Source organism: Oncorhynchus nerka, linkage group LG11, assembly GCF_034236695.1.
Source record: "Oncorhynchus nerka isolate Pitt River linkage group LG11, Oner_Uvic_2.0, whole genome shotgun sequence".
Classification (NCBI taxonomy): Eukaryota; Metazoa; Chordata; class Actinopteri; order Salmoniformes; family Salmonidae; genus Oncorhynchus; species Oncorhynchus nerka.
The window spans coordinates 49,946,784-50,018,872 of record NC_088406.1 but is presented as its reverse complement, the minus strand read 5'-3'; the positions used below and the strand labels follow the sequence as shown (position 1 = coordinate 50,018,872).

Sequence of the window (72,089 nt, the reverse complement as noted above, 5' to 3'; positions counted from 1 at the left end):
TTGAAATGCATTCCAGGTGACTACCTCATAAAGCTGGTTGAGAGAATGCCAAGAGTTTGCAAGCTGTCAAGACTAAAGGTGACTACTTTGAAGAATCTCAAATCTAATTTATATTTTGATTCGTTTAACACTTTTTTATTATGTAGAAAATAGTACAAATAAAGAAGAACCCTGGGATGAGTAGGTGTGTCCAAACTTTTGACTGGTACTGTATATGCATGACTTACAAAGCCAAGCACATTTAACAGTTATGTTAAATAGATGGGTGGGGCTAAATCTATAAAGGGTGTGAACAATGTTGAATGGGTGTAGCCAAAGAAGGTCTATGCAGTTGGTACCAAAACATTCAAGGGACATTTTCTCAAAACTGAGTTTATAAGTTGATCAACTTTCAAAGCAGAATTACTTTCGCCTTGATCCTCAGCTGTAGTCTATGATATTCCATTTTCTAGCTATGAGTCTCTACTTTTATCCAATGTAAAAAAACACACTTTCAAATTTTGCTACATAAGACCAAATTGAGCCGGTCGGTCACAGTTAGGCTATTGATTATAGGCCTAATTAAGTTGTGGTTTCCACACCTCAAGTGTCTTAGACATTTAGGCTAAGGCAAGGGCTGTTTCATTGTCTTGCTGCTGCTGCCTCCGCCACATGGTTCTCAATCCCAATATGCTGGTTCATTTTGCTATTACGTACATAGCAACGTAGGGAAAGGTGCCAATTCTACGGGGGACACTGAAGATGGACATCGACCGTATCCAACTCGGGAGAAAGCGCATTTGTTCTAAAACAATATTAGATTCATTAGTGTCGCGCCATTATTTATTTTTTTACATAGTATAACCACATACAATGTCAGTATCACATGTCTTAGAGTGATGGACTGTGCCATCCCCGTTGCCTCCGCAATGGACTAGTCCACTGAGACAGGCGCAAGTCAGACACTTGTCTTGTGCACCTTAAAAAAAAAAGATGACAAAAATTTGCGACTGCTCGACTGAAGAAATCTCGGTCGACCGACAGCCTATCGGCCAAACAATCGCCCAGTCGACTAAACGGGGTCAGCCCTACAGTTCTTCCCCATCTCTGATAGAGTGGTAGGGAGGCAGGAGGGAAGATTGGACGGAGGAAAGACGGGAGATGCTACAATATATAATAATATCGTAAATATAATAATAATAATAATAATATGCCATTTAGCAGAGGCTCTATATCGTATTATGTGACACAAGGACAAGCCAGAGATTCTTGGTGAAAGGGTGACCAGGAAAATACAGGTGAAGCCCGGACCCTCTGTCTCCCTAGTCAGCTCTCCTCAGTCCAGCACTCAACTTAGATCTCTCACCGCACTCACCTCCCTCATCCGTCTGGCTGTGACCCCTTTGAGGCATGCTGAGGAGGGACGCTGCCTGTGACAGGGCTTTGATGTCCCTGTCTCTCTCTCTCTCTCCCTCTCTCCCTCTATCTCTCTCCTGTTTTAAAGTTTAATGTGTTTTCTCTGCTCAAGTACTAAGGGACTCCTCAGAAATGGCTTTACTCCTCAGAAATGGCTTTGGTTGCAGAAACACCAGAGTGGTTAGAGTGTGTGAGTAGAGTGTGTGTGTGTATCTGTGTGTATATGTGTGTGTATATTGTGGCGGGGGGCTTTAAGTGGTTTGTAGTGGGGCGGGGTGGAGGGTGAGGGAGCAATCTGATGTCGAAGTGGTGTTTACACGAGCGAGCGCAGCCACAGACAAATGTAGCCATTAATACAAAAAACCCATTCTTCTCTATCATTCTTGCCTCTTGCACTCTCTCGCTCAGTCCTCCCTCACCTACCCACCCCCTTCAGCCCAGCCCAGATCAGATACACACACTAACACATACCTGGAAAGCACTGTTTTCAATGTCTCTCTCCTGAATGCTTATACACATCAGCTCACACATGCAATAACAGAGGCACGGACACTCGCCAAGCTCATCTTCAAGCTCATCAATAAGCATACATCAGAGCTGTGGTGCATTACCACCAGTATTGACAAGTGGAGTGAGTGTGTGTGTGTATGTGTGTGTGTGTGTATGGTGTTTGTTCCGGGTTGTGAATGTTATCGATCTGCTGTGCGTTTCAGACCCTGGGTTCAGGCCCCTGGGGCACCCATGTGTGTGCTCAGCCTATTAAACAATTACATACACTCAAGGTGGTCACCTCCCAACCTGACACACACACACACACACACACAAAACAATGTTGTGTTGATAGGTAGGCTGGCTAAGCACTGCTGGATGGGGGGGACGAAGAGGATGAGAGAGAGAGAGAGGAGAGGGAGAAGGGAGTAACTCCCTCAGCGGCTGCTGTGTGTCTTTAGCCATCTGCTGGCATGGGCTAGGCCTAAATTAATTAGCTCAACTCATTACAATTTTGCAAGGGCCCTCCAGCCCAAACCAGACGGTGTGCAGAGCAGACAACAGCTAATACCTCTGTATCTCCGTCTCTATCTCCACCTCTATCTCCCCATCCCTCTTTCTCTCTCTCTCTCTCTCTCTCGGATCTCCCTCTATCTCTTCATCTACTTCTAGCTACAGCCCAGTCATATTCCACTCCCAAACATTCAGTGTCTGCAGAGAGGATCACTCCCCACCAGTCCAGACGAACCAACCCACACCCGGACTCACAGTGATGACATCAGAGAGAAGGATATTTTATTATATCAAAAAGGGTCAAAAACAACACAGCCACATGCACACAAACACACACAAACACACACACATAAAAACACACACACAGGCGTGTGTGCATGTCAACACACCAACTTACACACATCGCAAACATCTACCCTTTCCATCTTTTGGGTTTATCAACACAACTGTGAGGGGTCCTTAAACATACACATGCAAACACACATTGCTCTGTTTAAGCTGTTCTGCTGCTCTATCTTGCTTCTCCCCCTCTCTCTATCTTCTCCTCCATGTCCAGGGGGAGCGCTCAATGCCACCAAAGAGACGACAGATGGGGCTCAACATCATCCAGCAGAGAGAGAGAGAGAGAGAGAGAGAGAGAGAGAGAGAGAGAGAGAGAGAGAGAGAGAGAGAGAGAGAGAGAGAGAGAGAGAGAGGGAGAATTCATTATTTACATAACTTGGTATTGGAATATTAATGCTAAAAGCAATCGGGCGACCCTTCATTAAATTAACTGGAGATGTAGGTACCGAGGGAGAGAGAAGAGAGAGGAGAGAGGAGAGCGAGCGAAGTATTGAGGAGAGAGAGGGAGAGATAGAGAGAGACAGTAGGAGAGGAGAGAGGCCCATGCTGTTAAAAGGCCCCTAAAATTAGTGAAGCACAAACGCCTCCATTAAGACGGCCTGGACGGCAATCCCTCCCTCACCTCCTCCCACCATCCCCCTCTACTCTCCTCTTTTCTGAGCACTCTCCTCTTTTACACACCTCACACACAAACACACTCACACACACACAAATCATTGCACTCGCTCTTCACAAGTGCCCGTGTGCAGCCTCTTTGCAAATATGCATTTTCTGTGCTGTTCCTCTTAAGTGCCTGTTGAAAGTTTAAACGTGGTGGCAGAATGGGGCTCTTGTCCCGATGCACAACTCTCAGAGGAATTCCCTCCAGTCTCACACTCTTTCACTCTGCCTACCAGCAGCCACAACTTTTCTCTCTCCATCTCCCTCTCATCACTATCCCCTGTTTCCTTTCCTCCATCGATGAGAAGAGCCCTGAGGCAAATATTGTGGGACACACACTCACACACAGATTATAGACATACTGTTACGTTCTGACCTTAGTTCTTTTATTATGTCTTTCTATTAGTATGTTCAGGGCGTGAGTTGGGTGGGTTGTTTATGTTCCTTTTTCTATGTTTTGAGATTTCTGTGTTTGGCCTGGTATGGTTCTCAATCAGAGGCAGCTGTTTATCGTTGTCCCTGATTGAGAAACATATTGTAAGGTCCTGGGTGTCGTGAGGGTGAAATCAGGCGCAGGAAAGCAGAGTTCAATAAAGTGCTTTTTCTTTAATGCACTAAACACACACGGTGAACTACGGTCACCCCACTTACGGGTGCTTAAACCAAATGCCCCAGACACAGGGAAACAAAAACAGTGTAGCACTAAATACACGAATATGTACATCTAATGTAAACACCAGGGTTACAATAATCAATCCCGCACAAAGGCTACTGGCTACGGGGAGCATTCAACCACGGAAGGTTGGGCAGGCTCTGTGCTCGAGAGCTCCAGTGCGCCTTCACGGTCCGGTCTATCCGATGCCACCTCCACGCACCAGCCCACCGGTGGCAGCCCCCAGCACCAGGCTGTCTCTCCGTGTCCTTCCTACAGGTGCTCCTGCCTGTCCAGTGCTGCCAGAGTCTTCCTCCTGCCCAGCACTGTCAGAGTCTCCCGTCTGTCCTGAGCTGCCAGAGTCTCCCGTCTGTCCTGAGCTGCCAGAGTATCCCGTCTGTCCTGAGCTGCCAGAGTATCCCGTCTGTCCTGAGCTGCCAGAGTCGCCCGTCTGTCCTGAGCTGCCAGAATCGCCCATCTGTCCTGAGCTGCCAGAGTCGACCCATCTGTCCTGAGCTGCCAGAGTCGCCCATCTGTCCTGAGCTGCCAGAGTCGCCCGTCAACTAGGAGCTGCCAGAGCCGTCCGTCAGCCAGGAGCTGCCAGAATCGCCCTTCACTCCGGAGCTGCCGGAGTCTCCCATCCGTCCGGTGCTGCCGGAATCTCCCATCCATTCGGGACCGGTGACTTGGGTCCCCAGTCCAAGGTCGGCGGCGAGGGACGCTGCGTTAAAGAGGCCACGGAGGCGGGTAGAGAGGCAGAGAAGGACTATGGTGGAGCGGGGTCCACGTCCCGCGCCAGAGCCGCCACCACGGACAGACACTCACCCAGACCCTCCCCTATAGGTTTAGGTTTTGCGGCCGGCCGCAGTCCGCACCCTTGGGGGGAATACTGTCACGTTCTGACCTTAGTTCTTTTATTTTGTCTTTGTTTTAGTATGGTCAGGACGTGAGTTGTGTGGGTTGTCTATGTTCCTTTTTCTATGTTTTGGGATTTCTGTGTTTGGCCTGGTATGGTTCTCAATCAGAGGCAGCTGTTTATCGTTGTCCCTGATTGAGAACCATATTTAGGTAGCCTGGTTTCACTTTTGAGTTGTGGGTGATTATTTTCCGTGTTAGTGTTTGTTACCACACGGGACCGTTTCGTTTGTTTCACTTTGTTATTTTGTATTTCTGTAGTGTTCAGTTTGTCTTATTAAAATGGGCACTTACCACGCTGCAAATTGGTCCAATCTCTCTTACTCCTCATCAGAGGAAGACGACGAACATTACACATACCCACGCTCTTAGAAAAAAAAGGGTTATTTGGCTGTCCCCATAGAAGAACCCTTTTTGGTTCCAGGTAGAACACTGTGGAAATAGGAACCTATTCTGCATGGAACCTTAAAGAGCTCTACCTGGGTTCTTCAAAGGGTTTTGCTTGGGGGACAGCCAAAGAACCTTTTTAGGTTCTAGGTGGCACCTTTTTTTCTTTCTTCGAAGAGTGGACACACATGCAACACAAACACACACAGTGCCACACACACACACTGAGCATGGCAGAATCTCTTGCTTAGCAACACATTGCGTCCATGTGGAGCGCGCTGTTGACTTCTGGAGAGAACAACATACATTCGTCTCCCCGTGTTATCTACTGACGCCGCAATTACCAAACCCTCCACCTGTCTGTCAGCATTCCTCAGCTGGCATGGAATACTGCAAATATATGGATGGATGTAGGCAGTACACATGCATGCTTGTTTTTGGTATGTGTGTGTGTGTATGTGTCGGTGTTTGCATGCTACAATATTGTGATATGGCCTGTATGTCTGGAATACATGGCGTGTGTCATAGTGTGTGTGAGTGTGCATGTGTGTGTGTGTTCTTTTCTTCTCAAGAAAGCGAGGAAGAGAGAAAAAGCTGCCATCTGCCAGAACCTGGGCCTGTTCTTTTCCCACTGCCCACATACAGTATAGCGCCCCTCCTCTCTCAATACCCACCTCTCTCTTTCTCCTCATCCCTCTCTCCTTATCCCTACCGCTAAGTTGCCAGATGAGGAATATCCTGCCCTCTTCTGATTTATTTTCCAGAGATCTCAGGCATGTCTTAAATTTGTTTGGAAATATTAAACATGTAACAGTATTTTACCATAGGTTACTGTTGGTCTATAACACAGATGTCAATATCTAGTCCCACTACAGAGAGGACTTGGTTTGCTATTGGCCCACTACAGAGAGGACTTGGTTTGCTATTGGCCCACTACAGAGAGGACTTGGTTCGCTATTGGGCCACTACAGAGAGGACTTGGTTTGCTATTGGTCCACTACAGAGAGGAATTGATTTGCTATTGGCCCACTACAGAGAGGACTTGATTTGCTATTGGCCCACTACAAGACCAACATTGGCAGTTCACTTAGGGACAGAGGGAGAGAGATCCTCCTAACATGCTATGATGGAGATGATGAAGATAAGGAATTCAAATCATTCAAATATGGTCGAACTAGACCACATCTCATTGGTTAAAAAAATTGCTTTGATTCCAGACGCAAATCAAGTCCCCAAGATACGAATGAGCACTGCAATAAGTCAGCTCATCTGAGAGCAGCCTACCAACCAAACTGATCTATATTGGCCAGGCAAAGAACCACTGTTATACAACCCATCAGAATCAACTAAAACCTACTACAAAACAACATGACCAATAGTGGGACTGTGGGAATATGGGACTATGGGACACTAGACCAAAATGTTTATAAAATAGAATGTTGATCTTTTATATATACTTATAGAAACCTTCCATCTCCAAAGCAGAAACTATTCAGGAAAAAACTGTCATATTTTCCCATGAACCAACATACAATTATGAAAATTCATGTCACGCCCTGGCCATAGAGAGGCTTTTAATTCTCTATTTTGTGTGACTAGGGTCGGCATTCTATGTCCTTTTTTCTATGTTTTGTATTTCTATGTGTTTGGCCTGGTATGGTTCTCAATCAGGGACAGCTGTCTATCATTGTCTCTGATTGAGAACCATACTTGGGTACCCTTTTCCCCCACCTGTTTTGTGTAAAGTTAACTTTGTAGTTGTTCAGGGCACATAGCCCAAAGCTTCACGGTTGTTTTTTTTTGTTCTTCGTTCGGCGTCATTTTTAAATAAAGTTCAAATGTACGCTTACCATGCTTCACCTTGGTCCAGTCCTTCAGCCAGCCGTGACAATTCAGATATTTTTGAGTAGATTGTCCTTCTCCTAGAATTCATCAACTGTTTAGAGTACATTGAGAGAAGTTACTGCTTCAATACATGGTTTTCATCTCACCGAGATGCTAAGTTAATGATAATAACTTTATTATACCATGGGTAAATTCGGGTTGTGGCTCTGTGCATACATAATAACACATAGGGTGTTTCCTAATATGCATACTACCGTGCTCCACACTCTTATGCTCCAAGTGCATTCTCCGATCATGTTCTCTTGAGCTAGATATGTGAATCGTAATAATCGAGCTAGCCAGCTAGTTAAACAGGCAGAGATTACCTCAAATTAATGTTATGTGAGGTAGATGTACATTTTTCATGGGTAGCTACCAATTCTTCGTTGCTAGCTAGTTAGCCGGTTGACTTACTATGGATTTACCCATTCACTGAACCGTCTTCCAACCAGGACAACAATGGCAATGATCTTGGCGTGATCCTGGACAACACCCTGTCGTTCTCAACTAACATCAAGGCGGTGGCCCGTTCCTGTAGGTTCATGCTCTACAACATCCGCAGAGTACGACCCTGCCTCACACAGGAAGCGGCGCAGGTCCTAATCCAGGCACTTGTCATCTCCCGTCTGGATTACTGCAACTCGCTGTTGGCTGGGCTCCCTGCCTGTGCCATTAAACCCCTACAACTCATCCAGAACGCCGCAGCCCGTCTGGTGTTCAACCTTCCCAAGTTCTCTCACGTCACCCCGCTCCTCCGCTCTCTCCACTGGCTTCCAGTTGAAGCTCGCATCCGCTACAAGACCATGGTGCTTGCCTACGGAGCTGTGAGGGGAACGGCACCTCAGTACCTCCAGGCTCTGATCAGGCCCTATACCCAAACAAGGGCGCTGCGTTCATCCACCTCTGGCCTGCTCGCCTCCCTACCACTGAGGAAGTACAGTTCCCGCACAGCCCAGTCAAAACTGTTCGCTGCTCTGGCCCCCCAATGGTGGAACAAACTCCCTCACGACGCCAGGACAGCGGAGTCAATCACCACCTTCCGGAGACACCTGAAACCCCACCTCTTTAAGGAATACCTAGGATAGGATAAAGTAATCCTTCTCACCCCCCCCCCCCCCTTAAAATATTTAGATGCACTATTGTAAAGTGGCTGTTGCACTGGATGTCTTAAGGTGAACGCACCAATTTGTAAGTCGCTCTGGATAAGAGCGTCTGCTAAATGACTTAAATGTTAAATGTAAATGTAATGCAATAGAGACTAAACAAGATATAAACAAAGCAACCATGTTACTTCATAACTATCATCTAGCTATATGTGAATCATAATGTAACTAACCAGATAGTTTAACAGGCAAAAATGACCTAAAACAAATATCATGCAAGATATAATTCTTCATGGGTAGCTAGCTAACAATTCTTTATGGCTCTCTGATTAGCTAACAGTACTAGTAACTAGCCAATTAGCCTAATTGACTTATTATGCTCCACGACACATAGGAAGGTAAACAAGCTAAAATTAACACGGCATATATTTATTAAAGTACCAAGATAAAATATTGTATTTTATCTCGCTTCAGCTCAAATAATATCAGGCATTGATTTAGACATTTTGTGTATTTTTTTTACATGTTGCTTCATATTTCTTTGCATACTTTCCGTTGAAGCTTGCATTGATGCATGCTTCAAAATGTGTACAAATGGATTACGCATTAGATTAGTGCCCTCCAACTCCGACCCTCTCGTGCTCTAATTTGCCTTCAGACACTGACGTTTAGCCATGTTTCTCCAAACGTCAAATTTTGAAGTTGCTCCACAATGTAACATTTTGAGGTTAAGGGTTAAAGGTCCAATGCAGCCATTTTTATCTCACTATCAAATAATTTCTGGTTAACAATTAAGTACCTTACTGTGATTTTTTTTAAATTAAAATGGTCAAAAAGACACATAGCTTAGCAAGAGCAATTTCTCAATCAATAATTTTGCTAGGACTGTCTGGGAGTGGTCTGAGTGTGGAGGGTAAAACTGAAAACTAGCTGTTATTGGCAGAGAGGTTTGGAACTCTCTTATTGGTCTATTAACTAATATACCCCCTGGTGATGTCACCAGGTAGGCCAAAACGCCATCCCACCAGAGCAGGCAGAAATATCAGGCAGTCTTTTCCAACAACTCTCACACTAAAAGGGCATTATGACCATTTTCACAGTATTACTCCAACCTCATAGTATGCAAATTTCAATTTTGGATCGTGTTAAAATATAACGTTTAGGCGTTCATTCTGAATGGTTAAATTAAGGTTTGGGATAGGGTAAGAAAAAAAGGGAACAAATAATATATATATATATATAATAATTACGAGTCTACCGCTGAAAAACAGAGTCTACCACTGGGATTGAACACGCAACCTTTGAATCCGGAGTCATGAGGATTATGTCCATCCCAAAACCCAAGACGACTTGATGGTAATAGCGCTCACTGTTGCCCCTAGTAGCTGGTTATGAAGGCATTTCCCGATGTCCTCAGGACATGGACAGACACCTCCAATTTTCCAAAGTCAATTGCCATGGATATGGAAATGAAGAACGGTTCAATTGCACAGCATTTTAAGTAAAATGGAGTGGAGGAAGCAAGAGAAAGGAGTGACAAGCAGAAGAGAAAGAGTTTAGCAATGAAAGAGAAACATACATTACATGACAGTGAGAGTGGAATGAGAGAGAGAGAGAGAGAGAGCGACCGAGAGAGAGAGAGAGAGGGTGAGAGAGAGGGAGAGAGCGAACGAGAGAGAGAGAGAGATGGGTGCGGTGATGCAGATGAGTGAGCAGACATGAATCAGGCAGAGAGATGAAACACAGAGAGAGACAGGGAGCAGCATCCATCTACCCTACTGGATAAATATACACATGTACCTCTGTCTCTCTCGTCTCTCTCTCTGAATTCTGCATTATTAACACAGAGACAACAAATATAGTCATAGATCCAAATCATGTATACAGTGCCGCCGGAAAGTATTCAGACCCCTTGACTTTTTCCATATTTTGTTATGTTACAGCCTTCTAGACAAAGGTTTTTAGAATTTATTTGACATTTCAAAAACAAAAAACTGAAATACATATTTATATAAGTATTCAACCCTTTTCTCAGTACTTTGTTGAAGCACCTTTGGCAGTGATTACAGCATTGAGTCTTCTTGGGTATAACACTACAAGCTTGGCACACCTGTATTTGGGGAGTTTCTCCCATTCTTCTCTGCAGATCCTCTCAAGCTCTGTCACATTGGATGTGGAGCATTGCTGCACAGCTATTTTCAGGTCTCTCCAGAGATGTGCGATCAGGCTCAAGTCCGGGCTCTGGCTGGGTCACTAAAGGGCATTCAGAGACTTGACCCGAAGCCACTCCTGCGTTGTCTTGGCTGTGTGCTTAGTGACGTTGTCCTGTTGGAAGATAAACCTTTGCACCAGTCTGAGGTCCTGAGCGCTCTGGAGCAGCTTTTCATAAAGGATCTCTCTGTACTTTGCTCTGTTCATCTTTGCCTCGATCCTGACTAGTCTCCCGGTCCCTGCTGCTGAAAAACATCCCCACAGCATGTTGCTATAACCACCATGCTTCACCGTAGGGATGGTGTCAGGTTTCCTCCAGATGTGACGCTTGGCATTCAAGCCAATAAGTGCTCAATCTTGGTTTCATCAGACCAGAGAATCTTGTTTCCTATGGTCTGAGAGTCTTTAGGTGCCTTTTGACAAACTTCAAGCGGGCTGTCATTAGCATTTTACTGAGGAGTGGCTTCTGTCTGGCCACTCTACCATCAAGGCCTGATTGGTGGAATGCTGCAGAGATGGTTGTCCTTCTGGAAGGTTCTCCCATCTCCACAGAGGGACTCTGAAGCTCTGTCAGAGTGATCATCGGGTTCTTGGTCACCCCCCTGACCAAGGCCCTTCTCCCCCGATTGCTCAATTTGGCCAGGCGGCCAGCTCTAGGAAGAGTGTTGGTGGTTCCAAACTTCATCCATTTAAGAATGATGGAGGCCACTGTGTTCTTGGGGTCCTTCAATGCTGCAGAATTGTTTTGGTGTCCTTACCCAGATCTGTGTCTCGACACAATTCTGTCTTGGAGCTCTACGGATAATTCCTTTGACCTCATGTTTTTTTTTCTCTGAAGTGCATTGTCAACTATGGGACCTTATATAGACAGGTGTTTGCCTTGCCAAATCATGTCCAATCAATTAAATTGACCACAGGTGGACGCCAATCAAGTTGGAGAAAGATCTCAAGGATGATTAATGGAAATAGGATGCACCTGAGCTCAGTTACAACACAATACATCTGCATGGGCTGGGAGGGGTGAAGACACGGGAGAGTGATGGAAAGAGACGTGTGTGTGTGAGAGAGAGAGTGAGGGGGAAGGACTGGGCGGAATAAATACTGGTCTGTTTTACTCTCAACAGAAATAAACAAGGCATGCACTTGTGATCCCAAGAGAGAAAGGCACACTGTCTGCAGAAAAAAAATCAACAATAGAGATGGGTGTGGCAAGCGAGAGAGAGAGAGAGAGAGAGAGAGAGAGAGAGAGAGAGAGAGAGAGAGAGAGGGGAGGGGAGAAAGATGGAGAGAGCAAGAGAGATTGAGAGAGAGAGAGAGAGAGAGAGAGAGAGAGAGGGGAGGGGAGAAAGATGGAGAGAGGAAGAGAGATTGAGAGAGCGAGAGTAGGGGGAGGGGGGTCCCACTGGGCACAGATGTCAATTTGACGTCTATTCCAAGTTGGTTCAATGTCATTTCATTGAAATGATGTGGAAACAACGTTGAATCAACCAGTGTGTGCCAAGTGGGGTGAGAGTAAAGGAGAAGTGGATTTTAAAACTTCATCCCCCAATAGAGAAGAGCTGGTGGTCTAAAAGCCCAAAAAATGTAATGTCATAATGTCATCAGGAAATGGAGGATAGGGGTACAAATCAAATCAAATTTTATTGGTCACATACACATGGTTAGCATGTTAATGCGAGTGTTGCGAAATGCTTGTGCTTCTTGTCCGACTCTGCAGTAATATCTCACAAGTAATCTAACAAATCCACAATGACCACCTTATACACACAATGTAAGGGAATGGAATGAGAATATGTACATGTAAATATATGGATGCGCGATGGCCGTGCAGCATAGGCAAGATGCAATAGATGGCATGGAATACAGTATATACATATGAGATGAGTAATGTAGGTTATGTAAACATTATTAAAGTGACTAGAGATATCATTATTACATCCATTTATTAAAGTGGCCAGTGATTTGAGTCTGTATGTTGGCAGCAGCCTCTCAATGTTAGTGATGGCTGTTTAACAGTCTGATGGCCTTGAGATAGAAGCTGTTTTTTAGTCTCTCGGTCCCAGCTTTGATGCAACTGTACTGACCTCACCTTCTGGATGATAGCAGGGTGAACAGGCAGTGGCTCAGGTGGTTGTTGTCCTTGATGATCTTTTTGGCCATCCTGTGACATCGGGTGCTGTCGGTGTCCTGGAGAGCAGGTAGTTTGCCACACTACCCTCTGGAGAGCCTTGCGGTTGAGGGTGGTGCAGTTGCCGTACCAGGTGGTGACACAGCCTGACAGCATGCTCTTGATTGTGCATCTGTAGTTGTTTGTTTAGTTGACAAGCCACATTTCTTCAGCCTCCTGAGGTTGAAGAGGCACTGTTGCACCTTCTTCACGACACTGTCTGTGTGGGTGGGTGGACCATGTGCAGTGTGATGGCGATTGCATCGTCTGTGGACCTATTGGGGCAGTAAGCAAATTGGAGTGGGTCTAGGCTATCAGGTAGGGTGGAGGTGATATGATCCTTGACTTGCCTCTCAAAGCACTTGATGATGATAGAAGTGAGAGCTACGGGGCGATAGTAATTTAGTTCAGTTGCCTTAGATTTCTTGGGAACAGGAACATTGGTGGCCATCTTGAAGCATGTGGGGTCAGCAAACTGGGATAGGGATTGTTGTCCTTGATGATCTTTTTGGCCATCCTGCGTCATCGGGTGCTGTCGGTGTCCTGGAGGGCAGGTAGTTTGCCCCTGGTGATGCGTTGTGCAGACCACACTACCCTATGGAGAGCCTTGCGGTTGAGGGCGGTGCAGTTGCCGTACCAGGTGGTGACACAGCCTGACAGTATGCTCTTGATTGTGCATCTGTAGAAGTTTGTTAGGGTTTTAGTTGACAAGCCAAATTTCTTCAGCCTCCTGAGGTTGAAGAGGCACTGTTGCACCTTCTTCACCACGCTGTCTGTGTGGGTGGGTGGACCATTTCAGTTTGTGCGTCATGTGTATGCCGAGGAAATTACACTTTCCACCTTCTCCACTACTGTCCCATCGATGTGGATAGGAAGGTGCTCTCTCTGCTGTTTCCTGAAGTCCACGATCATCTCCTTTGTTTTGTTGACGTTGAGTAAGAGGTTATTTTCCTGACACCACACTCCGAGGGCCCTCACCTCCTCCCTGTAGGCTGTCTCGTCGTTGTTGGTAATCGAGCCTACTACGGTGTCATCTGCAAACTTCATGATTGAGTTGGAGGCGTACATGGCCACGCAGACATGAGTGAACAGGGTGTACAGGAGAGGTCTGAGAACGCATCATTGTGGGGCCTCAGTGTTGAGGATCAGCTGGTTGGAGATGTTGTTTCCTACCTTCATCACCTGGGGGTGGCCCTTCAGAAAGTCCAGGACCCAGTTGCACAGGGTGGGGTCGAGACACAGGGTCTCAAGCTTAATGATGAGCTTGGAGGGTACTTTGGTGTTGAATGCTGAGCTATAGTCAATGAACAGTATTCTACATAGGTATTCCTCTTGTCTAGATGGGATGGGGCAGTGTGATGGCGATTGCATCGTCTGTGGACCTATTGGGGCAGTAAGCAAATTGGAGTGGGTCTAGGCTATCAGGTAGGGTGGAGGTGATATGATCCTTGACTTGCCTCTCAAAGCACTTGATGATGATAGAAGTGAGAGCTACTGGGCGATTGTAATTTAGTTCAGTTGCCTTAGATTTCTTGGGAACAGGAACATTGGTGGCCATCTTGAAGCATGTGTGGTCAGCAGACTGGGATAGGGATTGAATATGTCGGTAAAGCCAGCCGTCTGGGCCGGCAGCCTTGTGAGGGTTAACACGTTTAAATGTTATAGTCTCTTTGGCTGTGGTGAAGGAGAGCCCAGAGTCTTTGTTATAGGGCCATGTCGGTGGCACACTATTTTCCTCAAAGTGCGCAAAGAAGTTGTTTAATTTGTCTGGGAGCGAAACGTCGATGACCGCGACGGGGCTGGTTTTCTTTTTCTAATCCGTGATAGTCTGTAGACCCTGCCACATACGTCTGATGTTTGAGCAATTTAATTGTGACTCTACTTTGTCACTATACTGACGCTTTGCTTGTTTGATTGCCTTGAAGAGGGGATAGCTACACTGTTTGTATTCGGTCATGTTTCCAGTCGCCTTGCCATGATTAAATGCGGTGGTTCGTGCTTTCAGTTTTACGCAAGTGCTGCCATCAATCCACGGTTTCTAGTTAGGGAAGGTTTTAATAGTCACAGTGGGTACAACATCTCCAATGCACTTCCTAATAAACTCACTCACGAGTCAGCGTATACGTCGATGTTATTGTCTGAGGCTACCCGAAACACATCCCAGTCCACATGATCGAAGCAATCGATCGTGGATCGATCATGGAATCCGATTAGTCAGTCCAGCGTTGGAAAGACCTAAACACGGGCGCGACCTGTTTTAGTTTTCTGCCTATAGAAGGGGAGCGACAAGATGGACACATGGTCAGATTTGCCGAAGCGAGTGTGGGGGAGGGCCTTGTATGCACCGCGGACGTTAGCGTAGCAGTGGTCCAATGTTTTGCTCGAGCGGGTGCAACAATCAATGTGCCGGTCAAATTTGGGTAAGCTCGTTCTCAAATGAGCGCTCTGAAAGGTAGAGATGGAATGGAGGGACGAGAGAGAGGAGAGAGAGTTGGAGTCTCTGTTTGCCTTCTGCTTTCATAGCTAAATAGGTTCCTTTACCAACACATTTCCATGGCAATGCTTCCCACATTTCAGTGAGTGAGTCAGTGCATGTGTGTGTTTGTATGTGCTTCCACATTATTGTGCCTTCCTATTACTTCCATTTTCAATGTCCTTCTGTGCTGTGAGTCTGCTGAAGAGAATGTATGAGCACTCAACTGTCAACCCATCTGGAACAATTTGTGCTCATACATGAGAGAGGGTTGTACACAAAGGAGAGAAAATGAGAGAGAGTGTGTGTGTGTGTGTGTGTATGTGTGTGAGAGAGAGAGAGAGAGAGAGAGAGAGAGAGAGAGAGAGAGAGAGAGAGAGAGAGAGAGTAAGAGCCTGCTTGTGCGGGTGAGTATTTAAAATGATGTGTGCGTGCGTGTGTGTTTGAGAGAGAGACAGATGTGTCTGTGTTGGGGCGGGGTGGGGGGTGAGGGGTGTACTCCAGAGAGTATGTATCAAGGCTAGGATCTCTTTCAACTGAAATGTATATGAGATTCAAATTACACCCCCCCCCCACACACACCTCCCTCCACTGTCTTCCCTTCCCTTCTCACCACTTTGTCTTATGGGAGTCTTAGTCAGCTAAGCTTCAGTCGAATAAATATATGTTTTCTCTTCCTTCCCTATTTTACATATTCCTTTTCCAGAGGACAGAACGGTTCAGGTGTGTATGAATTGAGTGGTGGTGTAAACTGGGTCTGGGTTCGGCGTAGACAAGGGGATGTATTACTGTATGAGGGTTGTCCTCTGAATACTAGAATGAAAAACATGACCTTCAGATGAACCCTGTAGACTTGTGGGGCCGTAGGTGGTCTACTGAACTGATGTCTAGGCAGACAATCCAGGCCGCTCCTCTCCACAGATATCAGCCAAACACGGGCTGTAATAAAAAGACATCAGCTACAAGGTTTGACTGTTCCTTTCCTGGTCAATGAATGCCATATCAATCGCATACAATAGTCAGGTGTGGTGAGTTTGATAGCTGGCCAGATAAAATACGTTTTGTTGAAAACAATGGGGAGGTTCTCTGCCTTTTCTACCTGTCAGACAGACAGGAGTGATGACAAGGGTTGAGGAGAAGAACCGGAGACGGAGTCTTGAACCCCCGAGGTACGCTAATGCAGGGCGAGGGCTAAATCACAAGCGCAGAAATTGGAAACGAGCTGAGAAGGAAATGAAAAGGGACAGACGTTTGAATAATTCTCCCCAGGTCACGACGGAGAACGAGAAGTATGTTTTCATCACTCTTACAAACGTCAGTAGGAGACAGGAGAGGCCATTGCATGGGCTCTGTTGAACTCTGGGGGTGTAGAATACACACGGACAGTATATAGAGAGACCTTGGTGCTAACGCACTCGGAGGAAGAGGAAGTGCGAGTGACGGGAAAAGAGGAAAGTCAGGGGAGATAGAAAGGAAAATGAAAGTGTGGCAGCAGCTAAAAATATATATATATTTTTAAAAGACAGTGGAATACTGATCCGGAACAGGAAGGGGTTTTGGTTGGACCTGATAAGCTCTTGAGAGGGGGAATATCAAGCAAGCAAATAAAGAGCCTCGGGAGAGAGAACGAGAGAACGAGAGAGAGAGAGAGAGAGAGAGAGAGAGAGAACAAAATGATGTAGTCACATTCTCGTCTCCATTTTTAATGCAGTCTGCAAACAAAGCTGCTGTCAAACGTGCTCTTCCGTAGTACAGACCTCACACTCTCTCCTGTGTTATTGATCTTGTGTGTGTGTGTGCTGGGCTTTTGTGGAGATGTCCAGATTAAAGGCTTGTGGGACTCCTCAGACACTCTATATATTCCAGCGAGGCCATTGATTAGCTATTAATGATGCATGGAGAATCCATCCCTCTCAACAGTGGTCAATCAGAACACACATACACACACGCACACACACGCACCTCTGTCTCCTCCCTCCGGCCTCTATTTTACGCTCTCTCGTTCTTTCTCTCCCTCTGTCTCTTTCTGTCCTGTCATTGTCCATTGTCTGCTGGGTGTCAAGGCTCTTTCGGCTGTCTCCATTCGCTCTTTGATTAGCTGTGATCTATCAGCCTGATAAAGGGATGGAGGGAGGGGATCTGCTGGCTGATGGATAGGACTATGGGCAGCTGGATAGGCCATGTGTGCCCTGGCCCAAAAAGAGAGGAGGAGGCAAGAGAGAGAAGAGGAGAGAGAGAGAGAGAGAGAGAGAGAGAGAGAGAGAGAGAGAGAGAGAGAGAGATTTACAGCAAGCGGGGACAATGCCACCTCTTAATTTCTCATTCTGACATTCGCTTTCCTTCTCGCTCCCCATCTATTTGCTCCAGCTCTCACCGCTCCTTTCTACTCTCTCTATATCCTCTCCTCTATTCTCCCCCAGCGTCCTCCCTCTCTCTGGTGTACACATTCTCAGGCCATGGCTCATTAGCCTGGGACTGCCATGTTGCCATATGTCCCTCACAGCGCCCATCCCCCTCTACCAACACCGCTACTCAGAAACAAGGACAGGAGGAAGCGATGATTTACCCTCCTCACACCAACGTGGAAACGGCCATCGACTGCACTGTGGCCCTCACTAGAAGAGATCTATGGAAAGGACATGCTAAAGGGTGCTTGTGGTTTTGTTTGAGTGAATGTCTGGTTTGGTCATATTCTGCACAGTTCAATTGTTTAAAATCGAGTTCCTGGGGTGGACTCCATTTGTGATTACTATATGATGGATACACAAAGACTACTTTGCTCCAGGCCACTATGACACACCCTGCCAGTCTTTCTGATTGCCGTTGAAGTCGAACAGCATTAGTCCCTATGGCAGTGTCATTTCAACAACTAGCAGAACACATCCATTGGATACCTCATTATCTACGACATCTCCACTTACTCACACGTTCCCCATCATCACCAACACACACCCCGGAGTTGGTAACAGCCCCCGGGAATGATGTCCATCCTCATCGTCATGCCAACGTGGCGTATCATCAGCACCACGGATCTCATTATCAGAGGCAGAATCATGGTTTCATTTGTTAATTAGCTCTTTGGGCTGGGTTAACATGGCTATGCTACAATGTCGCGGAACAGTCATACTGTTGGAGAACGAAACCCAATTAGACAGGCTTTCGTAGAGGGAGGGAGTGATCGGGCTCTGATTGGGTACGAGAACTGGAAATGTCCCCAAAATATGCAGGGATGTATTCACGAACATGCATGCACACAGTGCACCCTTTGCACACAAAGACAAAGGTGTCTGACACACACACACACACACACACACACACACACACACACACACACACACACACACACACACACACACACACACACACACACACACACACACACAGTGGCTGTGGAGGTTAATGCATAACTAACTAGGAGAGAGGAATAGGAGCCATCTTCTCTGAGTAAGGCCAAATGAATCCGTCGGAGCACTATGCAAATGTTCCCCCAGCTAACGAGGCTGCCTGCATGATTGGAGTGCCATTGAAATTCTCCTCGTGCACAGCCCTCTCTCTCTCTCCTCCCTCCCTCCCTCCTTCAATCTTCCCTCCATCTCTTCATTTCAACCTCGCTGCAGCACATCTCTCTCTCTATCTGTCTCTATCTGCATCTCTCTATGTGCAATTGTCATTATTCATCCACCCATCCATCCATCCAGCCATCCACACATCCGTCTCAACATCAAAACGAGAAGCAATCATGACATTGTGATATACTGTAAATCTTAAATGGTATAATGTCATCGTTGAAGGCGCCACCAAAAAGAAAACACATCAAATTCGCAAAGCTTTAGTTGGGCGACAGCCAGGCTTTTCTGAACTGGTCCAAAACCAGGGAGAGAATAGCGAAGTCAAAAAGTCAAACTTGAATGTTTGTCTGAGGTGGATAAGAAGAGGGCGAGACTGCAAGGTGTGGGGGGAAGTCAAAAGGTACGTATGGAAACTAAACGAAGGAAATCAATTCCTGGCTCAAATAGTAGGCTGTCTCTAATAAGCGCCGGTTGTGTTCACTGATCTGGGCGATTGAATTGAAGTTGTACGGGTATACATACAGAATCAAAGCCTATCATCCTAGTAGGGTGCCGGGTTCTGTTCTGTCGGTGGACTGCGGTGAATGCCTCTGTGTCTTAGTCCCCCGTATCCTGCCAATGCCCCCCCCCCTCGTCCCCTGTCAAACAGAGCGCGCTCAGAGTCGCTCTGCACCTGCTCTCTCTGTAAAACACCCAAACACGAGTGCTGAATAAATAATCTAGCACAACATGTATCGCCGCCTTGTCGCCACACACACACACACACACACACACACACACACACACACACACGCTCCGCGCCTCATAAACACGCCTCAATAAGTAAACACCACCCATTTCCTTTCTACAACTCCCCCTTCCCTCCTACCAACCACTAGGCAGGTAAAAACTACTCCCCCAACACAAATACACCCCCGGCCCCCGCTCTGTAATGGTGAGACAGACGAGAAGCAGAGATGCATATTTAATGGGGAGACAGAGGCAGAGCGCCATGCCCTCCTCTAGCTCCCTGGGAGCCCGGCGACATCAGGATTTCAAAGTGTGCACCTCCCTCTAAGTCCATCTGTCGATCTTCCTCCCGAGACTTTTATCCCTCTCTTTGCCCATCTTCCTGTCTGCATAATTTAGGATCCCCTGCTCTCGGTCACTTAATCTCTCTCTTCTGTCTATCCCTCACTTTTTCTCTCATCTTTGGTGGAGTTATGTTATTGTCACCCCACTGTCCCCTTACCTTTCCCACTAAGTGCCCTGAAATGGACGCATGAAAGTGGGAGAGAAATAAAGAGTGGGGACAAGAGAGAAAGATTGGGAGTGGAAAAGTGAGAAAGAGAAGAGGAGGGAGAAAGAGAACAGAGGCCCTTGCAGAGTGGTCACAAAATGGAGACTGGGGCAAAAGCAGCAGCTGTGATGACGCTACACTCCACTGAGAGACGGAGAAGAGAGAGCACAGATAGATGATTAAACAAGCTCAGCCAGAATGCAAATACAGACATCATTATCTACCCCCCCCCCCCCTCATCTCAGGTACATAGATTGGGAACTGGTGCTTCTCTGTGCGCGTGTGTGTGTGTGTGTGTGTGTGTGTGTGTGTGTGTGTGTGTGTGTGTGTGTGTGTGTGTGTGTGTGTGTGTGTGTGTGTGTGTGTGAGACCACAAGTGTGGTCCCTTTGTAAGGACAAGTCTGGACATGACTGGGCTGTCTACCCCCCACAAAGGGCACATTATTATATCAACAGTCACAAAGCCTACACCTCATCAACTTCATAACGAGCGAGGGAGAAAGACCGTGTGTGTGCGTGCGTGGGTATGTCTGTGTGTGTGTGTTCTGTCTCTCTTATTCTTCTGGAATGCATTTGTGTCAGCTCAGCATATATTAATAGGTCTATATGTTTTCTCTGCCGATGTATCTTCTCCTTTTGTTTGCTGTTGAAAGAGTGTATGCATGTCTGTTTTTCTTACTAAGTGTGTGTGTGTGTGTGTGTGTGTGTGTGTGTGTGTGTGTGTGTGTGTGTGTGTGTGTGTGTGTGTGTGGCAGTGCAGAGTCGTGGTGATGCTATAATAAAAATCACGCAGCGATGCATCCTCACACCTTCCTCATTGCGAGCGACGTTTTGCACCCGTTGCCATGGTGACAAGATAAAACTCACACCGTTTTAAGCTCTGAGTGGAGGAGGAGGAGACGGATACTAACAAACTGACACACTAATGCTAACATAATGACACACACACACACACACAGATGGCATCCCTCTACACACACACACACACACACCAAAAGTAAAGTACATCCTCTTTCAATTTCTTAACTGACAACCAAACAAATGCAAATTCCCTAACTGACAGCCACACCAGTAGTCAAAGAGAAGAGGTAGAGAGAGGGGCGAAGAAACCAGTGTCACTGATCCACCAAACAAAGCCAATCTTTGTCCCTCTCTCTCCTCTCCCTCCTCTCCTCTCCCCTCCTCCCTTCCTGTCCCTGTCTCTCCAGCTCTCCCCACTGCAAACACATTTGGCTGTCAAATAGTGACACAACACACACGCAGGGTCACATCATAGTGAGCCCGGCTGTCACAAAACACACCCCTGCCTCTTCATCAAACAAAATCCAAACCCAGCTTTATCGACGTCTGGGATGACAAGCGCTGGCCATGTCATACCGTATGTCATGTCAATGAGACAATGCATACTGGTCTTATTGCTCAAATGAAATAGCAAACCGACAGACCGCTTCTTCATGAATTGACAAAGTTATACAGTATGCCATAGAAAGCTGATGGATAGATATGCTTTGTGTGTGTGTACGTGTGTGTGTGTGTGTGTGTGTGTGCGTGTGTGTGTGTGTGTGTGTGTGTGTGTTTGGTGGGTGTGGGGATAGGGTCAGCTACATACTATACACACTCAAATGAATTGCATATGCTATCTATGGACTTCTGTTTAATTGGCACTCCAAAGTATAGATAACTGGTATGACAGCGGTTATGAGAGTGTTTGTTTGTGTCTGTTGGGGTGGGAGGTGCTGTCATACACTGCCTGCTCTGTACCAGGGAGAATGTGTAGAGAAAGAGAAAGACAGAAGGAGAGAGAGAGAGAGAGAGAGAGAGAGAGAGAGAGAGAGAGAGAGAGAGAGAGAGAGAGAGAGAGATGGGCACAAAGACCAAAGCCCCCTGCTGTAGCCCAACTAAATCAAATTAGGTTCTGCTGAACATACTCTGCTCAAAAGTAATGTGGTGATATTTTTATTCATTCTGTCTTTGTAGGTAGCAGAACCATCTTAGAAAGTACTCATTATTATCCTTATGGGGTCATTTAAGATAAGTAACTGGAACAAACAACGCCTCCATTTTATTCAGCATTTGGCAACAAAACCACAGACTTGAATTCTATACAGTGTTAACAATATTGATATTGCAATCTTTCATGAGACACTGCGTCATACAGACACGCCTATCCACTGTCCTACAGGCGATAGAGAATTAGTTGTGTCCTCCCTGAAGAATGGCAGGAACTCACGAGGTATGTTGGTATACACCGATGACAGTTAATAATTCCATCCCAAAACACTTTCTCTATCGGCAATCTTCATACCGCCAACAGAATCCACTCGTTTCAAGGAGGATTGTATTACAAACTTACGAAAGGAAGCCTCCCACTTCCAGTCAAAGGGTTCGGTTCTGATATGTGGGGAATTAAAATGCCAGAACGGGGCAATAAATTGATATGCTCACATATTTGGAAACACCACCTTAAATAGACCTCTACAACAAACAGATACAACACTCTGGTGTATGTAAAAATAACATAGAAATAATCAACAAGAGTGGGAGTCAAAACTGTTCGCTGCTCTGGCCCCCCAATGGTGGAACAAACTCCCTCACGACGCCAGGACAGCGGAGTCAATCACCACCTTCCGGAGACACCTGAAACCCCACCTCTTTCAGGAATACCTAGGATAGGATAAAGTAATCCTTCTCACCCCCCACCCCCTTAAAAGATTTAGATGCACTATTGTAAAGTGGCTGTTCCACTGGATGTCTTAAGGTGAACGCACCAATTTGTAAGTCGCTCTGGATAAGAGCGTCTGCTAAATGACTTAAATGTAAATGTAAATGTAGTGGGAAACAAGTGGCGCATCTCTGTAAAAGCTTTCGTCTCTATATAGTGAATGGCAGGACTAGGGGCGATTCTCTAGGGAGATTGACACTCTGCTCAGCCTTAGGATGTAGTGCAAGAGGACTACGCCATCGCAGACATATCCCCGAAATCAATCAATGCCTTTCTAGTCAAGCAACAACTCACTTCATCTGACCACTCCCAAACGGTGCCATACCTACAAGAGTCTGACAAACCATCAGTACACCCCCTACCCGTAGAAAAAAAAACTATATTCACTAAAACCAAACATTAAATGGACTGAAAACTATCTGGAGGAATTCAAAGTGAACATGGATAGTACTGAAAGTGTTGCCATGTTAAACAGTTTCCATGCCACTTCTTTACAACCTAACCCAGGGGGAAGGGGGAAATCTAGAAACCAAATACATCAGCAATGTATCTGAAATATTGGACTCAATTTAGGACAAACAATAAAAGAATAAACAAAGACAAAACCTAAAAAGAAGTGTTTGACAAAGAATGTATTCTCCCCAGAAAAGTTTTACGAATGCTCTGCAAACAAACAAAAAACAGCCAACTCCTAAGGAGTTGAGCCGATACCACTCATATACAATGAGAGCATACAAACAACCCTGAGGAGTTGAGCCGAAACTACTCATATACAATGAGAGCATACAAACAACCCTGAGGAGTTGAGCCGAAACTACTCATATACAATGAGAGCATACAAACTACTCCTGAGGAGTTGAGCCGAAACTACTCATATACAATGAGAGCATACAAACAACCCTGAGGAGTTGAGCCGAAACTACTCATATACAATGAGAGCATACAAACTACTCCTGAGGAGTTGAGCCGAAACTACTCATATACAATGAGAGCATACAAACAACCCCTGAGGAGTTGAGCCGATACCACTCATATACAATGAGAGCATACAAACAACCCTGAGGAGTTGAGCCGAAACCACTCATATACAATGAGAGCATACAAACGACTCCTGAGGAGTTGAGCCGAAACTACTCATATACAATGAGAGCATACAAATGACTCCTGAGGAGTTGAGCCGAAACTACTCATATACAATGAGAGCATACAAACAACCCTTAGGAGTTGAGCCGAAACCACTCATATACAATGAGAGCATACAAACGACTCCTGAGGAGTTGAGCTGAAACTACTCATATACAATGAGAGCATGCAAACGACTCCTGAGGAGTTGAGCCGAAACCACTCATATACAATGAGAGCATACAAACGACTCCTGAGGAGTTGAGCCGAAACCACTCATATACAATGAGAGCATACAAACGACTCCTGAGGAGTTGAGCCGAAACCACTCATATACAATGAGAGCATACAAACGACTCCTGAGGAGTTGAGCCGAAACTACTCATATACAATGAGAGCATACAAACGACTCCTGAGGAGTTGAGCCGAAACTATTCATATACAATGAAAGCATACAAACGACTCCTGAGGAGTTGAGCCGAAACTACTCATATACAATGAAAGTATACAAACGACTCCTGAGGAGTTGAGCCGAAACTACTCATATACAATGAAAGTATACAAACGACTCCTGAGGAGTTGAGCCGAAACTACTCATATACAATGAAATTATACAAACGACTCCTGAGGAGTTGAGCCGAAACTACTCATATACAATGAAAGTATTACAAACGACTCCTGAGGAGTTGAGCCGAAACCACTCATATACAATGAGAGCATACAAACGACTCCTGAGGAGTTGAGCCGAAACTACTCATATACAATGAGAGCAGACAAACAACCCCTGAGGAGTTGAGCCGATACTACTCATATACAATGAGAGCAGACGAACAACCCTTGAGGAGTTGAGCCGAAACTACTCATATACAATGAGAGCATACAAACGACTCCTGAGGAGTTGAGCCGAAACTACTCATATACAATGAGAGCATACAAACGACTCCTGAGGAGTTGAGCCGAAACTACTCATTTACAATGAGAGCATACAAACGACTCCTGAGGAGTTGAGCCGAAACTACTCATATACAATGAAAGTATACAAACGACTCCTGAGGAGTTGAGCCGAAACTACTCATATACAATGAAAGTATACAAACAACTCCTGAGGAGTTGAGCCGAAACCCCTCATATACAATGAGAGCATACAAACAACCCTGAGGAGTTGAGCCGAAACTACTCATATACAATGGGAGCATACAAACTACTCCTGAGGAGTTGAGCCGAAACTACTCATATACAATGAGAGCATACAAACAACTCCTGGGGAGTTGAGCCGAAACTACTCATATACAATGAGAGCATACAAACAACTCCTGAGGAGTTGAGCCGAAACCCCTCATATACAATGAGAGCATACAAACAACTCCTGAGGAGTTGAGCCGAAACTACTCATATACAATGAGAGCATACAAACGACTCCTGAGGAGTTGAGCCGAAACTACTCATATACAATGAGAGCATACAAACAACTCCTGCGCAAGAAAAAAAGAAAAGCATATGGAAATAAAACATGATCAAATTGCCTGAGACCATTGTAAAAATTTAATTCTGGGAATTATACAACGACAACAAAAAAAAACTCTTAACTTATTGCAAATTAAACACAGAAATATCTTATTTATAGGAGTATTCACACCCCTGAGTCAAAACTTTGTAGAAGCCGATCGGCGGCGATTACAGCTGTGCGTGTTTATAAGTTAGTCTTTTAAGATCATGGCACACCTGGATTGTACAATACTTGCCTATTATTCTTTTTTTTAATTCTTCAAGCTCTGTCAAGTTGGTATTGTTGATCATTGCTAGACAGCCATTTCCAAGTCTTGCCATAGATCTTCAAACTGGTTTCGGTCAAACCTGTAACTAGGCCACTCAGGAACATTAAATGTCGTCTTGGTAAGCAACTTCAGTTTAGATTTGGCCTCGTGTTTAAGGTTATTGTCCTGCTGAAAGACTCCCAGTGACTGTAGGAAAGCAGACTGAACCAGGATTTCCGCTATGATTTTGCCTGTGCTTATAGTTGTGTTCTGTTTCTTTTAATCCTAAAAAAAACACTGACAAGCATACCCATAACATGATGCAGCCACCACCATGCTTGAAAATATGAAGAGTGGTATTAATTGATGTGTTGTGTTGGACTTACCCCAAACATAACTCTTTGTATTCAGGACAAAAAGTGTATTTCTTTGCCACATTATTTTTGCAGTATTACTTAAGTGCCTAGTTGCAAACAGGATGTGTGTGTTAAAATATGTATATTCTGTACAAGCTTCCTTCTTTTCACTTTGTCATGTAGGTTAGTGTTGTGGAGTAACTACAATGTTGTTGATCCATTCTCAGTTCTCTCATATCACAGCCATTATCTTTGTAACTGTTTTCCCTGAGCGGTTTCCTTCCTTTCGGCAAGTGATTTGGAAGGATGCCTGTATGTTGTTGTAGTGGCTGGGTGTATTGATACACCATCCAAAGTGTAATTAATAACTTCACCATCCTCAAAGGGATATTCAGCGTCTTTTTTTTTTTTTTTTACACTTCTACCAATCAGTGTTCTTCTTTGCGAGGCAGTGAACTACCTTTTGTGGTTGAATCTTAGCTTGAAATTCATTACTCAATCATTTAAGTCATTTAGCAGACATTTAAGTCATTTAGCAGACGCTCTTATCCAGAGCGACTTACAAATTGGTGCATTCACCTTATGACATCCAGTGGAACAGTAGTGCATCTAAATCTTTTAAGGGGGAAAATGGGAAAAAGGCCCCATTGAGAAATTTCAGTTCAAATTTTGTAAAGTATTTCTGGTGTCCACCGAAATACTCAAAAGAGCGCCTGCAGGTCAGAACTGTGACTTTTCCCTCTACACATTCAAGTGCAGAAAAGAGCATTTAAATTCTGTTAGAAACATACAGACTGAGAGACTTGAGTCTAGGAATTGAAAGAAGAAGACACCTTAAATCTTGGCTTCTAAAGAGATCTGAGAATATGTAGGTATTGTGATTTACAGGAAGTACAAACTGAGATTCACTTCATATTTCCCAGTTTTTGAAAAATAGATAGCAAACTTTAGACAGATTCCTGATGTACATAAACTCCCCATTCTGCAACAGTCAACTAAGCTGTCAGCTAAATGTGTCACCATGTGCCACAACCACAGAGAAATGGGACAGACTTTGTGGTTCTGAGTGTTTTGTTTCATTTTGTTATGTTTTTGTTCTTTTTTGATTTGATAATTATTGGATTCTTTTTTTATAATTGAATTCATGTAAATACTTACAACACCTCATGTATACACTCTAAATACACATGAAATTATACATAAAAAAAACATGTCATACACTAATCCACACACTCCTACATGTACACACACACCCATACAATAGCATGTGCACAAATCAGAATGTGTATGTGTGTGTGCTTGCAACTGACACCTGCAAGCTCGTCTGCATTCCGTAGATGATCTCATTGTATCTCACTGTTCCTAATCAATGTTGATGCATGCACACACTGCATAGTCTCATTGTATCGATATACACTGAGTGCACAAAACATTAGGAACATTTCCATGACATAGACTGACCAAGTGAATTCAGGTGAACACTGCAACGCTACTGGGTTCTTCACGCACAACAGTTTCCCATGTGTGTCAAGAATGGTCCACCACCCAAAGTACTTCCAGCCAACTTGACAAAACTGTAAGAAGTATTGGAATCAACATGGGCCAGCATCCCTGTGGAACGCTTTCAACCACCTTGTAGAGCTTATCTGAATCTGAAGAGAGAGAGAGAGAGAGAGAGAGAGAGAGAGAGAGAGAGAGAGAGAGAGAGAGAACAAGACAGAGAGAGAGAGAGAGATAACCACCATATCCTATCAGCTTTATCCAATTACCTATAATAGTAGTCGAAGACTTCAGAATGGGGATATAGTCAGCTATGGAGGGCAGAGGTTCTATTGCCTTCCACTGCCATGTGACTCAGTCAGTTCAGCATTGATGATCTGCCCTCCCCCATGCTCAGTGGGGCAGAGAGTCACCTCGCCCTAATTCCGTGGGTGTGAAGTGAACTGGTGTTATAGTCTATAGCAGTACAACCATCTGCTAAACCAACACCAGCATGTCCCTGTATGTGCACAAAGCCATGGTATGGAGATTTGAATCATTAGAGGACATACAAGGCCTGACAGCTAATACATATGTTAATGAAATACACACACATAGGCAGGCAGGCAGACACACACACATCCATCCATCTCTCCATCCATCACTCACACAGACCGACTGGGTCTCACCACTCACACTGAGGGTATCCGTGACAAGGGAGAGGGGAATCCGACAGCAAGCTTTATCGATTCAGCCCCCCCCCCTCCCTCGGGCCCTGTTCACACACATACAAAATGCAGCTGCACTGGATCAATGAGTGCTCCAGTGTGAAGGACAGAGCCACACGCACACAAACGTAGACACACACACAACAACATTGAGAGAGGTGAAAGGGGAGTATCAGAAGGTGGTGAGAGCTGGAGCGAGGCGAGCGACCTGTGTGTCATCTGACCTGAGCAGTCTTCTCTGACACCCCTTCATTTACTACTGGACCGCAGAGCGACCTTTAGCACGATAGGCATCTACACACAGCTCACACACACACACACACACACACACACACACACACACACACACACACACACACACACACATATATCCACATTCTGTAACAGCATGTTAGCAGTTATAACACAGACGCAAATAGAAACCTAGATATTTTAATATTGCAGGAAAATTGACAGCACATCCCTACAAATGTAGGACAAAGATAGTGACATAGGCAGAATATAAAGACAATTTGTGTGTCATGGCTTGTTTTCTATGGTCTGAATGTGATCAATGGGTAAACAGGTCCACTCCATCAATCCAATGAGTTACAATGAGGCAATGTCATTGAATTGCAGCCTCTTCACACACACACACACACACACACACACACACACGCGCACACACGCACACGCACACACGCACACGCACACGCACACACGCACACACACACACACACACACACGTGGGTGCGCAGGCACACGCTCACACCCACAAGCTCACACCCACGCAAACACACACATTCGTCAGCTCTAATGTCTGATTTATCCCCCTCACACTGCTATTAAAAACGGCAATGAGTGACGAGCCACAGATCACCCCATGAGAGGCCATTTCATGAGACTCCATTTTGAATCATTTGACACTTTGGTCCAGGCAAAATGGGACACGGCACTAAAACCACAAAACAGATTAGTGCTGATAAACAGAACTCCAAGCGACCTCAACAGGGGTCTGAGGGTCTAACCAGCAATATCGGAAAAAAAACAGGGTGTGATATTCATTTAAATCAGGAGCCCAAAATCAACATTCAAAAACCATTATGCTCACACACAACAATCCAGTGGGTGGTACAGTCCAGAGTCTGTTCGCTGTGACTTTTTATGGAATGCGTTTTTATTTCCCTGTGTGAATGTGTCTGCAAGTGAATGTTCACCCCACAGTCAATGTACAGAAATAACAGTTGTTTAACACTTTCATCCTTTGGGCCAAAGTCTGACATGTTTGTCATGTTCATTCTCATGTAATCAACCAATCAATCAGCCAATCAATTAAGCAATCAGCCAATCAACTAAGCATATCAGCCAATCAACTAAGCAATCCCATTCACATGCATTGGTGATTGGTTGTGAAGTTTATTTTCAAAGTGCGAATGTGTTTGTTGATGGATGTCCATTGGAAATAACAGTTGTACTTTTTTGGGGCCCAAAAATATTGCCATCTTCATGCTCATATAACCAATCAACCAACCAGCCAACCAGACAGCCCACTTTCCCCATTTCCATTCATTCAGGTCTAAATCTGAGATGCTCCTACCTGGCACCATGGAGACGGTGTCTTTCTCCCAGGACACCACACTGACGTACTCCTGCACGGCCGAGGGGATGAGGCACTTGAACACGGCCACGTTGCCCCGCATGGACCGCTGGTCTGCCACCCGAACCGTATAGGGCTCCCTGAACACTGGAGACGAGAGACAGAGGAGAGGGGTGGTTAGAGTGGAACAGAGTTGGTTATTCTGCACCAATCTCTGTTAGTCAGCTGATCTAAAGCTAATGCATTAGTTTCGGAAAGCCAACACAAGCCTTCCTGTTAAAGTTAAGGTTGCTTATCATACAAGCCACATGCAAGACATGGCCTAGCTTGTGCCCCACATTATTACTCAATGTAAAACAAGGACCTCTTTTACTGATATACAAGAGCTGACAGTGTTCCTGGCCTATAATTCACCGAGAGACGCTAAGAGTAGCCCACATGTAAACTCGGTTAGTGGACTGTTAAACAACATCAAGTCAATGTCGTTTTCGCTTTAATCCTGCAATGGAGAAACTGATTGTAAAAAGAAGCGACACCCAGGTGCGTTGAGACGGAGCTGGTGCGAATGGCGATTACCCTTTTAAAGAAAGACCTAGGCAATTCTAAGAGACGGCGCGGAATGACTGGGTGCGGGCAGTCACGAAAAGGGGTGCCCTTTGCACCTGACGCACAGGAACCTGGACATTGCACAGATATATATATATATATATATATATATATATATATTTCTCATTTGTATATATATATACAAATGAGAAATGGCAACACTAAGGATACAGTGTGAAATTGGCCTACAGTTTACGGCAACATGACAAGACGATAGCAGAGCTGGTGTGAATGAAATGTAATTGTATATTCATTTCAAGCGTAATAACAGTGTAATCTCAAAAAATGTATTAGCTACTAACACAAGACAAAAGCATGGGCGTTTGGCATTTCCAACATGTCGATGCAAATGGGATTACAACATCGACAAAAATCAGCTAGAAAACAACGTGGCGAGGGGACTCCGTGGCACCGCAATCTAATCACAGCTAATTCTATGAGGCTTCTCTCATACCAATCAGGGAAGTAATTGTTTAACCACGTGAAGTCGACAATAAACACACACACACACACTCACACACGCGTACACACCTACTCACGCACACACACACACCTTGACTGCATGTGCTCTTTCTCTACAAGTTCTCTAGCGATACAATTAATGCCTAGCCTGGAGGTGAATTTCCTTGGTCATTAATAATGCTTAATGCCAGCCGCCAGTGTCACCCACTGAAACCAGAGCCAATGTCCTTGTCAGAATACTGAAGTCGTTAACCTTAACGTTGTGGTGTGGGCCTACCGCAAACATAATGTAACCACAAGACACGCTTCGAGCAACCGTAGCCAAGCCCTATAACTATTTGGCCTTTGCACTCAGTGGCCTAATATATTATGGAGACTAATTTTGGAACAAATCGAAAAAAAGACCAAACAATTCCAATCAGGTCTTCATTCCAATTCTTCATTTAAATGCTCCCTTTTATTATCACAGCCGACCATCTCTGGATCAATGGGCTGAATCGATTAAGTAGCCCCTTTCGCAGCCTAGCCAATACGTTCAATCATTTATTTACCCCTTGACAGACCCTGCGTCTCATCACGCAGAGCTAAATTGCCCCATGACCATTGAACCTCTATGAGACTGTTTGAGGCCACAACAACTGACAGCAAACATCACGGATTCTTTTCACTTACATACTCGATAAAGGCTTAAACCAGAAGTAGACTAACAATTGTGACAGCATTGTGATATTACACGTTCCAGTTTCGAGGCGAGAGGTGCAGAAAATGCCACGTTTGTTTCATTAAGCCCTTGCAAGTGCATGCAAATGGTAGCCCAGTGTTAATGCATAAATTGCACTCTCCTCGCATGCACACCATCATTAGGATGTTACTGATGCCTGACTATATCCACCCGGTTGCCTAGGAACGGGCTAAAACATGGCTCTGGCGCTCTCTCCGCGCACTGGGAGGAGAGGCCTGTATCACCGCTGCCTAAATAATTAACTACAGGGAAATCAAATACACTATTTAGTTATTTATGAAGCAGCATAAAGAGAGAAGAGAAATAACGAAACGTAGGGACAACTGAATGGATGTACTGTATTGTGCAGGTTAATGAATAAACGGGAGGAAACAACAGCTTGCTAGCAGGTTCCATCTGTGGCAAAAGATCTATAAGGCCAGAGATACAAAGGAGGGGCGGCCAGGCCGGGGAGCGTACCGGGCAGCAGTGGACCTGCTCTCCCAGTCCATTGTGCTCAGTCTTAACTCTGTGTGTTTGTGTTGGTAGAAAGGGGAGCTGAGGTGAGCTCACTGAACAGCTGATCCCAGTTCACACTCGATCCACCCTGTTTTGTGTAACTCTATTGCCGTGTGATGAAGGAGTAGGACGTAGCCATCGTAGCCATCGGCCTAGCATTGATTACACAACGTCCCCCTGAAATAGTCATGTGACCTTGGCAAAGGTCACAGAGACCATCAGAGTGGAATGGCAACAAAAAAAATATTTCTGAGACTGCATGTGTTTTTCTTGTTTTTACGGAGTATACCCTCTCTGGTCCAATGTTGAGAGACCGGAAATTGACGCTTACTCAGACTGTCAGGCAAAAATAAATAAAAAGTTATCCAATAGTCTCACACGCCATCAGTCGTCTGTGCAGTGTGCGTTTGCGTGTGTGTTGTGCATGCGTGTTGCGCGCATGCATGTGTGTGGGAGAGGACAGCAGGCATTTGACAGGTGTGAGGAGCGCTGAGCAGGCAGCCAGAGCCCAAATGAGATGCGCTCCATCATCACTTGATCTCAATGAGCACACAGGCAGGAAGTCCTCATTACCAGAGCTTGAATAAGAATAGGCTCCAAACTGCAGGCAGGCAGTGGGACCAGACAAGGTCTGCCTGCAAAGCACTCCAACATGATTGACTGTTCTACAGCAGCGGCTATGTCCCAGTTCTGTTGACTGACTTTGTTTTTCTCTTTTCTTTTCGGGTCTTTGTCTCTACTGTGAAATGGCTTGCATTATCTTGTCTCTCCCCCCTGATGGCCACTGAGAGGTGGAAGGATGAGCTAGGTCTCAAGTGTGATGCTCACACCGGTAATTCATTCAGACTGTGTTTCGAGAGGTCAGAAACTCTGTCTGGGTCCAATATTTACTTAGTAGAGCATCACATCCAATAGCTAGATTTCCATCCAATTCGTGACAGATTTCCATGTGAATATTCTAAAATGTGCATAAATAAAACATACACCAGAGATGTGTTTCGATCAAATTGACCTGTTGTGGATAAAAGTCTGTGCGTGGCGACATAGTGCACATAAAAATACGTTTTGCGGTTAAATTCCCATGTACCGAAAAATAAAATACAAGTTAAATGGTCCTTTAACAGTCAATCTAATTGACATAATAAAAAAATCCTCATCAAAATCCGACAGTTTAGCTAAACTCAAAAAAACAAACGTCCTCTCACTGTCAACTGCGTTTATTTGTGTAAATATTTGTATGAACATAACAAGATTCAACAACTGAACAAGTTCCACAGACGTGACTAACAGAAATGAAAAAATGTGTCCCTGAACAAAGGGGGGTCAAAATCAAAGGTAACCGTCGGTATCTGGTGTGGCCACCAGCTGCATTAAGTACTGCAGTGCATCTCCTCCTCATGGACAACACCGGATTTGCCAGTTCTGCTGTGAGATCTTACCACACTCTTCCACTAAGGCACCTGCACGTTCGTGGACATTTCTGGGGGGAACGGCCCTAACCGTCACACTCCCATCCAACAGGTCCTAGTGGTGCCGAGTGGGATTGAGATCCGGGATCTTCGCTGGCCATGGCAGAACACTGACATTCCTGTCTTGCAGGAAATCACGCACAGAACAAGCAGTATGGCTGGTGGCATTGTCATGCTGGAGGGTCATGTCAGGATGAGCCTGCAGGAAGGGTACCACATGAGGGAGGAGGATGTCTTCCTTGTAACACATAGCGCCCCAGACCATGACAGACCCTCCACCTCCAAATCGAACCCGCTCCAGAGTACAGGCCTCTGTGTAACGCTCATTCCTTCGATGATAAACGCGAATCCGACCATCACCCCTGGTGAGACAAAACCGCGACTCGTCAGTGAAGAGGACTTTTTGTCAGTCCTGTCTGGTCCAGCGACTGTGGGTTTGTACCCATAGGCGACATTGTTGCCGGTGATGTCTGGTGAGGACCTGCCTTACAACAGGCTTACAAGCCCTCAGTCCAGCCTCTCTCAGCCTATTGAGGACAGTCTGAGCACTGATGGAGGAATTGTGTGTTCCTGGTGTAACTCAGGCAGTTGTTGTTGCTATCCTGTACCTGTCCCGCAGATTTGATGTTCAGATGTACCGATCCTGTGCAGGTGTTGTTACGTGTGGTCTGCCACTGCGAGGACGATCAGCTGTCCGTCCTGTCTCCGTGTAGTGCTGTCTTAGGCGTTTCATAGTACGGACATTGCAATTTATTACCCTGGCCACATTTGCATCCTCATGCCTCCTTACAGCATGCCTAAGGCACGTTCACACAGATGAGCAGGGACCCTGGGTATCTTTCTTTTGGTGTTTTTCAGAGTCAGTAGAAAGGCCTCTTTAGTGTCCTAAGTTTTCATAACTGTGACCTTAATTGCCTACCGTCTGGCGCTCTGCATTTTCCCTGGCTTTTGGCCAAGTGAGACGCGACTGTCCTCCTATCCTAGAGAGGTTAACTACCATTCCACAGGTGCATGTTCATTAATTGTTCATGGTTCATTGAACAAGCATGGGAAACAATGTTGAAAAACTTCTTGGTGACAGGTGGGCAGTATTGAGTAGCTTGGATGAATACGGTGCCCAGAGTAAACTGCCTGCTACTCTGTCCCAGATGCTAATATATGCATATTATTAGAACTCATATGGCAGGCGAAAACCTGAGAAAATCCAAACAGGAAGTGGGAAATCTGAGGCTTGTCGTTTTTTAACTCAGCCCCTATTGTAGATACAGTGGGATATTGGTTATGTTGCACGTCCTAAGGCTTCCACTAGATGTCAACAGTCTTTAAAACGTTGTTTGAGGCTTCTACTGTGAGGTGGGACCGAATGAGAGAGGAATGAGTCAGGTGTCTGGCAGATTGCCACAGGCTCTGTGGTGCGGTCACGAGAGAGTTAGCTCTCATTCCATTGCTTTTCTACATTCATAGGAATTCTCCGGTTGGAACATTATTGAAGATTTATGATAGAAACATCCTAAAGATTGATTCTATACTTAGTTTGACAAGTTTCTACGGGCTGTAACGGAAATGTTTTAACTTTTTGTCCTACGTTCGGCTGGAACTGAATGTGCTTTTAGATTTGTTTACCAAACGCACTAACAAAAGAAGCTATTTGGACATAAATGATGGACATTATCGAACAAAACAAACATGTATTGTGGAACTGCGTGTAACGGTCATCGTTGCATGAAGGATTGGACCAAAGCGCAGCGTGATAAGTGTTCATGATTTTTATTAACACTGAACACTAGAATAAAATAACAAAGAGAGAAACGAAACCGAAACAGTCCTGTCAGGTGCAGAACACTAGAACACTACTACCCACAAAACACAGGTGGGAAAAAGCTGCCTAAGTATGATTCTCAATCAGAGACAACGATAGACAGCTGCCTCTGATTGAGAACCACACCCGGCCAAAACAAAGAAATACAAAACATAGAAATAAAGTAACTAGAATGCCCACCCTAGTCACACCCTGGCCTAACCAAAATAGAGAATAAAAACCTCTCTATGGCCAGGGTGTGACACTGCGATTCCTGGGAGTGCATTCTGAGGAAGATCATCACATGTAAGTGAATATTTATAATGCTATTTATGACTAATGTTGAATACCCAATATGGCGGATATCTTTTTGGCTGCTTTGATGTCTTAACGCTGTACTCAGATTATTGCGTGGTTTGCTTTTTCCGGTAATTTAAAAAAAAATATGACACAGTGGTTGCATTAAGGAGAAGTATATCTCTAATTCCATGTATAACACTTGTATTTTCATCAACATTTATGATGAGTATTTCTGTAAATAGATGTAGCTCTCTGCACAATCACGGCATGTTTTAGAACTACTGAACGTAATGCGCCAATGTAAAATGAAATGTTTTGATATAAATATACACTTTATTGAACAAAACATACATGTATTGTGTAACATGAAGTCCTATGTGTGTCATCTGATGAAGATCATCAAATGTTAATGATTCATTTTATCTCTATTTGTGCTTTTTGTGATTCCTCTCTTTGGCTGCAAAAATGGCTGTGTTTTTCTGTGAGTTGGTGGTGACCTAACATAATCATTGTGGTGCTTTCGCTGTAAAGCATTTTTGAAATTGGACTGTGGCTGGATTAACGAGCATTTTATCTTTAAAATGGTGTATATTACTTGTATACTTAAGGAATGTTAATTATTAGATTTTTGTTGTTTTGAATTTGGCGCCCTGCACTTTCACTGGCTGTTGGCGAGGTGGGACGGTACCGTCCCACATATCCCAGAGAGGTTAAACCCTTTACAATGAAGATCTGTGAGGTTATTTGGATTTTTACGAATGATCTTTGAAAGACAGGGTCCTGAAAAAGGGACGTTTCTTTTATTGCTGAGTTTATATCCCCCCACTAGAATCCCCAAACCTGGGTCTCTGTGCTGAATCCCTAAAACAATACAGAAATACACTATGGAAAAATAAGGAGCAGCAAGTCAGAAATGAGCTCAATGTACTGTAATTGAAGAATCCCGACTAGCCACTTCTGGAAAAATTGGAAAACACTTAACAAACAACAACACAAATAATTATCTATCCAAAATGGAGATGTATGGGTAAATCACTTCTACAATCTTTTTGGCTCTATAACAAAGAACAAACAGCAAAAACATATACAGTGGCTTGCAAAAGCACCCCCTATTTTGTTGCCTTACAACATGGAATTAAAATGCGATTTTTGGGGGGTTTGTATCATTTGATTTACACAACATGCCTACCACTTTGAAAATGCTAAATATGTTTTATTGTGAAACAAACAAGAAATTAGACAAAACAACAGAAAACTTGAGCGTGCATAACTATTTATAAGCTTGGCACATCTAGCCACTTGGATTTTTGTCCCATTCTTCAAGGCAAAACTGCTCCAGCTCCTTCAAGTTGGATGGGTTCCGCTGGTGTACAGCAATCTTTAAGTCATACCACAGATTCTCAATTGGATTGAGTTCTGGGCAATGACTAGCCCATTCGAATATGTTTAAATGTTTCCCCTTAAACCAATTGAGTGTTGCTTTAGCAGTATGCTTAGGGTCATTGTCCTCCTGGAAGGTGAACCTCCGTCCCAGCCTCAAATCTCCAGAAGACTGAAATAGGTCTCCCTCAAGATTTTCCCTGTATTTAGTGCCATCCATCATTCCTTCAATTCTGACCAGTTTCCCAGTCCCTACCAATGAAAAACATCCCCACTGCTGCCACCACTATGCTTCATTGTGGGGATGGTGTTCTCGGGGTGATGGGAGGTGTTGGGTTTGAACCAGACATAGCGTTTTCCTTGATGGCCAAACGTTGTTTTTTGTCTCATCTGACCAGAGTACCTTCTTCCATATGTTTGGGGAGTCTCCCAAATGACTTTGGCGAACACCAAATGTGTTTGCACATTTGACTCTTTAAGCAATGGCTTTTTTTGGTCACTCTTCCGTAAAGCCCAGCTCTGTGGAGTATACAGCTTAAAGTGGTAGTGTGGACAGATACTCCAATCTCCGCTGTAGAGCTTTGCAGCTCCTTCAGGGTTATCTTTGGTCTCTTTGTTGCCTTTCTGATGAATGCCCTCCTTGCCTGGTCCATGAGTTTTGGTGGGCCGCCCTCTCTTGTCAGGTTTGTTGTGGTGCCATATTCTTTCCATAATTAATCATGGATTTAATGGGGCTCCGTGGGATGTTCAAATTTTCAGATATTTTTTTTATAACCCAACCCTGATCTGTACTTCTCCACAACTTTGTCCCTGATCTGTTTGGAGAGCTCCTTGATCTTCATGGTGCTGTTTGCTTGGTGGTGCCCCTTGCTTAGTGGTGTTGCAGACTCTGGGGCCTTTCAGAACAGGTGTGTATATATACTGAGATCATGTGTCAGATCATGTGAGACTTAGATTGCACACAGGTGGACTTTATTTAACTAATGTGACTTCTGGCGGTAATTGGTAGCACCAGATCTTATTTAGGTGATTCATAGCAAAGGGGGTGAATATATATGCATAAATGTTTTTTTAATTTTTTTATTTTAACAAGTAATTTCACTTCACCAATTTAGACTATTTTGTGTATGTCCATTAAATTAAATCCAAATAAAAATCCATTTAAAATCCAGGTTGTAATGCAACAAAATAGGAAAAAAACAAGGAGTTGAAAACTTTTGCAAGGCACTGTAAATGATCAAATCCAAATTTTAGAATCAACTATTAAAGACTACCATAACCCACTGGATTCTCCAATTACCTTGAATGAACCACAGGACAAGATAAAAACCCTGCAACCCAAAAATTCCTGTGGTGTTGATGGTATCCTCAATGAAATAATAAAATATACAGACAACAAATTCCAATTGGCTATACTAAAACTCTTTAACATCATCCTTAGCTCTGGCATCTTATATTTGGAACCAAGGATTGATCACCCCAATCCACAAAAGTGGAGACAAATTTGACCCCAATAACTACCATGGGATATGTGTCAACAGCAACCTTTGAGAAAATCCTCTGTATTATCATTAACAGTGGACTCGTACATTTCCTCAGTGAAAACAATGTCCTGAGCAAATGTCAAATTGGCTTTTTAACAAATGATCGTACGACAGACCACGTATTCACCCTGCAAACTCTAATTTACAAACAAACAATGGCAAAGTCTTCTCATGCTTTGTTTATTTTTTTATTTTTATTTTGACTCAATTTGGCATTAGGGACTGCTATACAAATGAATGGAAAGTAATGTTGGGGGAAAAACATACGACATTATAAAATCCATGTACACAAACTACAAGTGTGCGGTTAAAATAGGCAAAAAACACAAACATTTCTTCCCACAGGGCCGTGGGGTGAGACAGGGATGTAACTATAAGCCGCACCCTCTTCAACATATATATCAACGAATTGAGCGTGCAAATGTCTACTGTCTACTGTTTACTGATGATCTGGTGCTTCTGTCACCAACCAAGAAGGGCATACAGCAGCATCTAGATATTCTGCACAGATTCTGCCAGACCTGGACCCTGACAGTAAATCTCAGTAAGACCAAAATAATGTGTTTCCAAAAAGGTCCAGTCGCCAGAACCACAAATACAAATTCCATCTAGACACTGTTGCCCTAGAGCACAGAAAAACTATACATAGCTTGGCCTAACATCAGCGCCACAGGTAACTTCCACAAAGCTGTGAATGATCTGAGAGACAAGGCAAGAAGGGCATTCTATGCTATCAAAAGGAACATAAAATTTTACATACAAATCTGGATCTGGCTAAAAATACTTGAATCAGTAATAGAACCCATTGCCCTAAATGGTAATAAGAATTCACAAAATGGGACAAACACCAAATTGAGACTCTGCATGCAGAATTCTGCAAAATATCCTCAGTGTACAACATAAAACACCAAATAATGCATGCAGAGCAGAATTAGGCCGATACCCGCTAATTATCAAAATCCAGAAAAGAGCCGTTAAATTCTACAACCACCAAAAGGAAGCGATTCCATAACAAAGCCATTGCCTACAGAGAGACGAACCTGGAGAAAAGCCCCCTAAAGCAAGCTGATCCTGGAGCTCTGTTCACAAACACAAACAGACCCCACAGAGCCCCAGAACAGCAACACAATTAGACCCAACCAAATCAGGAGAAAATAAAAAGATAATTACTTGACACATTGGAAAGAATTAATTAACAAAAAAACTGAGCGAACAAGATTGCTATTTGGCCCTAAACAGAGAGTACACAGTAGCAGAATACCTGACCACTGTGACTGACCCAAACTTAAGGAAAGCTTTGACTATGTAGAGACTCAGTGAGCAAAGCCTTGCTATTGAGAAAGGCCGTCGTAGGCAGACCTGGCTCTCAAGAGGAGACAGGCTATGTGCACACTGCCCACAAAATGAGGTGGAAACTGAGCTGCACTTCCTAACCTCCTGCCTAATGTATGACCATATTAGAGACACATATTTCCCTCAGATTACACAGATCCACAAAGAATTCGAAAACAACCCCGATTTAGATAAACTCCCATATCTACTGTATGAAATACCACAGTGTGCAATCACAGCAGCAGTATTTGTGATCTGTTGCCACAAGAAAAGGGCAACCAGTGAAGAACAAACACCATTGCAAATACAACCCATATTTATGTTTATTTATTTTCCCTTTTGTACTTCGACCATTTGCACATCGTTACAACACTGTATATATACAGTACATAATACGACATTTGTAATGTCTTTATTCTTTTGGAACTTCTGTGAGTGTAATGTTTACTGTTCATTTTTATTGTTCATTTCACTTTTGAATATTATCTACTTCACTTGCTTTGGCATTGTTAACATATGTTCCCCATGCCAATAAAGCCCCCTGAATTGAATTAAATTGATATGGAGTTTTATGCTTGGGCTGTGTCTCAATCCACCACATTCACCTGTTTTGGCCTTTCGCATCATTTTGCTCTATGGCCCCCACAAGTGTCACAGGACTTGTCTGAAGGTAACCCTTACAAATTAAAGAACAAACATATGGAGGTAGTTTTGTACCAACAACGAAAAGGGTTAAATATTTGGCCAAAAAAACAAAAATATTTCCTGAGCTTTCTTATATCTCATAGATATAGGACATACACTTCAAAACCTGTATTAATTTATGGGGCTATTTATGAAAATGTCAAGAGTATGCACAGCTTTCATCAAGGGTGGCTACTTTGAAGAATCTCAAATATAAAATATATTTAGATTTATTTCAAACTTTTTTGGTTACTACATGATTCCATATGTCTGAATGAGTAGGTGTGTCCAAACTTTTGACTGGTACTGTATATATATTTTATATACACTGCTCAAAAAAATAAAGGGAACACTAAAATAACACATCCTTGATCTGAATGAATGAAATATTCTTATGAAATACTTTTTTCTTTACATAGTTGAATGTGCTGACAACAAAATCACACAAAAATTATCAATGGAAATCACATTTATCAACACATGGAGGTCTGGATTTGGAGTCACACTCAAAATTAAAGTGGAAAACCACACTACAGGCTGATCCAACTTTGATGTAATGTCCTTAAAACAAGTCAAAATGAGTCTCAGTGGTGTGTGTGGCCTCCACGTGCCTGTATGACCTCCCTACAACGCCTGGGCATGCTCCTGATGAGGTGGCGGATAGTCTCCTGAGGGATCTCCTCCCAGACCTGGAGTAAAGCATCCGCCAACTCCTGGACAGTCTGTGGTGCAACGTGGCGTTGGTGGATGGAGCGAGACATGATGTCCCATATGTGCTCAATTGGATTCAGGTCTGGGGAACGGGCGGTCCATAGCATCAATGCCTTCCTCTTGCAGGAACTGCTGACACACTCCAGCCACATGAGGTCTAGCATTGTCTTACATTAGGAGGAACCCAGGGCCAACCGCACCAGCATATGGTCTCACAAGGGGTCTGACGATCTCATCTCGGTACCTAATGGCAGTCAGGCTACCTCTGGCGAGCACATGGAGGCCCCCCCAAAAAATGCCACCCCACACCATGACTGTCCCACCGCCAAACCGGTCATGCTGGAGGATGTTGCAAGCAGCAGAACGTTCTCCACGGCGTCTCCAAACTCTGTCACGTCTGTCACGTGCTCAGTGTGAACCTGCTTTCATCTGTGAAGAGCACAGGGCGCCAGTGGCGAATTTGCCAATCTTGGTGTTCTCTGGCAAATGCCAAACGTCCTGCACGGTGTTGGGCTGTAAGCACAACCCCCACCTGTGGACGTCGGGCCCTCATACCACCCTCATGGAGTCTGTTTCTGACCGTTTGAGCAGACACATGCACATTTGTGGCCTGCTGGAGGTCATTTTGCAGGGCTCTGGCAGTGCTCCTCCTGCTCCTCCTTGCACAAAGGCGGAGGTAGCGGTCCTGCTGCTGGGTTGTTGCCCTCCTACGGCCTCCTCCACGTCTCCTGATGTACTGGCCTGTCTCCTGGTAGCGCATCCATGCTCTGGACACTACGCTGACAGACACAGCACACCTTCTTGCCACATCTCGCATTGATGTGCCATCCTGGATGAGCTGCACTACCTGAGCCACTTGTGTGGGTTGTAGACTCCGTCTCATGCTACCACTAGAGTGAAAGCACCGCCAGCATTCAAAAGTGACCAAAACATTAGCCAGGAAGCATAGGAACTGAGAAGTGGTCTGTGGTTACCACCTGCAGAACCACTCCTTTATTGGGGCTGTCTTGCTAATTGCCTATAATTTCCACCTGTTGTCTATTCCATTTGCACAACAGCATGTGAAATGTATTGTCAATCAGTGTTGCTTCCTAGGTGGACAGTTTGTTTTCACAGAAGTGTGATTGACTTGGAGTTACATTGTGTTGTTTAAGTGTTCCCTTTATTTTTTTGAGCAGTGTATATATAGGGGTCTTAAGGCTTAGATTTTTAGAGGTTTAAAAAATCTTAGGGATAGCCCCCTTTTTTCCAATTTTTGCCTAAATGACATACCCAAATCTAAGCTGCTTGTAGCTCAGGCCCTGAAGCAAGGATATGCATATTCTTCGTACCATTTGTAAGGAAACACTTTGAAGTTTGTGGAAATGTGAATTGAATGTAGAAGAATAGAACACAATAGATCTGGTAGAAGAAAATAGTTCTAGCCATCTACCACCGTCTTTGAAATGCAAGAGAAAGGTCCCAGTTCTAGCCATTACTCTGGTTGTAATTCCAATAGTGTCCACAAGATGGCAGCAGTGTATGTGCAAAGTTTCAGATAGATAACTTGAAGAATGAGTGAGTCGCCAGGTACAATTGTGCAAATCGTGAAGGAGACATTCACATTCATATTACATTTTTCTGCAAGAATACCGTCAAATCTGTACACTTGGACTTTAATTTAGCTTTCCAAGTATTAGTAGCCATATTATAAGTTCAACATTTGCAAAACAACCAGTTTTCATAACTTCTTAGCTCTGAATATCCTTGCAATTTTTGTCCAAAATGGAAAGGCATGCTGTCGTATAGGATATACTTACACCCCTAATGATATAGTGAAGTCTTGTTACCTTCTAGGATCTCTGAGGAATACATATGAACGTGATTTGACTCGTTGAAACAACGTTTATGGTGAGATTTTCACAGATTCCTTTCAATGCAAATTGAACGAGTGGAAATACAAAATTGATCGTGCATGCTATATGGACCTTTTTAGGACATGAAAAAAACTATTTACTCTAACAAAACAACACTTCATGTTATCTCTGGGACCCTTTGGATGATAAATCAGAGCAAGATTTCAGAACGTATGTTCACATTTCACCTTCAGAGGTGAATTTATCAAACCTATCGCGGTGAAAAAAAGTGTATTGTTGTTAGTCGCTCTCCTCAAACAATAGCATGGCATTTTCTCTCAGTAATAGCTACTGTAAATTGGACAGTGAGGTTACATTAACAAGAATTTAAGCTTTCAGCCGATGAAAGACACGTATATGTACCGACATTTGTTGTTTCTCTAAAATCTGCGATCTTGACATAACGCTCTGCATGATTAACAACATTTTCATCTCTACTGATGGTTTAGGCACGAAACAATATTGCATTATGTAGTAATGTACCCACTCTGGTAATGGCACGTGAGCTCTAGCCAACAGCTCGCAGATACAGTGCGGGTATAGCCTACATAATCAGATTATTATGGACAAAAGAGCGAGATTATTTGAATTTGTCAAAAGGCAGCCAAGCATCTACTGTATCATCATGTCACCAGAATAAGGCCCTCGACATTTATTGGAATGGCGCATCAAGCTCATCACCGTGCACTTTCACCACCCTCATCATCCTTTATTTCATCTGTAGCCTAATGAACTGCATGCTTTCCCGAGTCATAGTGGGAGGACCACATATGTCATTGCGTGACTCCAAGTTTACATTAATATGATTGTTATTATATCAATATTTCCACATACAAGTGCCTCCACCACCATATCTCTCTATATTCATTTAACCGGCACAAAAATATCCCACCTTGTCTGGCGTACTTTGTTTTTGGTCGACATTTGCTGTTACCACCAGACCTGTCATGACCTTTTTTTTTACCTGACATGTACTTATCTCGCGTAAAAAGGTCAGATGGAAACCTGGTTAATGACACTTATCAATGTCAACTGTCATATGATGGCTAAGCCTAATGTTCATGTTTTGTCATGTTATTCGGTGTGTCTATTCACTGTTCATGTGGCGAGGAGAGGACAAGGAGGGGCGGAGAGCAGAAGAGGAGCAAATGTGTAACGAAGAAAGAGAGGACGTTTTAAAGCAGAATAGGGATGCGCTACATGACTAGCGATGGATGGGAAGGCCTCCTATGAGAGCCAATATATATATATTTTTTTTACCCCTTTTTCTCCCCAATTTCGTGGTATCCAATTGTTTTAGTAGCTACTATCTTGTCTCATCGCTACAACTTCCATACGGGCTCGGGAGAGACTAAGGTTGAAAGTCATGCGTCCTCCGATACACAACCCAACCAAGCCGCACTGCTTCTTAACACAGCGCCATCCAACCCGGAAGCCAGCCACACCAATGTGTCGGAGGAAACACCGTGCACCTGGCAACACTGGTTAGCGCGCACTGCGCCCAGCCCGCCACAGGAGTCATTGGTGCACGATGAGACAAGGATTTCCCTACCGGCCAAACCCTCCCTAACCCGGGCGATGCTAGGCCAATTGTGCGTCGCCCCACGGACCTCCCGGTCGCGGCCAGTTACGACAGAGCCTGGGCGTGAACCCAGAGTCTCTGGTGGCACAGCTGGCGCTGCAGTACAGCGCCCTTAACCACTGATGGAAGCATCTTCAGTATCATTAGATATGTCTGTCAAATGTCGATGATGAAAATATGTGAGAGACTGGTTTGACAAGGGATATGGGGTCAGGACTTTGACGATAAGAGAGGGAGGGAGCAACAAGAGAAAGAAAACAAACAGCGATTTTCATGAATGTACAGCGATCCACACAGATACCAGTGCTTTTATTGGCACAGAATCAGCATGCACGGGAGGGAGGGGGAATTAGAGAGGGGGAGGGGGGGTGGAGAGATGAACGGAGGGAGGGTGTCACACTGAGCTGTCAGCTGTCATCAGTTTCCGACGCCACCTGAGACGGGACGCACCACACCCTGCCGCTCACACCCTGCCCGTCGCCCATGGCAACTGCAGTATGTGGATGTGAATGTGAATGTGAATGTGAGTGTGTGTGTGTGTGTGTGTGTGTGTGTGTGTGTGTGTGTGTGTGTGTGTGTGTGTGTGTGTGTGTGTGTGTGTGTGTGTGTGTGTGTGTGTGCATTTGTGTGTGTGCGTTCTGTGAAGGTGTGTGGCAGTAGTGGCAGAATACACAGGCGACTCCTGAGTGCTGCAGTTGAGGTGCTGCAGGGTTGGGTGTGGGCGTGACGGTTGGTGGTTGTTCACAGACTCAGCACTTATTTGATTAATTGGGGTAATTATTTTGCAGGGAAGGTTGCCCTACACAGGGCTGGTTGGTAGGTCACTCTACAGCCGATGGGACGAGGGTCCCTCTGGGCAGAAATACCATAAGGGGTGTGGTGGGGGGAGGGAGGGAGGGTTGTCTTCATTTGGCCATGAATTTGGCAAGCAAACTGTTAAAAACTGAATCGCTATTGGATTTGTTTAATTTGATCTCATACATCTTTTAATGGCTGTTGTTCTGATTTTCAAGACACAGATTGTTCATTGAATATGTCGCTGAACGTGAGCTAAAACACCGACAATATTTCACCTCGAGTGCAACTCTGTTCAATTCCTCATGTTTAAACTCATTCCCATCCCAGCTACAGTAAAAGCCCTGGCACAGCTACCCAGAAGAGCTAGCTTGACAAAAACGGTGTGTGTGTGTGTGTGTGTGTGTGTGTGTGTGTGTGTGTGTAGTTGGGGGACTTTCCAGTCCATGGACAGATGGAGAGACTGGGAGACAGGAGGCCTGCTGGCATAAGCAGGGGACAGGCTGGTGTGTGTGTGTGTGTGTGTGTGTGTGTGTGTGTGTGTGTGTGTGTGTGTGTGTGTGTGTGTGTGTGTGTGTGTGTGTGTGTGTGTGTGTGTGTGTGTGTGTGCGGGTGCGCGGGTGTGTATGTGTGAAATCTCCCATTGCAGCGGGGCCAGCCCCACAGACCAGCAGTGACCTTGGCACAGGGCACTGGAGTCACTCTGCCAATTGTCTGTGCCGCTGTGTGTGTGTCTGCCAGTGGCATTTTAAAGAAGCAGGGTCAAGGCTTTGGGACGCTCGCCCCCCCACTGAGTCTTACTGTTATTTAGGGTACCAATATGGACGCCGTTGGGTTTACCGTTTGCTACAGCTGTTTTTGTTGTTGGTGTTGTTTGTGTGTCTTTTATTAATAGTGTTTGGGGAGTGGGTTCTCTTAGAATAGTGCTGAGAGTACAGCGTCAACCCATATTAGAAAGCATTTTCTTTTTGTTTCCCAACCTCTTCCCGGGCAGCCTTTCTCCTATGCTCATCCTCCTCTCATTCTTTGTGAAGACGCTGTGTTTCTGTTTGCCCCCAGAACAGTGTTCAGTTGGGTTGTACAAGGTGAAGCTGTGTCTCCTTGTCTGGTCCTATCTAAGGCTCCCCTAGAAGTGTGTACTGTATGTCTGTATGTCTGTCTGTCTAAGGCTCCCCTGGAAGAGGCTGCTTCTGTTCAGTCTGAGTCTGACCTGCTTTGATGCGGATGCTGGGGCTGCGGATCTTGCCGGCCTGGTTCTCTGCGGTGCAGAAGTAGTCGTTGTCATGGATGTAGCTGTTGAAGGCGGAGGGCGAGAAAGGGTAGAGCTGGAGGGTGCCGTTGGCGTGCACGTGGCGGATGTGGGGCACATCGTAGATGTCGTCGCCGGTGGCCAGGTACCAGCGCAGGACGGCATGGGGTGCGCCGCCCGCAGGGCAGGGCAGGGACACCCCGACCGAGCTGGAGAAGGTCACCCGCTGCAGGGAGGCGTTTACAAAGTACAGCCGCGTCGAGACCACATCCTCACTGTTCACTGTGATGGGGAGAGAGAGACACGGTCAGGATAATACACACACACACAAAGGAAAGCTGCATCTGGGCCACATCCACACACACATACACACACACCCACACAGCCAACGTGTGGGCAGCCACCTGCCAATCTCCAAACTAGGTTATCTTCTAGAGATTTCCATCAGGTCAGCACAGCAGTTCCCAAAAATAGAATCAATTACTATTTCTCCATTAGGCAAATGACATGACGTAATAAATTCATCATTTATTTTCAGCTACATGTGACTCCGTTATGATAAGCTGGAGCGGAGCCAAACCACAGTTAGACGCTCTGCTATAGGCTCATGAACACAGTCCACTTGATTTGGCAAGTTGCTCTGTACAATAACTCAAATTAACCTGGGCATCGACTTTGATCAGGTGACACGTGACTCGCACGGCCGTGTTTGTGTTCGTGTGACTCAAGTGTGCCTATCCGATCCACCTTAAATCGAAACGGGCGACCTGACTGCCAAACGGTAGTGAACAATCCTCTGCAAAGCATTAACATAATATCAGTCGTGTAAGATGAGCCCGAAGAGAGCCCTTCCTTAAACCGGCATCTGATTTGGAGGTGAAATGGGTCAAAACGAAGAAGCCATGAGGCTGTTAGAACAATACCTAGTCTGCCAGTTCAACCCATCTCACGTCTATATCATCACCGAGAAACCTTCAGCATATCTCCAACCACAACCCCGGAGGGCTGCTTTGCAACCACTATGGCTTTCACAAGCCGCCGCTTCAATTAATCGTCTTAGGGGAGCTACATCCCTAAAACATCCCCCCCCGGCAGTGTCTCCTGGGAAGCAGCTAGACGTCTTTTTCGAGTTGGGAGGGGGTTTAGGGATAATTTCTTCTGAGTCAATGATACACAATTAATCCTCTTCCCCAGTTTGTGTCGACAATGGCCGGATTAGCCCCATCTTTTTCACTCTGAATGGCCCGGGACGAATAGCAGTGAATGGAAGTGGCGGCTGAAAGCCTCATCAAGGTAGATTTAGGAGGGGATCTACAGCACAGCAGATAACCTTACAGCTAGCCCTGTGCATTGATGTTGAACCAAATTAGCATTAGGAAAATCATTAAAAGAGCTATGAGGGGGGGGGGGGGATTCAAGGGGTTTACTTAACATTTTGACACAATACAAATGTTACGGATCACACCAAATTAATTTCACTGATTCATTGGAAAGAGATGAATTGATGTGTGACAGTTAAGCCTAGTATGTTTATGGACCTCTCCTGTATACACTACATGACGCACAGTACAGCAGTGACCTTGGCATAGGGCACAAGGGTCACTCTGGCAACTGTTTGTGCTGCTGCGTGTGTCTGCCAGTGGCTTTTTAAAAGAGCAGGGCCAAGGCTTTGGGACGCTCGCCCACCACTAAATCTCATTGTTAGTGAGGGGACCAAGATGGATGTTTGGTTTTCCGTTTGTTACAGATGTTTTTGTTGTTAATGTTGTTTGTGTGTCTTCATTGTGTTTCGGAGAGTGGTTCTCTTAGAATAGTGCGACGTGGACAGCATCAAATCATGCACGTGCTCATCGAACATCTCATTTCAAAATCATGGGCATTAATACGAAGTTGGTCCACCCTTTCCTGCTATAACAGCTGCTGTTGCTGCGGGGCATGCTTCCATTCAGCCACAAGAGCATTAGTGATGTTGGGCACTGATGTTGGGCAGTGATGTTGGGCAATTAGGCCTGGCACGCAGCCAGCACTCAAATTCATCCCAAATGTGTTCAGTGGGGTTGAGGTCAGGGTTCTGTACAGGCCAGTCAAGTTCTTCCACACCGATCTCGACAAACCATTTCTGTATTGACCTTGCTTTGTGCACGGGGCATTGTCATCCCCAAACTGTTGCCAAAAGTTGGAAGCAAAGAATCATATAGAATATCATTGTATACTCTAGCGTTAAGATTTCCCTTCACTGGAGCTAATGGGTCTATCATGAAAAACAACCCCAGACCATTATTCCTGCTCCATCAAGCTTTACAGTTGGCACTATGCATTGGGGCAGGTAGCGTTCTCCTGCCATCCGCCAAAGTCAGATTTGTCCATCAGACTGCCAGATGGTGAAGCATGATTCATCACTCCAGGGAACGTGTTTCCACTGCTCCAGAGTCCAATGGCGGCGAGCTTTCCACCACACCAGCCGACGCTTAGCATTGCACATGGTTATCTTAGGCATGTGTGCAGCTGCTCGGCCTGGAAACCCATTTCATGAAGCTCCCGACAAACAGTTATTGTTCTGACGTTGCTTCTAGAGGTAGTTTGGAACTCGGCAGTTAGTGTTGCAACTGAGGACAGATGATTTTTATGGCCCTGTTCTTTGAGCTTGTGTGGCCTACCACTTCACGGCTGAGCTGTTGTTGCTCCAAGACGTTTCCACTTCACAATAACAAATCTAATTCAAATCAAATCAAATGTATTTATATAGCCCTTCTTACATCAGCTGATATCTCAAAGTGCAGTACAGCCTAAAACCCCAAACAGCAAGCAATGCAGGTGTAGAAGCACGGTGGCTAGGAAAAACCCTCTAGAAAGGCCAAAACCTAGGATGAAACCTAGAGAGGAACCAGGCAATGGGGGGTGGCCAGACCTCTTCTGGCTGTGCCGGGTGGAGATTATAACAGAACATGGCCAAGATGTTCAAATGTTAATAAATGACCAGCATGGTCAAATAATAATAATCACAGTAGTTGTCGAGGGTGCAGCAAGTCAGCACCTCAGGAGCAAATGTCAGTTAGCTTTTCCTAGCTTTTCCTAGCCGATCATTAGGAGTATAATAACAGCACTTACAGTTGTTTGGGGCAGCTCTAGCAGGGTAGAAATTTGATGAACTGACTTGACAGTGCCACGTTGAAAGTCACTGAGCTCTTCAGGAAGGCCATTCTACTGCCAATGTTTGTCTAGGGAGATTGCATGGCTGCGTGCTCGATTGTATACACCTATCAGCAACAGGTGTGGCTGAACTAGCCAAATCCACAACTTTGAAGGGGTGGTCACATACTTTTGTATATATAGTGTAAATATTAACAAACAAAAGCCAAGGGACCTCTGGTACAGCACAAACAGAATGAAAAACTTGACACACGTGATGGGAGGGTATTGAAAGGCTGAGATAGGGATACAGCCCTCACTGCAGTGCCTTCGGAAAGTATTCAGACCCATTGACTTTTCCCACATTTTGTTAAATTACTACCTTGTTCTAAAATGGATGAAATATTTTTTTCCCTCATCAATCTACACACAATACCCCATAATTACAAAGCAAAAACAGGTTTTTAGAAATGTTTGCAAATGTATTAAAATAGAGAACAGAAAAACCAAATTTACATAACTATTCAAACCCTTTGCTATGAGACTCGAAATTGAGCTCCGGTGCATCCTATTCCCATTCTTGAGATGTTTCTACAACTTGATTGAAATCCACTTGTGGTAAATTCAATTGATTGGATATGAATTGGAAAAGCACACACCTGTCTATATAAGGTCCCACAATTGACAGTGCACATCAGACCAAAAATCAAGCCTTGAGGTTGAAGGAATTGTCCGCAGAGCTCCGAGACAGGATTGTGTCAAGGCACAGATCTGGGGAAGGGACCAAAACATGTCTGCATCATTGAAGGATCCCAAGAACACAGTGGCCTCCATCATTCTTAAATGTGAGAAGTTTGGAACCACCACCAATCGGTAGAGAAGGGCCATGGTCAGGGAGGTGACCAAGAACCGGATGGTCACTCTGACAGAGCTCTAGACTTACTCTGTGGAGATAGGAGAAACTTTCAGGAGGACAACCATCTCTGCAACACTCCAGCAATCAGTGCTTCATGGTAGAGTGGCCCGACGGAAGCCTCGCTTCAGTAAAAGGCAAATGACAGCACTGCTTGAAGTTTGTCAGAAGAAAGCTAAAGGACTCAGACCATGAGAAACAAGATTCTCTGGTCTGATTAAACCAATATTGAACACTTTGGCCTGAATGCCAAGGATCACGTCTGGAGGAAACCTGGCACCACCCCTATGGTGAAGCATGGTGGTGGCGGCATCATGCTGTGGGGATGTTTTTTAGCGGCAGGGACTTGGAAGGATTGAGGCAAAAATGAACGGAACAAAGTACAGAGAGATCCTTTACGGAAACCTGCCACAGAGCACTCATGACCTCAGACTGAAGTGAAGGTTCACCTTCCAACAAGACAATCACCCTAAGCACACAGCCAAGACAATGCAGGAGTGGCTTCGGGACAAGTCTCTGAATGTCCTTGAGTGGTCCTGCCAGAGCCCAGACTTGGACCCGATTGAACATCTCTGGAGAGACCTGAAAGTAGCTGTGCAGCAATGCTCCCCATCCAACCTGACAGAGCTTGAGAGGATCTGCGGAGAAAATGGGAGAAACTCCCCAAATACAGGTGGGCCAAGCTTGTAGCGTCATACCCAAGAGGACTCAAGTCTGTAATCGCTGCTTAGGTGCTTCCACAGAATACTGAGTGAAGGGTCTGAATGCTTTCGTACATTTTATATTTCCATTTGGAATTGTTTTTAAATAGCAAAAAAAATATATATATATATGTTTGCTTTGTCATTATGGGGTAGTATGTGTAGATCCATGAGGGAAAAAACGTATATATCTTTTTTTACATTTTAAAATAAGGCTGTAACCTAACAAAATGTGGGAAAAGTCAAAGGGTCTGAATACTTTCCAAAGACACTGTAGGTAAGGGTGGCTCTCTCTCTCCATTCATTCATCCCTCTCCCCCTTCTCTTCCTCCTCTCATTCTTTGCCACGTCTTTGTTCTCTCCCTTCCTCACTCTCAATATCTTTAATCTCTCCTTCTTTTTTCTCTCCCCACCACTCTCAATCCATCCTACCCTGTGTCTCATCCTTTCTCTCTCTCTCTCTCCTATTATAGTCCTCCAGTACATGGCAGGATAGGTTGTGTGATTTGAATTTGCATGCCAGACGCAGAGAGTTAAATCCATATAATCTCCTTTCGCATTTAACACACACACAGTCTCTCCGCCCTGGTAATCGAACCACCATGGAAGGCCTCTTTCCCACTCCCCTGGTGTGTGTATGTGTGTGGTTCGGCTTAAATCAGGGCCAGGGAAGGGTTAAGGGGTACTAACAGAGTACAGGGGGGTCACTGTGTGTGTGTGTGTGTGTGTGTGTGTGTGTGTGTGTGTGTGTGTGTGTGTGTGTGTGTGTGTGTGTGTGTGTGCTTGTTGGGGGGGGGGGTCAGTGTTAAGGCTGATTGGTATTTAAGGTCAAGCTTTATGCTGGAAGTGTGTCGGGTCAGTGATGAGGGGTGTGAGGTGTATGAGGAGAGATGACAGCATGCGAGTGTGTTCATGTGCTCATGTGCACATAAGTGCATGTGTGTGTGAATGTGTATGTGAGGTCCCTCTCCTATCCAAAATGGAGCAGTTCCTCTGTGTCTAAAAGGTGTAATTTAGGTTGAGTGCAATTTGGCCCATTCATGTGCCATATAAAAACACAACTCTCTGCTCATGTTCTGAGCGATAGACCATTTCAGCACCATGGACAGGGCAACACTGGCTTTTCAGTCTCACATTTACATTTTAGTCATTTAGCAGACACTCCTATCCAGAACAATTAGGGTTAAGTGCCTTGCTCAAGGGCACATTGACAGATTTGTCACCTAGTCAGCTCTGGGATTTGAACCAGCGAGCTTTCGGTTACTAGCCCAAAGCTTTTTTACAACAACAAAGAAAAAGCCCAAAATGGTTAAGAAATGAATCCTTGAATCATCATTGAGCATCACTGTAATCTTAATGTTAAAAGCTAACAGAAATACTTTCCACAAATAAACAACAGTGAACGCCTGCTGTGACATCATAAGAAAATGGTGGCCGCCGAGCGACATCAAAACAAGTCGGAGGCATTCCCAGATAGAACTAATTGGGAAGGAAGCAAACAGGCTACTGTGGATGAAGCGGCTGTTGTGCTGCTGTCCTATTGGCGAATCCAGGTCAGTCAGTTGAGCACAGTACAACACAGAGAGGGCAGTACAGTGGTGGACTGGACTCCCATCATGCAGCACAGATTGTGGCCTCCAGCAGAAAGGCCCAAATAAGACGGTCATAATATAATCCCACAGTTGGGGTCTGGGGGAGAGAGAGCCAGGGGGTGTCTCGCCAGACTGACAGGGTCTGTCAGCACAACTGCAAAGAGAAGAGAGAGACCAAAGAAAGAAAAGACAACACCCCACCCTAAAAGTGGATATAGAAGCCCCGTACCCAATCCCAAATCAAGCCCCTGAAAGATGGATGAATGTAAACAAGATGGCAGAAAATCCATCATACCTTCCAGAGGGCTACGTGAGATGATACAATGTTGCCTTCACCAGGAGGAAGTCAAGACATGCCTAGGGGGAGAGGTAGAGGCTAGGGCTTGATTTGGGATTTGAGGATTTGAGGATTGGAGCAAGGGGCCAGTCTGTACCCCATCCAACAGGGAGTAATGGTGGAAATAAGGAGGGGAGAGAGGACTGAAATAACCCGAATTCTCCCTTTCTTTGTTCTGAGACGTCCAACGCGACGTCTAACTCACAGTTCTCCATGCCCTCAGGCTGCCCGCCCTTTTCCCTGGCATGGGCAGAAAGGGAGCAGAGGAGGAAAGGAGCGAGAGAGGGAGCTAGGCGCACTCATCCATTTCAGAGGCATATTTTCCTTCCTTCTTCAAGCCTGAATGCATTGATTACAACAGGAGAAGGTCATTGTCATTTGGGTGAGTTCCCTAAAACATCACTCCTGTTGGGCGAAGCCTCTTCACTCCGTCTCCTGCTCTTATTCTGTTGCTGTGACAGATTTGACTCAAGCCTCTCCTCCCTCCACACACAGACACATTTGCACATTTCCTATGCACCCCCCTTTTGCGGGCAGTATGAAAATGGCGTATGAATATGTATGCCACAGAGGCAGGGATATTGCCTATGGTGAACCGCTATGCATAATGCAGCTCTTTCTGTCTCATCCACACACACACACACACACACACACACACACACACACACACACACGCACACACACACACACGTCTCAGAGATTGATACCATCCCATGCACACAGGTCAATAAATCTCTCACACACACACAATAACGTACACACGCGTATACACGTAGACATTCTCAGAGGCAAGCGAGGATACGCCCAACGTTCCTGTTAAGGGTCTGGTGAATCATACAGAATACAATACTCGATATGTTCAGGCAACATAACTCCAATGTCATTGCGGTCAGTTACAACACCGCAATAACGTAGTAATGATGTTGTACAACCCATTATGGGAGAGCAAGAAGAAATTATATTATTGTGAATGCTATTTGATACCCATTTTACACACAAAGACACTGAAAAGGATAATGCATTGGCATCACACTGAAATTACCTTGCCGTACTCATGCACGTGCACACGCACGCACACACGCACGCATGCACACACACACACCCCTTCTCCATATTATGCAGTGTCAGTGGAATATTAGGAACCATTTCCATTTGAGGATCCACACTCTCCCTCTTCAAAGGAATGACTTTCACAGTTGTGGAGTGAGTGTCAGATTTTGGGGTGTGATTTATCCTCTACCCTTCACCCTCTACCCTTCCTTCTCTGTCAGAGATAAGCAGAGTGATAGTAAGCAATGTGACTAGAGAAAAGAGGGATGCAAAGGAGGGAAAAGAAAAGTTGGCCACGTCACTTTAAAGCAGATTATCCTCCACATGACCCAACTCCTCTCCTCTCGACCCATCTACCCCCTCTCCTCTCGCCCCTCTCGCCTATTCTCCCCCCATTCTCCTCTCCTTTCATCTCCTCTCCTGGTGCCACAGATCTTATGAAAGTGGAGACAGGAGAGAATACCTGTTGAGTTATCAAACTCAATTGGACAATCAGAGTCATCAAACTCAATTGGACAGTCAAGTGTAAATAGGTCAAATCGTTTTTTACTTCATAAAATGAGCATTCGTTTGTGTTCATATTTGTGTGTGTTTAAAAAAAAAAGGCATTGGTGAGTTTTCCATTGTAGGATCAGAGGAGAGAGGCAGCATTTTCTATCTGTGTCATTTTTTTCTGTTTTCCCCCATATGGTTAAGTTAGCCCAGGCCTACATTATGCATGCATGTGAGGAATAGGCTCCGTGGTTTTTCTGTTCACCGGCCAAGTCACCAGCACAAACACTCAAAGGTAAAAACAGCTGTTGCTTGCCAGAGCAAGAGGAGGGGATGCGAGTTAACACGAGTGTGGTATTATTGTGGCCGTGCTTCTCATAGACAAATAACAAGTTCATAGGTAAGGTGTTATTTAGGAGAATAGATGTGTATAACCGCAGAGATCGACTACTGTTGCTCAATTATATTCAGCGAGAGAGAGACCTTAAATTGTAATGCAATTGAGAGAGAGAGGGGGGGGGTTCAGACGACTTGTTGCGGGATAACTCATGGCTAAGGAGAGGACAGGTAAGGTCGAATCCACATCGTTGGATTCAACATGAGAAACTTCATTGAAAAACGTATATTCAATTACATAAGTTGGCGTCAGATAACAATACCGTGAGGAAATGGGCACACGTGGCGACGTAGTAGCCTAGCCTATCACCAGGACGCAGACGCAACACCCCTCGACGCAGTGCAGTGGTCTACATTAAATTCGAGGCAGTCTATTTCTGAATCTGGCTCATAAGACAATTACTACGCGCCCATGCTGCCGTCTCACCTCTCAGTTTGTGTGTATTTTATTTGATTCCAAAATGACACTGCCGCCGGACCGGGCCTTGGTGGTAAATCAGACGAGTGCCATAACGGTTGACAAAATACGTTATGAGGAGAGCAGAGAGCAGCACGCCGTTGTCAGAACTATCTGGCCCAGACGATGGCAACAAACGGCTTTCCCATCAAACATAACACAAATGAGGAGGGAGAAATGCAGTCCTCTAGTCAATGGACTGGTTTACTTTTGCAAATCAGTTGAAAATCCGGTTTTGGTTTCAGTTTAAACCAAAGCCTACTAATTACGCAGCTGGGAAGGGATGGTAATTTGGGTAAAACAAGAAGAGAAACCAATTTTTCAAATTGCATCCGGTAAGGGGACTGAGTAGAGAGAAAGAGGTGTGTGAGAGGGACATTACAGAGATTAGAAAATGGCCTCAAAATGCAGCATAAAAAATGCAATTATATATTTTGCGTAACAAAATGCTTACACATCACAAATTAATAAACACTGATGAAACGAATAATAATAATTATCATTATTATGATTAATTTTTTACAATAATTAATATCCACAATAATAATATAGAAGGTGTTTTAATTTAGGCAAATCTTCAGAAAATCTGTCTCAGATAAGATAATATCGCAGCCACCACATACATCACATTGTTTATCTGACTAGTGCTTATCCTTAAAATAAAGATTTCTGCCCCCCCCCCCCCCCCCCATAAGGTAAGGGTAACGAAATATGTATGCGTAAAACCCTACTGTTTAGATTTGTTAACTAATCTATTTATATCCTACATTCATCCTATGATTCATATCTATTGTAATTGTACAGTCATACAATATTCGGTTTAAAATCGACTGGAGGCCTGTCAGCCTGAACTGGAGGAAAGCGGAATCAGCAATGAATTGATAAAATAACTAGAGTATCTCTCCCTCATTATTTTACAAACCTTAGTCTTGATCAGAATATTGGGTGATTTGAATTTGTGTAGACATAACAATGATAAAACAGTAGGCTTTAATTATTGCAAATTATTTTTTAACGTTAATACATTGCAACAAATATGTACAATAATTGCCATCACCAATAGGCCTGATTGTTCCAGATGAATAGATGGCACGGATAGCATCTTTCCCTGCTGATTTTGTTTTGTGTCTCAACACATTTCCATAAAATGACAAGCGACCCTCCAGATCATGACAAAGAAGAACGAGCGCACCCCCCCCCCCCCCCCCCTTCCAACCAGCAGTTGATGTGTGCTGGTATGGCCGAGACGCATCAATTAAGGGACATCTGGTTATTCATATTGCACTAAAATGGCTAATTAGCCTACTGGAAACCAACTACAACAAAAACGTATGTGTCTGAGAACACCAAATCATGCAAGACTGTTTGGAAGCGATATCCATCAAATTTAACACAGGGTGTTGTGTGCGGTTCCACGAAAGTGAGAACCATCATGGAGGCGCGGCCGACTCAGGAAAATACGCAGTCCTAATGCATATGCATGTGAGATTGTTGGTTAAAATGTCTCTCTGATCAATTCTTATCTTTAAAATCAAAACACAAATACGAGTTACGTTAAATCGCATATACAAAATTGATTGTTGACAAAAAATAAATGAATAAAGCGATGCTAAATGGAAGTTGGTTATCTACATCTCTTGCCTCCACTCTTTCCGCTCCACTGCCTAGGTGAAACCCCCCCCTCCCTCCCTCCCTCCTTTCATCACACACACACACACACACACACACACACACACACACACACACACACACACACACACACACACACACACACACACACACACACACACACACACACACACACACACACACACACAGTACATCTTGTTCAGTCACGGGACAAGGCGATGTGCAGTACATCATCTAAAAAGACCCTGTAATCCAATTAAACACAACAAAAACACCACAAAAAGCCCTACTCACAACAGCAGCACCACGCACACACACACCACACCATTCCCGACTGTTGGCCTGCAAGGATATAGGCCATGTATTTCAGATGTCTAAACGAACATCCACTCATGGACACACAAAAATGAACAGAATAGCGGTAGAGCCTATCTGCATGTGGTCCTAGACCTAATTACGTTTTTTGTTTGTTTGTTTTTTTTTACAATTATTTATGTATTTATTTATTTGAACATATCTTGGGGTTTATGACTGAATTGTATCGACTAGATTAAGTTCAAGTTGTTGAAATGGTTGACAAGCGTTCAATCTGAAGCAAGTATTTAAATCAAAACCATATTCAACCTTCCTCTCGATCTGCAGTATTTTTCCATCCAATCAGTATGTAGAATCTGGGGCATAGAAAAATGGAGGATGCATAATTACACTACTGATAATAACATCCGAGTGTGTCTGCATGCGCTGACCCGTGTCATTCTAGAAAGTGAAGCAAATTGCCAACAGTGGAGACATTATCTGCCTAAAATCCCAGCGTTCAATATCCCCAGCATCAGTTTACACATCTCCTATCAATTTTTTTGTTGCCCTTATTGTGCGCTCATTTACAGACACACTAAATGTTACGCTCATTTACAGACACACTAAAGGATACGCTCGTTTACAGACACACTAAAAAGTGCGCTCATTTACAGACACACTAAAGGATACGCTCGTTTACAGACACACTAAAAGGTGCGCTCATTTACAGACACACTAAAAGGTGCGCTCATTTACAGACACACTCAAATGTACGATCATTTACAGACACGCACTAATTTGGAACGCCAAAGAAGCCATATTAACAAATCACACATAATGACACATTCTGTTATTTGTTATGGGACAGAGCAAAGAGAGCAAACACATGTACACTCGACTGCCCTTCTACTTTTCTGGGTAAAGTCCTACAGCTCAGAGACGCAGTTGGAGTATGTAGCAGCATGCAGCTCGCAATCTTTGCGCTTGTATGTCTTCCTCTCCTATTGTTGTGTCTCCATATTCATGACAACTCGAGATGTGCATATACATACAAATGGTGTTACCTCCCCTATCGTAACTGCCACAGACGGCGTTCCGGGGGATATGGACCACACTGCTAATCTGTCTGTTACTTCTCGAAATAAAGTCAACATATTTACGCAGCTGCATAATGTGTCCTTGGTTTTATCAATACATCTGAAAGGAGGGATGGGGACTGAAAAGTGCTTCTAATTGTCATCCTCCGTCCTAAGTGGGCTTAAAGAAATGAAGCCCATCCAAATCAAGCTGTTTTTATTCAAGTGAAAATAGGCCATTGACTTTAACTGACATTTAAAAAGGGGGGATTTAAAGTTGTGACTTTTGTAAATTAGCGCATTCCAACCCGACCTCATGTATTGAAGCACAACTAAACACAAATAGACTATATGCACCACAACTTCAACGTTGCATTGGAGAGAGAAAAAGTTTGCGCGTCTTTCACGTACCTTCTTGGAAAGAGTACAGCAGGAATAAAGTTACCAGCCACATGCCATAAATAGCAGGTATATTTCTCAGGAATGTTGTGCAATCCCGACGAGTGCACGGCGCAGTGTTCGGCCAGACGAGGCTCGGTGCTGGAGTGGTGACGATGCTCACCGGCGATCTCTCCAGCCCTAGTCCCAGACTCGCCAGCGCCGTGGAACGGCCACTGATCTGGTCCCGCCTCCCGCACCCTCCCCTAGCCGGGACTGTCATCCGAGAGGGCCCCTCCCCTGCTATTCTAATGATGCGCGGTGATGGAGAAGTGAGGCAGTGCATCTACTGTACGAGGATCACAAGCACGGAGAGCCCGGGAGAGGGGTTTGGCGTGGCAAAGAGCTATGGAATATGGAGCGCTTCTTTTGCGCGAGTGGGGGGTGGTTTGTGTATGATTCTGCAGCGGTGGGTGTTTGTTTATGGGGGCTCAGGTGTGTGGTTCTCGAGGTGTGATAGAATAGGTTTGCTATTTATCTGTAAAGGTCCATGGACGCGCGCACCTGTGGACTTTTGGGGTCTTCACTTCACATCCGTCTTCACTTTGCGCACAAAGGAGTTCACTCATTCAGTGACTGTGTCAGCTTGGCACAATGGATATAGATACATTTACGTTTGGTAGGCTACTTTAAAGATAAAGGTGTTATTATTTTTGCGTGCTATTTTTTGTTGCTTGGGTAGCCTAATATATGCAGAATTGAGAGACTCAAGAAGCATTTTTTCTTTGTCAGATCGATATGAAGATCAAACAATGAATCTCTCTCTCTCTCTTTCACTCTCGCTCGCTCTGGCACAGACGCGGAGCCACACACGGCTCAGCGCGTCCTTAGAGACTGTGGGCAACATTCTGACGCACTCTCTCCAAACACACAATTCAGTCCCATTTAAAATTCAATTTTACCTAACCCCTAAACCTAACCCTAATCCGTACTCTTACCCTTACCATAACCGTAACCCTAACCTTAATCCAAAAACCTAACCTTAACCCTAACCCTATACCTAACCCTAGCTCCTAACCTTAACCCTTAACGTAATTCTAACCCTAAAACTAATTCTAACCTAAACCATAAATCCCCTAGAAATAGCATTTGACCTCGTGGACCTAACAAAACAGCCCCAGTTGGTCAAATATGTGTTCATTTACTATTCTTGTGGGGCCTTCTGGTCCCCACAAGAATAGTTAAACATGTCCACACACACACACACACACACACACACACACACACACACACACACACACACACACACGTATTACATATATTCTGTTATTGTTTTATTACCACAGTCTACACATTTTCAACAAAAAGTAGGGTATAATAATGAATAATGAAATCAGACAAACTGTTTCATAGTTTTTGTCAAAATATAACTTTTAAAAAATGACATTGATTTACTGTAATTTAATTCGTAAGATGATGATGAATAGCTTCATAAAGAATTATTGTTGCAGTTGTGGAATGTCATTTTTTGAGCCAGTTACAACAATACATAGGATCTGTCCAAAATGGCACTCTATTCCCTATACAGTGCCCTACTTTTGACCAGGGCCCCTATTAGGGACGCTGGTCAAAAGAAGTGCACTACAAATACAATAGGGTGCCATTTGGGAGGCACTTCTAGAGAGAAACCCAGCTATACCTCAGTGGTTCCACTGTAGCCTTCTGCATTGGTCCCCTCAGTTCCTCCGCAGTGGGCACTATCCACGCCACTTCACATCTCGCCTGTAATTATCGAATAGCTACACGAACTGTAATGTTATTGATTATAGGGTATACGAGGCACAGTCACCAGAAACAAATGAATCCTGATATCTGTCAACCCTCATCCTCCTCCCCCACATACTGAAGCCTACATACAGAACAAACCAAATAAACCAAGCTCCAAAACACAGGACCATGCCTAGTGACTGTATATGAAAGGACAGGCTAGAAATCTTCAGACTACAATGTCACCTACACTGCCTTCGGAAAGTATTCAGACCCCTTGACTTTTCCCACATTTGTTACGTTACAGCTTTATTCTAAAATTGATTAAATATTTTACGTTTCTCAGCGATCTACACACAATACATTTTTGGAAATGTATTAAAATATAAAAATAAGATTGAACAAATTTGGAAAGGCACACACCTGTCTATATAATGTCCCACAGTTGACAGTGCATGTCAGAGCAAAAACCAAGCCATGAGATCGAAGGAATAGTCCATAGAGCTCCGAGACAGGGTTGTGTTGAGGCACAAATCTGGGGAAGGGTACCCAAAAATATCTGTAGCATTGAAGGTCCCCAAGAGCACAGTAGCCTCCATCATTCTTAAATGGAAGAAGTTTGGAACCGCCAAGACTGGGCAATCGGTGGAGAAGGGAGGTGACCAAGAACCCAATGGTCACTCTGACAGAACTCTAGAGTTCCTCTGTGGAGATGGGAGAACCTTCCAGAAGGACAACCATCTCTGCAGTGCTCCACCAATCAGGCCTTTACGGTAAGGTCTCCAGACAGAAGCCACTCCTCAGTAAAAGGCACATGAAACCATAGTGCTTTCAAAGCTCATCACTAAGCTAAGGACCATGAGACTAAGCACCTCCCTCTGCAACTGGATCCTGGACTTCCTGACGGGCCGCCCCCAGGTGGTTAGGGTAGGTAACACTGTCACGCTGATCCTCAATACGGAGGCCCCTCAGGGGTGTGTGCTCAGTCCCCTCCTGTACTCCATGTTCACTTATGACTGAATGGCCAGGTACAACTTCAACAACATCATTAAGTTTTCAGGCGACACAACAGTGGTAGGCCTGATCACCGACAAAGATGAGACAGCCTACAGGGAGGAGGTCAGAGACCTGGCCGTGTGGTGCCAGGATAGCAACCTCTCCCTCAACGTGATCAAGACAAAGGAGATGATTGTGGACTACAGGAAAAGGAGGACCGAACACGTCCCCATTCTCATCGACGGGGCTGTAGTGGAGCAGGTTGTGAGCTTCAAGTTCCTTTGTGTCAACATCACATCATGGTCCAAACACACCAAGACAGTCGTGAAGAGGGCACGGCAAAGCCTATTCCCCCGCAGGAGACTGGAAAGATTTGGCATGGTCCTTAGATCCTCAAAACGTTCTACAAGCTGACCATCGAGAGCATCCTGACTGGTTGCGTCATTGCCTGGTATGGCAACTGATCAGCCTCCAACTGCAAGGCACTACAGAGGGTATTGCGTACGATTCAGTACATCACTGGGACCAAGCTTCCTGCCATCCAGGACCTCTATACCAGGCAGTGTCAGAGGAAGGCCCTAAAATTGTCAAAGACTCCATCCACCCTAGTCATAGACAAAAGGCTTCTTAACAGCTTCTACCCCCAAGTCATAAGACTCCTGGACAGCTGCTGCTACTTTGTTTATTATCTATGCATAGTCACTTTAACACTACCTACATGTACACTACCGGTCAAACGTTTTAGAACACCTACTCATTCAAGGGTTTTTCTTTTTTTTTACTATGTTTTACATTGTTGGATAATAGTGAACTATGAAACAACATATATGGAATCATGTAGTAAACAAAAAAGTGTTAAACAAATCAAAATATATTTTATATTTGAGAATCTTCAAATAATCACCATTTGCCTTGATGACAGCTTTGCACACTCTTGGCGTTCTCTCAACCAGCTTAATGAGGTAGTGACCTGTAATGCATTTCAATTAACAGGTGTGCCTTGTTGAATGTTAATTTGTGGAATGTCTTTCCTTCTTAATGCGTTTGAGGCAATCGGTTGTGTTGTGATTAGGTAGGGGGGTATACAGAAGATATCCCTATTTGGAGAAAGACCAAGCCCATGTAATGCAAAGAACAGCTTAAATAAGCAAAGAGAAATGACAGTCCATCATTACTTTATGACAGGAAGGTCAGACAATATGGACAATTCTTCAAGTTCAGTCGCAAAAACCATCAAGTGCTATGAATAAACTGGCTCTCATCAGGACCACCACAGGAATGGAAGACTCAGAGTTACCTCTGCTGCAGAGTTCTCTCACGTCACCCCGCTCCTCCGCTCTCTCCACTGGCTTCCAGTTGAAGCTCGCATCCGCTACAAGACCATGGTGCTTGCCTACGGAGCTGTGAGGGGAACGGCACCTCAGTACCTCCAGGCTCTGATCAGGCCCTACACCCAAACAAGGGCACTGCGTTCATCCACCTCTGGCCTGCTCGCCTCCCTACCACTGAGGAAGTCCAGTTCCCGCTCAGCCCAGTCAAAACTGTTCGCTGCTCTGGCCCCCCAATGGTGGAACAAACTCCCTCACGACGCCAGGACAGCGGAGTCAATCACCACCTTCCGGAGACACCTGAAACCCCACCTCTTTAAGGAATACCTAGGATAGGATAAAGTAATCCTTCTCACCCCCCCCAGATTTAGATGCACTATTGTAAAGTGGCAGTTCCACTGGATGTCATAAGGTGAACGCACCAATTTGTAAGTCGCTCTGGATAAGAGCGTCTGCTAAATGACTTAAATGTAAATGTAAAAAGGATACGTTCATTACAGTTACCAGCCTCGGAAATTGCAGCTAAAATATATGCTTCACAGAGTTCAAGTAACAGACACATCTCAACATCAACTGTTTACAGGAGACTGTATGAATCAGGCCTTCCTAGTCGAATTGCTGCAAAGAAACCACTACAAAAGGACACCAATAAAAAGAAGAGACTTGCTTGGGCCTAGAAACACAAGCAAATTTGAGATTTTGGGTTCCAACTGCCGTGTCTTTGTGAGACGTGTTGTGGGTGAAGTGATGATCTCTGCATGTGTATTTCCCACCGTAAAGCATGGAGGAGGAGGTGTGAGTATGTGTTCTAAAACTTTTGACCGGTAGTGTACATTTTACCTGAATTACCTTGACTAAACGGTGCCCTCGCACATTGACTCTGTACCGATAACCCCTGTATATAGTCTCGCTACTCTTATTTTACTGCTGCTTATTTGTTATTTACATTTTTTACTAATCTATTTTTTACTTAACACTTATCTTCCTTAAAACTCTGTTGTTCGTTAAGGGCTTGTAAGGTCTCCACCTGTTTTATTCGGCTAATGTGACAAATAACATTTGACTTGATTTGTTGTGAAAGCCTTCATGGAGTTTGCCAAGAGGCACCTAAAGAGTCTCAGACCATGAGAAACAAGATTTTCTCACCTGATGAAACCGAGATTGACATCTTTGGCCTGAATGCCAAGCGTCACGTCTGGAGGAAACCTGATACCATCCCTACGGTGAAGCATGGTGGTGGCAGCATCATGCTGTGGGGATGTTTTTCAGCGGCAGGGACTAGGAGGCTAGTCAGGATTGAGGGAAAGATGAACGGAGCAAAGTAGTGAACCTGACTTGAACCTGGTCAAACATTACTGGAGAGACCTGAAAATAGCTGTGCAGCAACACTCCCTATCCAAACTGACAGAGCTTGAGAGGATCTACATAGCAGAATGGAAGAAACTCCCCAAATACAGGTGTGCCAAGCTTGCAGTGTCATACCCAAGAAGACTCGAGGCTGTAATCGCTGCCAAAGGTGCTTCAACAAAGTACTGAGTAAAGGGTCTGAATACTTATGTAAATGTGATGTTTCAGTTTTTTTTAAATATATATATACATTTGCTAAAATGTCTAAAAAACAGCTTTTTCTTTTTCATTATGGGTTATTGTGTGTAGATTGATGAGGGGAAGAAAAGATGTAATACATATTAGAATATGGCTGTAACGTAACAAAATGTGTAAAAAGTCAAGGGGTCTGAAAACTTTCCGAATGCACTGTAAGTGTCACCTTGAAAATGTTTCCTGTCTTCAGGTCAGCATGGATGAGACCCAGAGACTTCAGCATCATCACTATTTGAGACAAGGATTTGCAGCCATGGAGGTGAAGGCAGTGGCCATCGCCACAACAGTCACAGAAGAGTAACCAGGCTCTTAGTCAATCTACATGTAAGCTTGACTCAGTGGGAGAAATAGGAAAGGATAGTTGTTAGATTGAACTAAATGTGAGCTTACACTAGCTGTGGTCTGTCGCTTCCACAGAACATCTCCTGTAGCGTAGCAAACGAGCAACTGTGCCTCCTCTCTCCATTATGTAACAAGTGGAGAGAGAGAGAGAGAGACGCTGTTCGCCACCTAACTACTCCCACGTACAGATTAGTGAGAGCGCGCACACACACACACACACGCACACGCACGCACACGCACACACACACACACACACACACGCACGCACGCACGCACGCACACACACACACACGCACGCACGCACACACACACACACACGCACGCACGCGCGCGCACGCACACACACACACGCACACACACACACACACACGCGCACGCACGCACACACACACACACACACACTCTATGTGTCCATGGTCAAGTAAATACTACAAAATAAAATGCATGAGTGGGCTTGGAGAAATGTAACCCAGTGAAAATGTACTGTTTGGGTTTCAAATCATCTGACTAGTACAGGGGACTGAAGTCTGTCTCCTTCCCTCACCTCTCAACCGGCCTATTACAACTTCACTGACTCACTTCTAGAACCAGTTGTATCTATCCATCAGCCCAGAGTAGTCATGGACTTCACAATAACCAGATCCAGCTCCATTCACAGAAATAGCCAACCTGCTGTGGGCAGTGAGTGACATATAGGCTATGTTACCAAACGGAAAGGCTGCAATCCTCTCTACTTAGGTCTGATCTGACCCTTTCTGACAGCACAAAGCAGGTTATAGTGTACTTCAAGTGGTGATCATCATGTGATGTGACAATCCAGTAAAATGGCAAGCTCCCAGCCAGCAATGGATATCGCTTTGGACAAGAGTCAAGCCGTCCACGGCGCACCACAATGATTCATCTGCATCCCCTCTTTCTCCCTCTTCATTTGTTGCCTGGAGATACACAGGCTGAGTGAGGAAAAGAGAGAGGGAGGCAGAGAGAAAGAGGGTACAAGAAAAACAAGGATAGAGAGAGCAGCTGAGACAGAGTTAAAAAAAATGCTTATTGAACCTTTATTTAACTAGGCAAGTCAGTTAAGAACAAATTCTTATTTACAATGACGGCCTCCACCATGGCCAAACCCGGACGACGCTGGGCCAATTGTGCGCTCCCCTATGGGACTCCTAATCACAGGCCGGTTGTGATACAGCCTGGATTTGAACCAGGGTGTCTGTAGTGACACCTACTGGCGCTGAGATGCAGTGCCTTAGACTGCTGCGCCACTCGTGAGCCCAAGTAAGCGAGCAGCTATGGAGAAGCTGGTGGAAAGATAGAAAGAAAGAGAGAAATATGTCTGAAAGAGAGGAAAAAAGAGAGCTTGTGAGAGGAAGAGAGGCTGTGAGAGAAAGAGAGGCTGTGAGAGAAAGAGAGGATGTGAGAGAAAGAGAGGAAGAGAGGCTGTGAGAGAAAGAGAGAATGTGAGGGAAAGAGAGGCTGTGAGAGAAAGAGAGGCTGTGAGGGAAAGAGAGGCTGTGAGAGAAAGAGAGGCTGTGAGAGAAGGAGAAGCTCAGAGCGAGAGAGAGAGAGTGATGAGGCAGGTGGGTTAATGTGAATGTTAATGCTAATGCTAATGCTAAAACTCAGCCAATCAGAGGGCCCCTCAGGCTATGACTACATGCTAGGATCATATTAGTGCTAATGTATCTGGTATTAATGCACAGCCCCAGCCCCCGTGGAGTACGCAAGGTCACCGCTGGTGGGGGGAAAGGGGGATAGGTGGAGGGGAACACACCACATCACTGGTCCACTGGGTCAGTTAGGCCTGAGGGTTGGGATGGGGGAAGGTAACGACATGGGCACTGGATAATCAAATGTTGTGGAGGGACCACTTTCATTAACACGAATGTCCATTTGGACTCGACAATGATACAATAACAAAAAATGTTGACTATTGTGAACAGGTAGTAGGAATGTCTAGTGCACTTCCCCATCTCTACCACCTCCCGGTTCCAGCCAGGCTCCAGCTCAGCTCCCCCCAGTCAGTGTTTCTGCCAGACTGCCCGCCGCAGATCTCTCCACGCTCCAGTGAGTGGAACGCCTTGCCCCTGTGTCGTGTGCTGGATTAGATTCGTCTGCATTAGGCTAATATGAATCTCACAACTGTGCCTCTTTTGCCGCAACGCGTTCAAGGAAGGAACCATGCGCGTATTCATTTAACCAAGTTTTTTTTTGTTTTATATAAAAGAGCTTGTATGTTCGCACAGCACTGTGCGTGTGTATGCAGGAGCACAGAGGAGCGAAGAATATTTCTGGTGCCTCTCAGTCCCTACAGCCCAATGTGAGGGGTGTGGTGGTGGGGTTGCTTAAGCGAGAAGTCAGGGGGTGTTAATATATTCAAATGAGCCAGGGAGGATAATAAGAGGAGGGGTATTGAGGAAGAGGGGGCAGGGCTACCTCGTCCTGTACGATGCGCATCTCTCTCTCTTAATTTCTCTCTCGCTCTCTCTTCTCCCTCCCTTGTTTTTCTGCATGTATATATACATTAGAGAATCTCTGCATGAGACAGAGGGAAAGAGGGAAGGGAGATGGGGGTAGGGGGGGTTGAGATGATGAGATTGAAAAAGGAAGCAGGAAAAAGAGATGGCGACTGACGCAAATGATTAGCAGTCCCTGAGGCTAACAACAGCTCACAGACAAAAACACAATGTTCGGGTACTGTCCAAACCACATGCAATATGGCCGCCATTTAAGCCAATCTCTGTAGGTCCAATATGGATCCAGTCCAGTGCATCAGACTGCAATGAATGACATCCTAGAAATACACTTCACAACATATCTATTAGAATCATCAAATGTGTCTAAGATATGGGAATTCTACATATACTCTCTGATAAAGATAGAGAAAATATGGACAGGAAGATGGGCACTGAAGATATGTGCCTCTATAACGGCCCAGTTAGAGATATGGATCAGAGATATCTGGTGACACCTAGTGGTGATATATCTTACTGGCGACAGTGGATCTGACCTAAGCAAATTGTGATGGTCATCATTGGTCACATCTGGACATGGACACAGCCTCATCTTCATGCCAGGTCACAAAACACAATGACCCAGTTCAATATCGGCCCATAACCCCATCCCCGAAGACCTACCAGTTCTAAATTGTGGAGCTCCGCCCCAACAGAGGCACCTTCGCCTTTCTCTGAGAGCCATCAAAGAAGCTGAAAAAAACGCCCCTTCTGAATGCTCCCATCTCTGACAACAGCCTCTTTGGAGTCGTTGTCGTGGAGACCATGGAGTGCTTCAAAAAGTCGGAGGGAAGAGAGCTATTAAAGCACCCTTCCTCTTAGAAGAGCGGCATCACGGCACTGAGACTCAGCCCGCCCCCATGCTTCCGCTTCTTCTCGGGGTTCGACTCGGAGCGTCGGGACGTCGTCGAGCCCGCAGATAGGTGACCACCAGAGACACACCTCCGCTCCTGCACCGGAGCCACCCAATGGGCGGCGGCCAGCGGTGGAGGGGGCCATGAAGGACTACAGACATTTCCTACTGAATGCTCATTGGCTATGCGCTTCCCGCTCTCAGAGCATTATTGGGAATGGCGTCAAAGCTGTACTCGGTCCACCTGGATAGACCAGACGTTGAGACGGGGTGACGCCATTCAATTTTACTGACCCCCTCCACCCTTCATGGGGATTGTGGAGAAGGTTGAAGCTCTAAACAAAGAGACTGCAGAATTGCTCGTGAAGTAGGCTTTACTCGCCTTACTTTCTCGTACCAAAGAAGACGGGGGCGTGAGGCCGATTCTGGATTTGCGGACTTTCAACAAGTCTGTAGCCAAACGGACTTTTCGCATGCAGACAAAATGTCTGTTGGAATGTATCCATATGAATGACTTATGCACGAGCATCGACCTGAGGGACCCGTACTGTCATGTGCAGGTGCTTCCGTGTCACAGGGAGTTTCTGCGTTTTGATTTTCAAGGAACGGTGTACGAGTACACAAGAATGCCATTTGTGTATGCCTTAGCTCCTCGAACCTTTCACAAATGTGCGGAGGCTGCATTGAAGCCGCTGCCTCAGCGGGGAGTCAGGATTCTGTCTTGGATACTTGGATGACCTGCTGGTTCTCGCCCCGTTAGCAGAACTGGCGATCGCACACATGGCCCGGCGATTCACCTCACACGTCTTGGGTTTGCAGTGAAATGGAAAAAGAGCACGCCTTGGCCGAGTCAGCGGATTGTCTACCTGGGTCTACAGCTAGACACCGCGACTATGACATCCTGGCTTTTGGATCCACAGAAGTCTGCGATCTTGTCGACCCTCAACCGGTTACAACCAATGTGCATGGTGATGATGCACTCTGTCATGTCTCTTCTGGGTCTCATGTCAGAGGCCCACACAGTGGTCCCTCTGGTGTTTCTGTGTAGAACGGAATCATTGGAGAGACCCACATGTTCTGACGTGCTGTGTTCCCATGGGCAGAGTGTCCTCGCACATCCCAGTCTTTACAGATGCATCTCTGATGGGATGGGGTGGGTAGTGTCAAGCTCTGGCAGTGGGGGGTGTGTGTGGTCTACAACAGAGTGTCACCTCAAGCTCTTGGAGCTGGAAACGGTTCTATTGGTGTTACTGCACTTCACACCCATGCTCCAAGGATGCAATTTGTTGGTGTGGTCAGACAATCAGACCACAGTGGCTTACGTAAACTGCCAAGGGGGGGGGGTTTCCTGCTTTTCACACCCTGGCGTTGTGTGAACCACCGTTGGAGCCTTTGGTTCAGATTTCTTTGAGGATCTTATTTTTAAAGACAGCATTGTTACTTGTCGTGACCTCTGCCAAGGGTGGTGTTGCGGTCCTAATCCGGCGCTCATGCTTAAGATTATTAAGAGCTCATACAGATCTCGGTTCCTTGAGGTGAGGGCCTTCTCTCCTCCTCATCCTGGGGAGAGAGAGAGAGGAACGGCTCCATTGTCTGTGTCCTGTCCGCGCTTTGGTGCGTTATGTGGAACGTATGACAATTTTTTTATTTTTTTTATTTCACCTTTATTTAACCAGGTAGGCTAGTTGAGAACAAGTTCTCATTTGCAACTGCGACCTGGCCAAGATAAAGCATAGCAGTGTGAACAGACAACACAGAGTTACACATGGAATAAACAATTAACAAGTCAATAACACAGTAGAAAAAAATGGGCAGTCTATATACAATGTGTGCAAAAGGCATGAGGAGGTAGGCGAATAATACAATTTTGCAGATTAACACTGGGGTGATAAATGATCAGATGGTCATGTACAGGTAGAGATATTGGTGTGCAAAAGAGCAGAAAAGTAAATAAATAAATAAAAAAACAGTATAAAAACAGTATGGGAATGAGGTAGGTGAAAATGGGTGGACTATTTACCAATAGACTATGTACAGCTGCAGCGATCGGTTAGCTGCTCGGATAGCTGATGTTTGAAGTTGGTGAGGGAGATAAAAGTCTCCAACTTCAGCGATTTTGCAGTTCGTTCCAGTCACAGGCAGCAGAGTACTGGAACGAAAGGCGGCCAAATGAGGTGTTGGCTTTAGGGATGATCAGTGAGATACACCTGCTGGAGCGTGTGCTACGGATGGGTGTTGCCATCGTGACCAGTGAACTGAGATAAGGCAGAGCTTTACCTAGCATGGACTTGTAGATGACCTGGAGCCAATGGGTCTGGCGACGAATATGTAGCGAGGGCCAGCCGACTAGAGCATACAAGTCGCAGTGGTGGGTGGTATAAGGTGCTTTGGTGACAAAACGGATGGCACTATGATAGACTGCATCCAGTTTGCTGAGTAGAGTGTTGGAAGCCATTTTGTAGATGACATCGCCGAAATCGAGGATCGGTAGGATAGTCAGTTTTACTAGGGTAAGCTTGGCGGCGTGAGTGAAGGAGGCTTTGTTGCGGAATAGAAAGCCGACTCTTGATTTGATTTTCGATTGGAGATGTTTGATGTGAGTCTGGAAGGAGAGTGAGTTTGCAGTCTAGCCAGACACCTAGGTACTTATAGATGTCCACATATTCAAGGTCGGAACCATCCAGGGTGGTGATGCTAGTCGGGCATGCGGGTGCAGGCAGCGATCGGTTGAAAAGCATGCATTTGGTTTTACTCGCGTTTAAGAGCAGTTGGAGGCCACGGAAGGAGTGCTGTATGGCATTGAAGCTCGTTTGGAGGTTAGATAGCACAGTGTCCAATGACGGGCCGAAAGTATATAGAATGGTGTCGTCTGCGTAGAGGTGGATCAGGGAATCGCCCGCAGCAAGAGCAACATCATTGATATATACAGAGAAAAGAGTCGGCCCGAGAATTGAACCCTGTGGCACCCCCATAGAGACTGCCAGAGGACCGGACAGCATGCCCTCCGATTTGACACACTGAACTCTGTCTGCAAAGTAATTGGTGAACCAGGCAAGGCAGTCATCCGAGAAACCGAGGCTATTGAGTCTGCCGATAAGAATATGGTGATTGACAGAGTCGAAAGCCTTGGCGAGGTCGATGAAGACGGCTGCACAGTACTGTTTTTTATCGATGGCGGTAATGATGTCGTTTAGTACCTTGAGCGTGGCTGAGGTGCACCCGTGACCGGCTCGGAAACCAGATTGCACAGCGGAGAAGGTACGGTGGGATTCGAGATGGTCAGTGACCTGTTTGTTGACTTGGCTTTCGAAGACCTTAGATAGGCAGGGCAGGATGGATATAGGTCTATAGCAGTTTGGGTCCAGGGTGTCTCCCCTTTGAAGAGGGGGATGACTGCGGCAGCTTTCCAATCCTTGGG

The 72,089-nt window shown here is 45.0% G+C and overlaps 1 protein-coding gene across 1 annotated transcript; it reads right to left on the bottom strand.

The window, feature by feature from the left end:
* Positions 1–13,240: 13,240 nt before the first annotated feature.
* On the bottom strand, positions 13,241–59,553 carry LOC135573882 (cell adhesion molecule DSCAML1-like). Its single transcript, XM_065024083.1, has 4 exons — positions 59,304–59,553; positions 46,785–47,105; positions 29,777–29,923; positions 13,241–13,491 (listed from the first exon to the last, which is right to left on the bottom strand). The coding sequence occupies exons 1-4, from the start codon at positions 59,551–59,553 to the stop codon at positions 13,241–13,243; spliced, it is 969 nt and encodes a 322-aa protein (XP_064880155.1).
* Positions 59,554–72,089: the final 12,536 nt, after the last annotated feature.

What these genes read in the sequence shown, in the direction of transcription:
- LOC135573882 (XM_065024083.1), bottom strand. Translation starts at nt 59,553, where the DNA reads ATGACAGTCCCGGCTAGGGGAGGGTGCGGGAGGCGGGACCAGATCAGT. An exon ending in GCTGTACTCTTTCCAAGAAG is followed by an intron (nt 47,106 to 59,303) that starts GTACGTGAAAGA and finishes TCCCCATCACAG; the next exon opens with TGAACAGTGAGGATGTGGTC. An exon ending in CACCGTCTCCATGGTGCCAG is followed by an intron (nt 13,492 to 29,776) that starts GTAGGAGCATCT and finishes CCACCCACACAG; the next exon opens with ACAGCGTGGTGAAGAAGGTG.